Source organism: Lathyrus oleraceus, chromosome 1 (assembly GCF_024323335.1).
Source record: "Lathyrus oleraceus cultivar Zhongwan6 chromosome 1, CAAS_Psat_ZW6_1.0, whole genome shotgun sequence".
In the NCBI taxonomy this organism is placed as follows: domain Eukaryota; kingdom Viridiplantae; phylum Streptophyta; class Magnoliopsida; order Fabales; family Fabaceae; genus Lathyrus; species Lathyrus oleraceus.
In genome coordinates this window covers 325,141,908-325,213,996 of record NC_066579.1, presented here as the reverse complement: position 1 = coordinate 325,213,996, position 72,089 = coordinate 325,141,908, and positions in this window count along the sequence as shown.

The following is a 72,089-nucleotide window of genomic DNA, read 5'->3' as shown; positions in this document are numbered from 1 at the left end:
ATCAAGCTTGAAGATGAACATGGAACTTGAAGTTTGAGCTGCATTCAAGTGGATTTAAGCATCAATTTGTGCATAGAGCTTCACCACAAGGTTGATAGAGAAGATCTGGACATTGCTGAAGCTCGAATCAACTGTTTCAAATCACTGCTCTCCAAGAAGGTTGGATTTCGAATCTCACTATTTACTGTTTTATTGCCATGATCTTATAGATCTTTCATCACTGAGAATTCTGATATAAATATTGTTGAATTCGGATGAAAATTGAGTGAGATATAGTGATTTAAAGTTTGGATGGTGAAACTTCTTTTGTTCGATCCAGAAAATATATTAGGAATTAGGCTTAGGTATTGTGATATTTGAAATGTACATGAAAAGACATTTCCAATGATATATAATTTGTTAAATTCTGCAAAATTTCATGGTGGCGCTCTGCCTGGCTGGCTGGAGAAGACGGTGGAAACCACCGTCCGCCACCACCTGCTACTGTAGCTAGGGTTTTGCCTGGTTTTGAATTAAACGTTGCGTTTTGTGTTGTGTCAAGACCTTGGCCGAGCGGGTTCGAACCCTGGCTTGCGTGTTTGTGCATTTTAGTTGAATTTTCATTTGGTCCAAGCACGCTCGGGTTCGATTCCTGCTAGCGTGTGTTTCATAATTTATTTTGTTGAGTGCCTTCAACCTCCAAGACATAGGTTCGATTCCTGGTATTGTACTTTTGTGAATTAACTTTTCTGAGCGCGCCTTGTGACTCCTAGGGCCTGGGTTCAACACCAGCCTATGGCATTTTCCATTTTTTTTTCTTTTCATTTTCATGTCCATATTATTTCCATGTTAATTCATTTTATTTCATCAAATTTCTAAAATTCATAACAAATAGCATGATTATCCAAATTGAATGCAATTTTTTTTCACATGTTCATCTTGATGTTATTCTTTTATGATGTTCATTTCCTGATTTTATCATTTCTGGATTTTTGATTGAGCTTGAGTATTTGAACATGATACAAATGTGACATGTGGTACCAATTGATTTGTGAAATACTCCTTGTTTGTCCAATTAACTTGAAATTTGACATACTCATTCATAACACATAACATGATCTTTTGGCTTTTATTTGGCATTTTTAGCACATTCCATCATTGTTTTAGACATATGAATGTATGGTGTGACAATTTATGTCACACATTTGGATGTTGCTCTTGTCCATTTTCATTTACATGCCATTTGATACCTACTGGACCTAATTTTTTGTATGATGCTTGTGTTTAACATGTTGAGCTTGTATATAAATTTTCATGATCATTGGATGTTTTTTTTGTTTTAATATGGTTTTTCTCATTTTAATGTCCAATTGTGATCATCTTGTATGCTTTTGCCTTATCTTGCTCATGTGAAGCCTTTGCCTTATGATTTAGATTTGGTCCTTTTTAGGACATGTTATTACTTGATTAAATGTGCTTCATGTTGAATATTGGCTGCTGTTTTAAATATTTGCTTTGCCTTTAACCCTAGTCTTTGCACTAGTGGTTTGTAATCACCTTTTGAGCTTTGCATTTCAGGTTCAAGCAATTAGCTCTAATGGTTGATGTGATCTCATTACTTGAGATGCAAATTACTTTGTACACTAACCATTGTTGTGTTGTAGGTCCCTTGGTGATGAACTCACTTGAGTTGTTTACGCATAGGACTTGTATTGTGTACATATTGGAAGAGAACCACTATTGATTGTCTGTTGGATTTGTCTGAATACCATATTGACTTATTTGACTTTTGTACAGGTACATTATCCGCTTTTAGCTCTTGCTAGCTAGCTTTGCTCTGCTTTGGACTATGGTTGGTACACCACTGAGGTAGCTTAGCCTTCTAACTCCATGTAGTCTGGAAGCCCTGTCGCTTTTTTGGCAGGCGTTTGGCTGAAGTCCTCCTTAAGAGGCAATGACTGTGTTTTTTTATGTTTGTGCTAAAGACCTCCTTGTCAAGGCATGGTACTTAAGTCCTCCTAAGTGAAGAGGCAATTGACAGATAGAAGGGACTAGCAGTCAGTCCCCTGTTAATCATTGAGTCGTTCATTATGCTCGCACTACGTGTTGATGCTCTTGAACCTAACCCAAGATCCTTGTATATAGAGTCAGTCAAGTGGAATAGGGTCCCTCATTCTGGACCCCCACGTTTTCATTGATTCAAGCTCACCCAGGCCAGGGTTAAGAGCTATGAGGTCTAACCCTCATTACCTTTCATCTGCTCACCCTAACGGTCAATGTCAGTGGTTAAGAGCCTCAGACACCCCTTCCAGTGTTGGCTTGTTTGTCGAGGTTGATATGACCCCTTGACTAAAGCCCAACCTTGTATGAGCCGCTTGTTTGTATATAGCGTGTGATAATTTCTTGTGTGTTTGCTTTTCATGCATGTTGATTTGCTGTTCGTTTTGGCTTGCTGCCTGTGCGAGTTAGGTTCTATATAGATACCTCAACCTAGGACTATTGTGGATTACATGACAACTATTAGGCTTGAGTCAGTCTCCCTTTTAGTTAGTCTCCCTAGTCTCTGGTTAGGAGAAAGTTTCTCCCCTGTTAAGGGGAACTACGTCGCCCTGATCCTCATACCAGATGAGGTACGTAGGCAGGAGATCGTGCGAGATCTCTCTGGGCACCCTTTTTTCTCTTTGCGTGTGTTTTGCTTGACAGCTATTAGGTCCGAGTTCCCGACTCCCTTTTAGTCTATGTGTTCAACTTCTTTGTTTCTTCTGATGTCTCAGCGTCTTCTTGGTGTTTGTGTGACAGCTATTAGGCTCGAGTTCCAGACTCCCTTTTAGTTTGTCAGTTGGAGAACCTTTGGTGTTCGCTGGTTAGCGATTGTTTACTTGTTTGGAGTCGAATGTAAGCCCATTGATGGGAATTCAGTTTCCTTGTGCTGTTTGTTTGGAGTTGGATGTAAGCTCAGCTATTGGCATTCCGTTTCCTTGTTTGCCTTTGTTTTGTGGAGTCGGATATAAGTCCAGCCATTGGTATTCTGTTTCCTTGTTGAGTTTCTTTTGACGTCTCAGCGTCTTGGTGTTGTGTTTTGTTTCGGCGTGCGTTAGCCGAACTACGGTAGCTCTGATTCTCATTCCAGATGAGATACGTAGGCATAGGATGCGATATCCTAGCGAGCCCGTTTCCCATTTCCCCGAACTACGTCGACTCTGATGTTTGTTTCTGACAAACTACGTAGGCCCAGGATGTGACTTCCTGCCGAGTCCGCTTCCTCCGTTTTCCTTCGCCTGTTTATTCCAGTTTGTGTGCATTCTTTGAGCAGTTTATCAGTAACCTTTGCTATCCTGTTGAGCGTGGATCCCATCTAGTACGGCGAGCGTGAGGGGTGCTAATAACTTCCCCTTGCGTAACCGACTCCCGTACCTTGCAATCTCTGGTCGTAAGACCATTCCTTTCCCTCTTTCAAGTTTACTTCGAGCGTTTCCTTTCCCTCCTTTGGGATAAATAACGCACAGTGGCGGCTCTGTGTCTTTTCCCGCCGGTTGTTTTTCGCGGTTGCGTCACCAAGAAGACCTTTTTGGAATTCTGAAATGGAAAAAACACATATCCCCTTGGTTTTCTCATTTCACCGACGGATATACCACATTTCCACCTCGGTTATCTATTAAAACCGAGGGGTAAAATAATTTTGAGTTTACTAAATCTAATGTGGATTGCTTATTTCACTAAAACCTTTATTGAACATATAACTTCTCAACATTGGTTAGGAAAATAATTATATGAACAATTATGTTATATTTGAAGAACAACTTACATTTATTAGTGATTGTGAAGCATCATGCAACTCATCATTCATCTCACGTTGCTTTATGGTCAAAATCTCTCAAATGTTTCGAATTATTTATTTAACACTTACTTTTCTACTAATTCATTTTTGAAAGCATGAAATTTGATGCTTTGAAAAATGAACAAATATGGAAGGAAGTTGAACAAAAACTAAAAGTATTGGAGATATTTTAACGATAAAACAACATAAGAGGAATGATGAGTTGAAAAATGCTAGAAAATCATTAATTAATGTAAGACAAGCTTCAGATACAACATAATTTTGCATGTAAGTATTACCAAAATTAATTTACTAGGTTATATGTTCAAAGAGGGGTTAGTGAAACAAACAATCGACATTAGATATAATAAACTAACTTGACTAAACAAGATGAGAGTTGCACAAAGAATTGCAAAAAACATAATCTCAATATCAATATCAGCAACAAAAACAACAAGAAAAAAACAACAACATCAACAACAATATCAAGAACAACAATGTAAATAAACAATCAACAACATTAGCAACAATAGAAACAACAACAACGTCAATAAATAACCTCTAGGGTTTAGGGTATCAAGAACAAGAACAACAACATTGACAAAAACAACAAGAAAACCTATAGGGTTTTGGATCTCAACAACAACAACATCATTACAATAACAACAATGACAACAATATGACAATAATATTAGTAGTGATGTTTGACATACCAGATCTCTAAAGAAAAATTAAAAGAAAATGATTTGGATCTCTAAAAAAGAAAGGAGAGCACTAAACAGATAACATCTTCGTATTGAAGATGGATGTGTTTATGACTCTGGCTGATTAGGGCTCTTCATTAGGATTCTGTTTGTGTTGTTTAAACAAGTAAAACTGAATGCTACGAGCTAAGGCTATATATATCAGAGAAACATATTCACTTTGGTTGAAAAGAAAACCAAGGTGAAAAGTGGCGTATTTTTTAGATTAAAAATAAAATATTCAAGAAGGCATCATTTTTAATAAGATAAAAACATAAACTGAGGCTAATGGGATTCAAAGCATGTACACTGAATAAGTTTACCCCTTGGTGTAGCGGTAAAAATTTTGTGATTAAGATATTTATTAACTTAAATCATAAAGCAATAGTCGCCACTTCTATTTTATTATTTCCAAAGGAAAGGGAAAAAGAAGGAACAAAACCCAAAGAAGTTTTAAAACAAAACTAATACAAAGAGATAAGGGTCCGAGGGTTAGTTATGCAAAGGGAATGTATCAGCACCCTAAACATCTATAGTTTGGCTTTAAAATGGTGTTGTCACAAACAGAAGAATACCAAGTGATGTCATCATTGGTGAGAGACATCACTCTTTGAGACCACCTTAAATAACCCTTGTTCTCTTTGAAGATAAGAGACTATGGCAAGAGCAAAATAAACCACTTGTACAACAAAGATGCACAATAGACAATACTTCCATTTCCCTCAGAAGTCCTATGATGAATGGAGAAATAGGTGTCACCAAGCAAAGTTGGAACATGATTCCCAACCAAAAAGATTGTGATAGCATTAACATCAACAAAATTGTCGATGTTGGGAAACAAGACCAAACCATAGATGAGTAAGGAAAGAATAATTTCAAAGGCCATCATGCTACTAGAAGTAGAAAAAGAAAAGGCTTTCTCAAACGGAAATTTTGAAGTCAATCCTCTGATACCTCCTCTGACAGTGAGATTAGCATCTATGTCATATATCTTCAGATGAATAGCTCTAGCAATAACTTGAGACTCCATAATTCCTTCCAAAGCACACAAAGGAACCCTATCAGAAACTCGTATACCCAAAATATAAGCATACTCCTTCATGGTAGGCAACAACTGATAATCAGGGAAAGTGAAGCACTAGTAGACGGGATCGTAGAACTGAACCAGGGTACAAAGAAGACCATCTTAAACATCAATAGATAGAACAAAAAATATTCTTCCAAAACGGTCTCTGAAATCCTTAGGATCGTCCATGAAAGATGCTAGCTTTCTCAATTCCTTAAGATCGGGACATCTGAAACTATATTTACGAGTATTCTTTCTTCCAATATCCATGGTTAAAATATTTGAGATTCAAGCAGTAATTAAAACCAGATTGATTTATTTTCCAATAAGATATGATCAACTGTCGTGAATAAGAAGATACGAAAGGAACATAGATTTAGGGTTTTATGATGTCCAAGCCCATTCGAATGCTTCTATTTAAAGGCCATATAAAACCTGGTTTTTACACATAAGAAAATGAACTAAATAGTGAGAGAGAATAAGGGTTTTAGTCTTGTGTGAGCTTGTGTAATGTGAGCCATTCATTCATCCTATTGATGATTGAATTGGATTGACTTTTGTGTTGTCGTTTGTCCACTCTAAGCTTTGAAGCATGAGTGTGTGTTTACTTGGTTGAAGCTGTTAAGCAAGATCAAGTATGTGTTCTTAAAGAGTGTCTTCCTTCTTTGTAATATTTGTTTTTATATCACTGTTGTGATTGAGGGGGAGTGAGTAGGGTCTCTTATCTAAGAGTTCTTAGATAGAAGTCACAGGGGTAGAGATTAGGTGAAAAGACTGTAACTTGAAGTTGTTTGCTGAGAGCCTTTGAACTAATTATGTTTAGTGGATTTCCTTCCTGGCTTGGTAGCCCCCAGACATAGGTGAGTTTGCACCGAACTGGGTTAACAATTACTTGTGTCACTTGTACTATTGTTTCTTTATATTTTATCATGTTTATATTGTTCAGATATTAGTGTTGTGACATTAACTTCGACATCTCATATCTGATACCAGAAGTTCAATTGGTATCAGAGCAGGCATCCTGCTCTGGTTCTGGGTGAGATCTTGGGACGTTACTTTCTGGTACTATGGATAGAGATGGAGGATCTGTTCACAGACCACCAATTCTGGATGGATCTAACTATGACTACTGGAAACCTCGAATGGTAGCCTTCCTGAAATCTTTGGATAATAAGGCTTGGAAGGTTATTCTAACAGGCTGGGAACATCCCGTTATTACCAAGGAAGGAGAAGTTACAAATGATAAGAAGGCTGAGGAAGAATGGACCAAGGAGGAGGATGAACTAGCTCTTGGAAACTCTAAAGCATTGAATGCTATATTCAATTGGGTTGATAAGAACATCTTCGGACTGGTGAACAACTGTGAGGTGGCTAAAGATGCTTGGAATATTCTCAAAACCACTCATGAAGGTACCTCTAGAGTAAAGATGTCTAGATTGCAGTTGCTTACTACCAAGTTTGAGAATTTGAGGATGAAAGAAGATGAAAGTATTCATGACTTCCATATGAATATCCTTGAAATTGCTAATGCCTCAGGAGCCCTGGGTGAGAAGATGTCAGATGAAAAACTAGTGAGGAAAATTCTCAGGTCACTTACCAAGAGATTTGCCATGAAAGTGACAACCATAGAAGAATCTCAAGACATCTGAAATATGAGAGTGGGTGAGCTAATTAGATCCCTCCAAACATTTGAGTTGGGGATGAGTGATGGATCTGAAAAGAAAGCCAAAAGCATAGCCTTCATGTCAAACATTGAAGAGAAAGAGGAAGAAAGTGGTCAGGATACTGATGAAGATCTGACAAATGATGTAGCATTACTGGGCATACAGTTCAACAAACTCCTGAAAAGGATGGATGTAAGGTCAAAGTCTAATGTCAAGAACAACTCATTTGACATCAGTAGGTCCAATGATGCTGGAAGAAGAACAAAATCTGAAGAAAAATCCAAACAAGGCAAAGGAGTTCAGTGTCATGAATGTGATGGGTATGGACACATTAGAGCTGAATGTGGGACCTACCTTAAGAAACAGAAGAAGAGTCTTGTTGCTACTTGGTCTGATAAAAGTGAAACAGAAGGAGAGTCTGCCAATCTTGTGACTGCCTTGACTGGAAGATGGGGTTCTGATGAAGACTCAAGTGATGATGAAGTAACCTTTGATGAGTTAGCCACTACCTACAAAAAGTTATGTTACAGAAGTGAAGAAGTGTGTCAACAAGTGGAGAATCAGAAGAAATTGATAACCCGACTAGAGGATGAGAAGAAAAAACACTTGGAAACCATTTCTAGGCTGAAGATTGAAGCCGTGTTCTTGAACTCCAAACTGGATGAGATGACAAAGTATGTCAGAATGCTAAACAGTGGATCTGACACCTTAGACAAAATCCTCCAGACTGGAAAAATGGCAGGAGACAAGTCTGGCCTTGGGTTCAATGAATCCACTCCTGAGTGTATTCATACTGGTAGCAAACCAAATATGTCATATCAGGTGTCCAAACATCACAAGGAAAGACAACATAAAGGAAAACACCAAAGATGGAGATGTCATTACTGTGGAAAATTTGGCCACATAAAACCATTCTGCTTTAAGTTGTATGGCTATCCTAGTCCTACTCATCATCAACCTAGACCCAAACACCATATCCCTATCAACAGAAAATAGTGGGTTCCTAGGACTGGTGGTACTAACTTGATAGCCTACACCTCCTTCAGAGTTTCAGCCAAAGAAGACTGGTATTTTGATAGTGGATGCTCCAGACACATGACTGGAAGCAAAAACCTGCTAATTGACCTTCATCCTCATGCCACCAGATATGTGACCTTTGGTGATGGAGCAAAGGGTGAAATCAAGGGGATTGAAAAGCTAAACTGCCCTGGAGTCCCTAACCTTGATAATGTGCTACTTGTTAAAGGACTGACTGCAAACCTAATCAGCATCAGTCAACTGTGTGATCAAGGTCTAAGTGTGAACTTCACAAAAATGGAATGTCTGATTACTAATAAAAAAATGAAGTGATCATGAAAGGAGTCAGGTCTAAGGACAACTACTATATGTGGAGTTCTCAAGAAACTGGTTATTCATCAATATGTACTCTAGCCAAAGAAGAAGAAGTGAAACTATGGCATCAAAAACTGGGGCATCTGCATCTTAAAGGAATGGAGAGGATTATATCCGTTGAAGCTGTCAGAGGAATCCCAAAATTAAAGATTGATGAAGGAAGAGTTTGTGGGGAGTGTCAGATTGGAAAGCAGACAAAGATGTCACATCAGAAGATCAAACATGACACCACATCCAGAGTGTTGGAACTTCTCCACATGGACTTGATGGGACCTATGCAGGTGGAAAGTCTTGGTGGGAAAATGTATGCTTATGTGGTGGTGGATGACTTCTCCAAATACACCTGGGTAAATTTTATAAGGGAAAAATCTGATGTATTTGAGGTATTCAAAGATCTTTTCCTAAGACTTCAAAGAGAAAAAGAAAGTCAGGTTATCAGAATCAGAAGTGATCATGGGAAAGAACTTGAGAACAGTAAATTTGCTGGATTCTGTTCATCTGAAGGAATTAGTCATGAGTTTTCATCTCCCATTACCCCCTCAGCAAAATGGTGTGGTAGAAAGGAAAAATAGAACTTTCCAAGAATCCGTCAGAGCTATGATTCATGCTAAGAAGTTGCCCTACCACTTCTGGGCTGAAGCTATGAACACAGCCTGCTATGTTCATAACAGATTAACCTTGAAGAAAGGGACTCTAACTACTTTATATGAAGTCTGGAAAGGAAGAAGACCTACTGTCAAATACTTCCATGTGTTTGGTAGTAAATGTTATATCCTGACTAATCGTGAACAAAGAAGGAAAATGGATCCCAAGAGTGATGAAGGAATATTTCTGGGTTAGTCAACAAACAGCAGAGCATTTAGGGTCTTTAATTCCAGAACAAAAGTAATGATGGAACCTATCAATGTTGTTGTTGATGACCAATAGACTGATGTCACAGACGATGTTGAAACAGCTCTGAATGATGGCCAGTTGATCTCCTAGACAAAAGTAATGAGAGTGAACCCACTCAAGCTGAACCTAAAGCTAATAAAATTAATAAGGGACCCTCTATCAGAATTCAGAAGGATCATCCGAAAGATCTCATTATAGGAGACCCGAATAAAGGGGTCACCACTAGATCAAGGGAAGTGATCTCACATGGTTGTTTTGTGTCCAAGATTGAGCCCAAGAATGTCAAAGAAGCCTTAACTGATGAATTCTGGATCAATGCCATACAGGAAGAGTTAGGCCAATTCAAGAGAAATGAATTATGGGAATTGGTTTCAAGACCTGAAGGAATAAATGTTATTGGAACAAAGTGGGTTTACAAGAATAAATCTGATGAACAAGGGGTGGTTACTAAAAATAAAGCAAGATTGGTAACACAAGGATACACTCAAGTTGAAGGAGTTGACTTTGATGAAACATTTGCCCCTGTAGCTCGTCTGGAGTCCATTAGACTACTGCTCGGAGTGGCATGTATTCTGAAGTTTAAACTGTTCCAAATGGATGTAAAAAGTGCCTTCTTGAATGGTTACTTAAATGAGGAAGTGTATGTTGAACAACCTGAAGGGTTTACAGACCCAAACCTTCCAAAGCATGTGTATAAGTTGAGGAAACCCCTCTATGGGTTGAAACAAACTCCTAGGGCTTGGTATGATAGACTCACAATGTTACTCATTGACAATGGATACAGGAAGAGAGGCATTGATAAGATCTTATTTGTCAAAAATGAAGGAGGAAAACTCATGGTGGCTCAGATATATGTGGATGATATTGTGTTTGATGGGATTTCAAATAAGATGGTTGAACATTTTGTTAAACAAATGTAGTATGAATTTGAAATGAACCTTGTTGGAGAACTAACCTATTTTCTTGGGCTACAAGTCAAGCAGATGGAAGATTCTATCTTTCTATCTCAAAGCAAATATGCCAAAAATATTGTTAAGAAGTTTGGCATGGAGAATGCAAGTCACAAAAGGACACCTGCTCCTACTCATATGAAAGTCTCTAAAGATGAAAATGGTGTCAGTGTGGATCAAAGTCTCTACATAAGTATGATAGGGAGTCTTCTATATCTCACAGCAAGCAGACCTTACATTGCTTTTATTGTAGGTGTGTGTGCTAGATATCAAGTTGAACCAAAGGTGAGTCACATAAACCAAGTGAAAAGGATCCTGAAATATGTCAATGGCACTAGTGACTATGGGATGATGTACACTCATGGATCTGGATCTGTGCTGACTAGATACTGTGATGTTGATTGGGCTGGAAGTGTTAATGATAGTTAAAGCACATCAGGAGGATGCTTCTTCCTGGGGAACAACTTAATATCATGGTTTAGTAAGAAACAAAATTATGTGTCTCTGTCCACTGCTGAAGCTGAATACATAGCAGTTGGCAGTAGTTGTTCTCAACTGTTATAGATGAAACAGATGCTGACTCAATACAATGTCACGCAAGATGTCATGACATTTATACTGTGACAACCTGAGTGCTATAAATATTTCTAAGAATCCTATTCAGCACAGCAGGACAAAACATATTGATATTCGTCACCATTTTATTAGAGAACTAGTGGAAGATAAAATTATAGCCCTAGAGTATGTTGCTACTGAGATGCAGTTAGCTGATATTTTTACAAAAGCCTTGGATGCAAATCAATTTGAATTTCTAAGAGGGAAATTAGGGATTTGTATTTATGAGAATTTGTAGCAATTAATTTGGAGTGGAAAAGGTAGTCAAATTATTGTCTGCTTACTTAAAATAAAGCGCCCTATTTATGGTAAATCATCACCTAGTATTGGAAATACCATCTATTACCTTTTCACACGCAACCTCTACTCAAACATTTCCAACTCCCTGCATCTTCCTCAAACTCCTCTGCTAGGGAAACTGAAATCTTTCCACAAAAACAACAAGATGTCACAACATCAAACACCATCTGGTTCAAAAACTACTAAGCCTACTCACAAGGATAGAATGCCTTCAATGGACTTTCTTGATGAAGAAATTTTGGATGTGATTCCTCTGTCTGTTATTCCAGGCGACACTCCTGACTCAAACCATCCCATGGATGCATCTGCTTCTGCATGCCCCACTCAAGGTCTGATGATCAAGATGATAGTTTACTTCATCACTTAAAGCCTAGTGTGGCTAAGTGGATGAAGACTAGAAAAGGTAGGTCTATGGCTGAAATGATGTTAGCCAAAACAGCTAAGAAGACTACTGGTGTAGGTCCCTCAAAATCTTGGAGCAAAGTTGATGTGAAGAAGAGGAAGGTGAGAGAAGTTTCTGAGTCTGACGAAGATGTTGAAGAAGATGTCTCTGACATCTCCCCTGTGAAGAGGACAACTGTGAGGAAGTCCCCTGTGAAAGTTGTTGTTGTACATTTGGACAATATCTCTTTTCATCTTGAAGATGGAGCAGCAAAATGGAAGTTTGTGATCCAAAGAAGGGTGGTTGTAGAGAGAGAGTTAGGCAAGGATGTTGTTGAGGTCAAAGAGGTCATGGACCTAATTAAAAATGTTGGGTTAATGAAGACTGTGGTTGGGTTATCTCAGTGCTATGAGGGATTGGTTAAGGAATTCATTATCAACATTCCTGAAGATATTGCTGATAAAAACAACAAGGAATTTTGTAAAGTTTTTGTGAGAGGGAAGTGTATCACATTTTCTCCCACTATGATTAACAAGTTTCTGGGAAGAGGTACAGAAGGTGCATGTGAATTGGAAACCACAAACAATGAGGTCTGTAGAGAAATTACAGCAAGACAGGTGAAGGAGTGACCTAGTAAAAAGCATCTCCCTACTGGAAAGCTGACTGTTAAGTATGCCATATTGCATAAAATAGGGTCTGCAAATTGGGTTCCTACCAACCACATTTCCACAATTTCAAATGCCCTTGGAATATTTATCTTTGCTGTTGGAACCAAACTGAAATTTGATTATGGTAGATTTATGTTTGAACAAATTCTCAAGCATGCTTCTACTAATGCATTAAAGCTGTCTATAGCTTTTCCCTCAATGATTTATGGGATTATCCTGAGTCAAAACCTTGGGATTCTGAGTAAAAATGACCTTCCAAGTAGAAGAAAACCTCCTCTATCAGTACACTACAAATTGTTTGAAGGCAGTCATGTCGAAGACATTGTCATGACATCTGCTGGGAAAAAGCCAGCCTCAAAAGGTGGTCTTATTGCTGAGCTGAAGGAAACTTGTAAAGAGTTGGATACAGGGATAAGGGTAGCAACAGCCAGGAAAGAAGCGTTGGAAGCTCTGATTGCAAGCTTGGAGCAAGCGGAAGGTGAGAATATTGGACAGGCCAAGGAAGCTGAAGCCCAAACCTCTAGTGAGAGGTCTGTAACTAAAGATGAGACAAGTGGCAATTCTGTTTCTGATGCTGATGAAGATACAAGCTCAAGCTCCTCTGATTATCTCTTTTGAAGTTGGCCACCATTCTTCTGATGGTGTTTTTTCTTTGTTGTGATGGATGTTCTGGTTTCTTTGTTGGCAGTCATGTTCTGCTGCTTTGATGTGTATTTTTTTGGATTTTTTTTGGTTTGATGGATTTTATCTCAGCTTGTTTAAAATTGTGTATGTTCTTGGATCTGTAACACTTAACCTTTGACATTCTGTGTGTTTGACTAAATAGACATTTATTTTGTCTCTTTGGTCCCTTTTGGCTAAAAAGGGGGAGAAGTAGCTAAAGTAGCTACGTTATACTATATGCTATGCATTAGAAGATGTTATAGATGATGTTGGAGATGATATGTATGATACAGATGATGTTGGAGATGATCTGTATGCTACAGATGATTTTGGAGATGATCTGTATGTTACAGGTGATGTTGAAGGTGATGTTAGATGGGGAAGTGTTTTGTCTGTGTTGAGCAGACAAGTGCTAGCTGGAGGGGGAGGTGGTGTGTTCTGAGCAAAAGCGCATGTGTGTTTACTAGTTGCTATTTTTACTAGTAATGTATGTTTGTTTACTTCTGCTGTTGAACTGATACTGTGATTATTTTCTTGTGAAACGTATGATCTGATGTATATTTTAGCCAAAATTTGCCAAAGGGGGAGTTTGTGTGTTCTATGTGTTGGCATCAATTTTGGTAAAACCTAGAGTTATCACAAGTTGTCACGAGTGTTGTCTTGACATGTGATATCAGTTTCCTGCAGGATGTTCAAATATGGTTGTGCAGGATTTAGCTGAGATGTCAAACCCAATGTTAAGACATGTGTATATAGAATATTCAGTCTGAATGTTATGTATCTTGTGATTGCGCTTTTCATGCAAATTTGTGTGTGATTGATGTGGAGATTGAACGCGCCATTCAAGCAGTAATTAAAATCAAATTGATTTATTTTCCAATAAGATATGATCAGCTGTCGTGAATAAGAAGATACAAAAGGAAAATAGATTTAGGGTTTTATGATGTCCAAGCCCATTCAAATGCTTCTATTTAAAGGCCATGTAAAACCTGATTTTTACACACAAGAAGAAGATACGAAAGGAAAATAGATTTAGGGTTTTAGTCTTGTGTGAGCTTGTGTATTATGAGCCATTCATTCATCCTATTGATGATTCAATTGGATTGACTTTTGTGTTGTCGTTTGTCCACTCTAAGCTTTGAAGCATGAGTGTGTGTTTACTTGGTTGAAGCTGTTAAGCAAGATCAAGTATGTGTTCTTAAAGAGTGTCTTCCTTCTTTGTAATATTTGTTTTTATATCACTGTTGTGATTGAGGGGGAGTGAGTAGGGTCTCTTATCTAAGAGTTCTTAGATAGAAGTCACAGGGGTAGAGATTAGGTGAAAAGACTGTAACTTGAAGTTGTTTGCTGAGAGCCTTTGAACTAATTATGTTTAGTGGATTTCCTTCCTGGCTTGGTAGCCCCCAGACATAGGTGAGTTTGCACCGAACTGGGTTAACAATTACTTGTGTCACTTGTACTATTGTTTCTTTATATTTTATCCTGTTTATATTGTTCAGATATTAGTGTTGTGACATTAACTTCGACATCTCATATCTGATACCAGAAGTTCAATTGGTATCAGAGCAGGCATCCTGCTCTGGTTCTGGGTGAGATCTTGGGACGTTACTTTCTGGTACTATGGATAGAGATGGAGGATCTGTTCACAGACCACCAATTCTGGATGGATCTAACTATGACTACTGGAAACCTCGAATGGTAGCCTTCCTGAAATCTTTGGATAATAAGGCTTGGAAGGTTATTCTAACAGGCTGGGAACATCCCGTTATTACCAAGGAAGGAGAAGTTACAAATGATAAGAAGGCTGAGGAAGAATGGACCAAGGAGGAGGATGAACTAGCTCTTGGAAACTCTAAAGCATTGAATGCTATATTCAATTGGGTTGATAAGAACATCTTCGGACTGGTGAACAACTGTGAGGTGGCTAAAGATGCTTGGAATATTCTCAAAACCACTCATGAAGGTACACCTCTAGAGTAAAGATGTCTAGATTGCAGTTGCTTACTACCAAGTTTGAGAATTTGAGGATGAAAGAAGATGAAAGTATTCATGACTTCCATATGAATATCCTTGAAATTGCTAATGCCTCAGGAGCCCTGGGTGAGAAGATGTCAGATGAAAAACTAGTGAGGAAAATTTTCAGGTCACTTACCAAGAGATTTGCCATGAAAGTGACAACCATAGAAGAATCTCAAGACATCTGAAATATGAGAGTGGGTGAGCTAATTAGATCCCTCCAAACATTTGAGTTGGGGATGAGTGATGGATCTGAAAAGAAAGCCAAAAGCATAGCCTTCATGTCAAACATTGAAGAGAAAGAGGAAGAAAGTGGTCAGGATACTGATGAAGATCTGACAAATGATGTAGCATTACTGGGCATACAGTTCAACAAACTCCTGAAAAGGATGGATGTAAGGTCAAAGTCTAATGTCAAGAACAACTCATTTGACATCAGTAGGTCCAATGATGCTGGAAGAAGAACAAAATCTGAAGAAAAATCCAAACAAGGCAAAGGAGTTCAGTGTCATGAATGTGATGGGTATGGACACATTAGAGCTGAATGTGGGACCTACCTTAAGAAACAGAAGAAGAGTCTTGTTGCTACTTGGTCTGATAAAGTGAAACAGAAGGAGAGTCTGCCAATCTTGTGACTGCCTTGACTGGAAGATGGGGTTCTGATGAAGACTCAAGTGATGATGAAGTAACCTTTGATGAGTTAGCCACTACCTACAAAAAGTTATGTTACAGAAGTGAAGAAGTGTGTCAACAAGTGGAGAATCAGAAGAAATTGATAACCCGACTAGAGGATGAGAAGAAAAAAACACTTGGAAACCATTTCTAGGCTGAAGATTGAAGCCGTGTTCTTGAACTCCAAACTGGATGAGATGACAAAGTATGTCAGAATGCTAAACAGTGGATCTGACACCTTAGACAAAATCCTCCAGACTGGAAAAATGGCAGGAGACAAGTCTGGCCTTGGGTTCAATGAATCCACTCCTGAGTGTATTCATACTGGTAGCAAACCAAATATGTCATATCAGGTGTCCAAACATCACAAGGAAAGACAACATAAAGGAAAACACCAAAGATGGAGATGTCATTACTGTGGAAAATTTGGCCACATAAAACCATTCTGCTTTAAGTTGTATGGCTATCCTAGTCCTACTCATCATCAACCTAGACCCAAACACCATATCCCTATCAACAGAAAATAGTGGGTTCCTAGGACTGGTGGTACTAACTTGATAGCCTACACCTCCTTCAGAGTTTCAGCCAAAGAAGACTGGTATTTTGATAGTGGATGCTCCAGACACATGACTGGAAGCAAAAACCTGCTAATTGACCTTCATCCTCATGCCACCAGATATGTGACCTTTGGTGATGGAGCAAAGGGTGAAATCAAGGGGATTGAAAAGCTAAACTGCCCTGGAGTCCCTAACCTTGATAATGTGCTACTTGTTAAAGGACTGACTGCAAACCTAATCAGCATCAGTCAACTGTGTGATCAAGGTCTAAGTGTGAACTTCACAAAAATGGAATGTCTGATTACTAATAAAAAAATGAAGTGATCATGAAAGGAGTCAGGTCTAAGGACAACTACTATATGTGGAGTTCTCAAGAAACTGGTTATTCATCAATATGTACTCTAGCCAAAGAAGAAGAAGTGAAACTATGGCATCAAAAACTAGGGCATCTGCATCTTAAAGGAATGGAGAGGATTGTAAGAACAAAAATTGTTCTACAACAGATTCCAAGATTTTGATGATAACAAAGGACGAAACCAAAAATGGCACTCTAACAAAAAGTTTCTAAGTGTGCAGGAATCTAAATAAAAAGAAAGGAATCTGATTGCGTCATCAGATACAGAATCATATCAAATACAAATGACCAGAAGATCAGAAGCATCTGAAGCAGAAACGCGCTCTAGAAGCTCTAACTCTGAGCACAACTGCAAAAACATCAGAGGCATCTGAACAAGGAGTACGCTCTAGAAGTTCTGACTCTGAACAAAGGTATATCTAAATTCCAGAAGCTCTCAGCGTCATGTGAAGACATCATCAGAACCCTAAGAGATCAAAACATCAGAAGCTCCGAATCCACATAGCAAGATCTCAGATCAACAGAGTCACATAGACCTTGATTATGGATTTCCTAAATCAGAAAGAGTAACGTCTACTTCGAATTTAAATGGAAAGGAAATATTATTGGAAAGAAGTTATTCAGGGAGACAAAGTTGTTTTGGCAAGAAACAACAGAAGTTATGCCATTAATTCCTATTCAAGATCAAATATCTGCTATCAATTTCAACGGTCCTTTCATCTCTATATAAAGGACAGCAAACAGCATTGAGAGACACACCAACGCACATAAACATTTTCTTCTCTCTCTCTCAATCTTTCTCGAAGCTTTTGCTTAGAACGTGAAACATTCTTTTGTTCTTACTGTTGTAATATTTGCTTTATCCTAGAAGCACTCTATATTACAAAGTCTTTTTATCTATTACTTTATTTCCTCAAGTGACTCTGCGCAGTCTGTATACTTGAGAGGACTAAGAGATCCATCTCTTAGACGTTGGTTGTAATAATCTTTCAAGATTAGTGGATTAAGTCCTTATTGAAGGTGAAATCACCTTGGTCGGGTGGACTGGAGTAGCTTTGTGTTATAAGCGAACCAGTATAAATTCCTTGTGTGGTCTTATTCTGAAAAAGCGCTTATTTTCCAAAACAATTCAAACCCCCTTTCTTGTTTTTCTCACCTTCAATTGGTATCAGAGCTTCGGCTCTGTTATTGATTTTCTAATCAAACACTTAACAGTGTAGAGAGATCCAGAACGAGAAAAACCATGGCCCACACAAATGAAAGAGACAGTTACAATGCTAAGCCTCCTGTCTTTGATGGAGAAAGATTCGACTACTGGAAAGATAGGATTGAGAGCTTCTTTCTAGGCTATGATGCTGATCTCTGGGACATTGTCACAGATGGATACAAACCTCCTGTCACAGAGGATGGAGTTGAAGTTCCCAGAAGTATGATGTCAGATGATCAGAAGCGAGTTTTCAAAAATCATCACAAGGCCAGAACCATACTTCTCAATGCTATATCTTACAACGAGTATGAAAAGATCACCAACAGAGAAACAGCCAAAGACATACTTGACTCTCTGAGGATGACTCATGAAGGAAACTCTCAGGTCAAAGAGACAAAGGCTCTGGCGCTTATCCAGAAATATGAAGCCTTCAAAATGGAGGATGACGAAGCCATAGAGGTAATGTTCTCCAGATTCCAAACTCTTATTGCAGGTCTCAAAGTTCTAGACAAAGGGTACACAACTGCAGACCACGTCAAAAAGATAGTCAGAAGCTTGCCAAAGAAGTGGAGACCCATGGTCACTGCTCTAAAGCTGTCTAAGGATCTGAACAATATCAGTCTTGAAGAGCTTGTCAGTTCTCTCAGAAGCCATGAGATAGAACTAGAGGAAGACGAACCTCAGAAGAAGAACAAGTCTGTAGCATTAAAGTCCAAATCTGAAAGACGCAAATCTGACAGAACCAAAGCATTCCAGGCCGAGACAGAAGATGCAGATGACTCTGAACAAGAAGATTCTGATGAGGAAGAAGAATTGGCTCTCCTGACCAGAAGAGTTAAACAACTCTGGAAAAAGAGGAACAACAACTTCAGAAGACCAAAACCCAAAGGGGATCGATCAAAATCAACCTCAAAAGGTAAAACTAACAAAGATATTACTTGTTATGAATGTAAAGAAACAGGTCACTACATGAATGAATGCCCCAAGCTAAAGAAAGATAGTTCCAGAAAAGAAAGTTTCAAGAAAAATACCTTCAGGACAAAGAAAGGATTAATGGCTACCTGGGATGATAGCGAATTTGACTCATCAGAATCTGACTCTGATGAACAGGCAAATGTGGCATTCATGGCTACCACATCCAGGAACAGTTCAGATGAAGAATCTGAAGAGGTATTTTCTGAACTCTCTCGATCTGATCTAGAATCATGCTTGTCAGAAACTCTTAACTCATATCAGAAATTAAAACAAAAGTTTAAAGCAATAAAAGGTTGTCTTGAAGAAAAATTTGAAGAATGTGGCAAACTGGAGATGACAATTCTAAAACGAGAAGATGAAATCAGATCTTTAACATTACAAAGAGATGCAACAAATAAAAATCGTTTAGAACTGGAAGAAGCGCTATCTCAAGCTCCACAGACTTCAAATACGATAATTTATAAATACGAAGAAGCCTTTCAAGAATTTCTGAAAAATGGGATAGGAAGGAGTGCTATGGCATCCATGATTTATGGAGTCAGTCAAAACAATAAAAAGGGAATTGGGTATGATCCTAAGGAAGATAAAACTTCTACTAGTGACCAACTCAAATCTCCATTTTCATATCACTACACACACACACAAGAACAAAAATTTGAAAATGCTAGAAAACCCAAAGTTATAAGAAACTCTGGGAAAACTAATCAGAAAGGACCCAAGAGACTCTGGGTACCAAAAGATAAGATTGTTTATGTTGCAGATATCCTATGCAGCAAAGTTCAAACACCAGTCATGGTACCTGGACTCTGGATGCTCGCGACACATGACGGGAAGAAAGTCTATGTTCCAAAGCCTGGAACTTAAAGACGCTGGATTTGTAGGCTTCGGAGGAGATCAGAAAGGAAGGATCAGAGGCTCCGGAACTATTGGTAATGGTACTCTTCCCTCTATATCTGATGTCCTTTACGTGGAAGGATTAATGCATAATTTGTTATCCATAAGTCAATTAAGTGATAACGGTTATGACGTGATCTTAAATCAAAAAACATGTAAAGCCATAAATCAAAACAATGGTTCTGTCCTATTCACAGGCAAGAGGAAAAACAATATTTATAAAATTAATCTTTCTGATTTAAAAGAACAAAATGTGAAATGTCTGATGTCTGTTCACGAAGAGCAATGGGTGTGGCATAGACGCTTGGGCCACATTAGCATGAGAAAACTATCTCAGCTAAACAAACTCGAGTTAGTCAGAGGCCTACCTAAACTGAAGTTTTCTTCAGATGCTCTATGTGAAGCATGTCAGAAAGGAAAATTTTCAAAAACTTTTTTCAAAAAGAAAACTATTGTTACCACCTCTAAGCCTCTGGAACTTCTTCACATTGATTTATTTGGTCCTGTGAAAACAGCATCAGACAATGGAAAGAAGTATGAACTAGTCATTGTTGATGATTTCAGTCGCTGGACATGGGTGAAATTCCTAAAGCACAAGAGTGAGTCACACTCTGTATTCATTAGTTTCTGCTCTAAAGTGCAAAAAGAATTTGACTCTAAAATTATTAGAGTCAGAAGTGATCATGGTGGGGAATTTGAAAACAAAAATTTTGAGGAATTATTTGACTCTAATGGAATATCCCATGATTTCTCCTGCCCTAGAACTCCACAACAAAATGGAGTTGTATAGAGGAAGAATAGGACACTCCAAGAGATGGCCAGAACCATGATCAATGAAACGAATGTGGCTAAGCACTTTTGGGCCGAAGCTGTAAATACAGCGTGTTATATTCAGAATAGAATCTCCATAAGACCTATTCTGGAAAAGACTCCCTATGAACTGTGTAAAGGAAGGAAACCAAACATTTCATATTTCCATCCATTTGGATGTTCCTGTTTTATTTTAAACACTAAAGAACATCTGAACAAGTTTGATTCCAAAGCACAGAAAGGTATTATGTTAGGATACTCAGAATGCTCTAAAGGCTACAGAGTATACAATACAGAAACCAAAATTGTGGAAGAATCAATTCATGTCAGATTTGACGATAAGCTTGACCCTGAAAAGTCAAAGCTAGTTGAAAATTTTGCAGATTTAGAAATCACTCTTGCAGGATCTGATAAAGCTCCAGAAGCAATTGCCACTCAGAACTCCGAGGAAATTAATTCCCCAATAATCCCAAAGAAAGCTAAAAGTCGCATCAACGTATCTGAAGATTTGATTCTGGGCAACAAAGACGAACCTGTCAGAACCAGATCTACCTTCAGGACCCCTGAAGAGACGCCTCTAGGACTAGTGTCTCTGATCGAGCCTACGTCCTGTGATGAAGCACTTCAAGATAACGACTGGGTTTCAGCTATGCAAGAAGAGTTAGATCAATTCACAAAGAATGATGTCTGGGATCTTGTTCCCAAGCCCAGAAGCACTCATGTTATTGGAACCAGATGGGTATTCAGAAACAAGCTGAATGAGAAAGGAGAAGTCGTCAGAAACAAAGCTCGACTGGTAGCTCAAGGTTACAGTCAACAAGAAGGTGTTGACTACAATGAAACCTTTGCTCCAGTCGCAAGGTTAGAATCTATTCGTCTTCTTGTATCTTTTGCTATTAATCATTCTATTAAATTATATCAAATGGATGTCAAGAGCGTATTCCTTAATGGTTATATATCAGAAGAAGTGTATGTCAACCAACCTCCAGGTTTTGAAAATCCAAATTTTCCAGAACATGTCTTTAAACTTAAAAAATCTTTATATGGACTTAAACAAGCTCCTAGAGCTTGGTATGAACGTTTAAGTAAATTTCTTCTGGAACACAATTTTATCAGAGGGAAAGTTGACTCCACACTCTTCTGTAAGAACATTAACAATGACCTCATGATATGTCAGATATATGTTGATGATATTATTTTTGGTTCTGCTAACGCCTCTATTTGTCAAGAATTCTCTAAGTTAATGCAAGCAGAATTTGAAATGAGCTTAATGCAAGAACTAAAGTTCTTTCTAGGAATTCAAATTAACCAAACCTCAGAAGTCACGTACGTTCATCAAAGAAAATACATAAAAGATGTTCTGAAGAAATTTGACATGGCTGAATGCAACCCTGCAAAGACTCCCATGCATCCAACATGCATTCTTGAAAAGGAAGAAGTCAGTAAAAAGGTTTGCCATAAGCTCTATCGTGGTATGATAGGCTCCCTTCTCTATCTGACTGCTACTTGACCTGATATTCTCTTTAGTGTCTGTCTCTGTGCCAGATTCCAATCAGATCCTAGAGAAACTCACTTAACAGCAGTTAAGAGAATTTTCAAATATCTGAAAGGAACTCCTAACCTGGGCCTGATGTATGAGAAAACATCAGAGTATAGACTTTCGGGTTACTATGATGTAGATTACGCAGGAGATAGATTGGAACGAAAAAGCACGTCTGGAAATTGTCAACTCCTAGGAAACAATCTTATATCCTGGGCCAGCAAAAGACAGTCAACTATCGCTCTATCAACTGCAGAAGCAGAATATATCTCAGCATCACTATGCACAACTCAGATGCTCTGGATGAAGAATCAGTTAGAAGATCTGCAAATCTTCGAGAGTAACATTCCTATTTTTTGTGATAATACTGCTGCCATTTGTTTAAGTAAGAATCCCATTTTACACTCCAGAGCTAAGCACATTGAAATAAAACATCATTTTATCAGAGACTATGTTCAGAAAGGGATAGTAACATTGAAGTTCATTGATACAGATCATCAATGGGCAGATATCTTTACTAAGCCTTTAGCTGAAGATAGATTTCTTTTTATCCTAGAAAATCTGAACATTCAAAATTGCCCTGAATAAATTGTGCCTCTGAAGATGTAAAATGAGACTCTGACATAAACAAATGAGCTTCTGCCTCTGACTCTGATACTTCTACCAAGTTAAGAAGATATCTGAGTTAGAAATCTCCAGGAACCAATCCTTTGGTATTCCTGAAGATCAGATACATTAACACGTGGAGTGAATTGCGTCTAACCTTGAAACTTCTAGACAGCTGTCCAGAAGAAATTCAAAGGACAGATGTTTGAGATCTCCTCGAGCAGTGTGCATACTGTTGGGATTAGACATTCATTAATGAGCCATAATCATTTCTCCCTCTAAGCGTGCTAACTTGGTTTTTGTGCTAAACTCTGATTGTTGTATTGTTTTGCATGCAGTTCGTTTTAGTATATAAACACTTCTCTCACATTGTGCACACACTTCACTCTCACTCACTTTCTCAAACCAGCTCTCTCAGGCATTTCTGCAAGCAGTTCATCTTCATCTTGTTCTTCATCATCAATGGATTCTCAACAACAATCAGTATTCAACTACTCTCAACAAATGGACTCCAGCAACGCAGCTCAAAGCACAAGCACTCCTACTCCAACAGTTACATGCGTAACCATAACACCAGTTTACAAGGAACCTCATATTCTTGACCGTGAGGCTCACATCAATCTTGCAACTCCTTTTGAAAAACTGGAAGTGTTGTGTGAATCTCTTGTGGATTTCAACAACATGAAGAGGAATGGAGTAGACCTAACTGAAGAACTCCGTCAACAAGGTTGGGAAAACTACTTTCAACGGCTCTATGGCCCTGTTTACCCAAACCTCATCAAGGAATTCTGGAGGTTTGCTGACGCTGACGACCATTTCATCGTCTCCTACATTTTGGGGGTAAAAATCGTGATTACTGAAAAGTCAATAGCCTCATTGCTAAACATGGAGAAAGCTGGAGGAAGAATGATTTATGACATCAATCCTAGGTCAAAGTACATTGCTCATGAAATCAACCCCACTATCTTCAAACACAACACAGAAGGTAACCCATCAAAGAACAAAGAACTACATCAGAATCTCCGAGTGTGGCTCAAGATCATTCTGGGAACTATTCATCATCGCCCAGCATCCAACTCATCAGATTACATCAATACAGATCAGAAGTGTATCCTGTACTGTATTCATAAGGGTCTGAAGCTTTGCCTCCCAGCCCTCCTCTTCAAATATCTCAGAGACTCCGTACGGGAGACCAGGAACAACATGAAACCCAGAACCTACATCCCTCTGGGAAGACTTCTCTCTGATGTTCTGATTGAAAATTGGCTTGTAGATCATCTGGAGAAAAACAAACTCATGGACGATTTGGCAATAGATACTGGAAGGCCTCTGAACTCCAGAAATCTGAAGAGCATGGGAATTCTGAAGAAGATTCAAGTCAAACCTACGCTGGACACCTCTTGGGACGCTTTAAAAGATCAGAGGAATATGCCCAATGGTCTCGCAAGGTTCTACAAGAATGAACCCAGAGAGGCAATCCTCCACTATCTCCAACGTCTGAAGGATGAAGGAGTGGACATCTCAGACTTCAGACTAGACGATCTGCTAGATTCAGAACCAGACTTCGTAAAGTTCAAAAGAGGTCCATCTGAGAAGTCTTCAAGAGCGAAGAAAGCAAGGCTAGGAGAAACTTCTGAATCAAGACCTCCAGCGCCTCTGCAAGAATCTTCTGGTAAGTCTGCCTCTGTTATTCCCTCTGTACAGCCATTGGCTTCTTCTACTCCTCTACCAACCCCCATCTACACCACATCTGAAACCCCTCCTTCTACAACTAGAACCTCTCAACCTCTACCAAAATCCAATCTTGCCAATACCTCTTTACCACTATCCGAAGCCGAACAATTAAATCAAACCACTTCCTCATCCACAGCCCCAGAATCACCTCCCTATTTTATCATTTCCTCAGATACAGAACACTCTGACCCAACTTCTCCAACCCTAGCCCAACTTCAGGCTCAAAGCCTTGCCTCTCAACAACCAACACAACCTCCACCTGAAGAAACTTCACCACAACCAACCATCACTCCTTCTGAAGTTCAACCCTCTGACCTTCATACCTCTGACACTATCCCTCCAAACCCTTCCGCTGAACCTGAACCTGAACCTGAACCCCAAACACTAAACCTAAGCCCTCAAACCTCTCCACCTCAAACATCTGAACCTGAACATTCCTTGCCTACCCTAGAGGAAGCCATTATGTTGTTCGCAGGGGCTTCAGTACAAAAGGTCAAGTCTCTGACCATAAACTCTGGCATCAGTGATGATCCTGACTCTGTGAGGACACACTGGAACAGAGTCATTGGCTGGATGACTTCTGAGGCCTTCAAGCTGAAGCACATCTCTGAGCAAGTCAGAAACAACTTCATCAGAGATGCTGAGGCAAGACTACAGGAGCGTCTGGCCAGAGAAGCTGAAGAAGAAGCCAGAAGGCAAGAAGAAGAAAGAGCCAGACAAGCAGAAATCCAAAGGGCCAAGGAAGCTGAGGCCAAAGCTCTAGCTGACGATGCCGCTGCTGCTGCTGAAGCTGAAGCAAAGGCAGCTGCAGAAGCTGAAGCTAGAGCTGCTGAAGAACAGAGTGCTCTGACTCAGGGGGAGTCCTTTACTGTCATTCCTATGGTTCTCAAGACACTTGAAGAACTTCAGAAAGACCAGAAGGAACTCAAAACCAGAATGGACAAACAGGACACCGTCAACGACAATATCCAGAACCTGCTGACTCAACTGCTTCAGAGAATGCCTCCTCCTCCCAACCCTTAGGCACTTAGGATCTTTTGCTTGTTGCCTTGCTTATCTTTGTTTCTGATGTTTGTTTTTCTTGCCATTATCTCTGATGTCTGTTATCTGAATATATACAATGTTTTGTTGATTATTTTGTTTAAGTCTTTTTTATTCTGACAAAAAGGGGGAGAAATCAAATATAGCTCTGATGAAAAATTTCCTAATACCCTAAGCACTCTGCAAACATACTATTCCTTAAAAATAAATTCATCTAACTCTGGACTTAAGAAATTGCAGAAGGTATCGAAACTTCATTGCTTGGAAGCTCTGGTAAGAACTTCTGAACTCTCTAGCCTATCTCAGGGGGAGCTCACTTCTATATGATCTGATATTTTTTAATGTTTCATCTGCTAACTGAGTTTGTTTTGTCATCATCAAAAAGGGGGAGATTGTAAGAACAAAAATTGTTCTACAACAGATTCCAAGATTTTGATGATAACAAAGGACGAAACCAAAAATGGCACTCTAACAAAAAGTTTCTAAGTGTGCAGGAATCTAAATAAAAAGAAAGGAATATGATTGCGTCATCAGATACAAAATCATATCAGATACAAATGACCAGAAGATCAGAAGCATCTGAAGCAGAAACGCGCTCTAGAAGCTCTAACTCTGAGCACAACAACAAAAACATCAGAGGCATCTGAACAAGGAGTACGCTCTAGAAGTTCTGACTCTGAACAAAGGTATATCTAAATTCCAGAAGCTCTCAGCGTCATCTGAAGACATCATTAGAACCCTAAGAGATCAAAACATCAGAAGCTCCGAATCCACATAGCAAGATCTCAGATCAACAGAGTCACATAGACCTTGATTATGGATTTCCTAAATCAGAAAGAGTAACGTCTACTTAGAATTTAAATGGAAAGGAAATATTATTGGAAAGAAGTTATTCAGGGAGACAAAGTTGTTTTGGCAAGAAACAACAGAAGTTATGCCATTAATTCCTATTCAAGATCAAATATCTGCCATCAATTTCAACGGTCCTTTCATCTCTATATAAAGGACAGCAAACAGCATTGAGAGACACACCAACGCACATAAACGTTTTCTTCTCTCTCTCTCAATCTTTCTCGAAGCTTTTGCTTAGAACGTGAAACATTCTTTTGTTCTTACTGTTGTAATATTTGCTTTATCCTAGAAGCACTCTAGATTACAAAGTCTTTTTATCTATTACTTTATTTCCTCAAGTGACTCTACGCAGTCTGTATACTTGAAAGGACTAAGAGATCCATCTCTTAGACGTTGGTTGTAATAATCTTTCAAGATTAGTGGATTAAGTCCTTATTGAAGGCGAAATCACCTTGGCCGGGTGGACTGGAGTAGCTTTGTGTTATAAGCGAACCAGTATAAATTCCTTGTGTGGTCTTATTCTGAAAAAGTGCTTATTTTCCAAAACAATTCAAACCCCCCTTTCTTATTTTTCTCACCTTCAAGGATTATATCTGTTGAAGCTGTCAGAGGAATCCCAAAATTAAAGATTGATGAAGGAAGAGTTTGTGGGGAGTGTTAGATTGGAAAGCAGACAAAGATGTCACATCAGAAGATCAAACATGACACCACATCCAAAGTGTTGGAACTTCTCCACATGGACTTGATGGGACCTATGCAGGTGGAAAGTCTTGGTGGACAAATGTATGCTTATGTGGTGGTGGATGACTTCTCCAAATACACCTGGGTAAATTTTATAAGGGAAAAATCTGATGTATTTGAGGTATTCAAAGATCTTTGCCTAAGACTTCAAAGAGAAAAAGAAAGTCAGGTTATCAGAATCAGAAGTGATCATGGGAAAGAATTTGAGAACAGTAAATTTGCTGGATTCTGTTCATCTGAAGGAATTAGTCATGAGTTTTCATCTCCCATTACACCCTCAGCAAAATGGTGTGGTAGAAAGGAAAAATAGAACTCTCCAAGAATCCGCCAGAGCTATGATTCATGCTAAGAAGTTGCCCTACCACTTCTGGGCTGAAGCTATGAACACAGCCTGCTATGTTCATAACAGATTAACCTTGAAGAAAGGGACTCTAACTACTTTATATGAAGTCTGGAAAGGAAGAAGACCTACTGTCAAATACTTCCATATGTTTGGTAGTAAATGTTATATCCTGACTAATCGTGAACAAAGAAGGAAAATGGATCCCAAGAGTGATGAAGGAATATTTCTGGGTTAGTCAACAAACAGCAGAGCATTTAGGGTCTTTAATTCCATAACAAAAGTAATGATGGAATCTATCAATGTTGTTGTTGATGACCAATAGACTGATGTCACAGACGATGTTGAAACAGCTCTGAATGATGGCCAATTGATCTCCTAGACAAAAGTAATGAGAGTGAACCCACTCAAGCTGAACCTAAAGCTGATAAAATTAATAAGGGACCCTCTATCAGAATTCAGAAGGATCATCCGAAAGATCTCATTATAGGAGACCCGAATAAAGGGGTCACCACTAGATCAAGGGAAGTGATCTCACATGGTTGTTTTGTGTCCAAGATTGAGCCCAAGAATGTCAAAGAAGCCTTAACTGATGAATTCTGGATCAATGCCATGCAGGAAGAGTTAGGCCAATTCAAGAGAAATGAATTATGGGAATTGGTTTCAAGACCTGAAGGAATAAATGTTATTGGAACAAAGTGGGTTTACAAGAATAAATCTGATGAACAAGGGGTGGTTACTAAAAATAAAGCAAGATTGGTAACACAAGGATACACTCAAGTTGAAGGAGTTGACTTTGATGAAACATTTGCCCATGTAGCTCGTCTGGAGTCCATTAGACTACTGCTCGGAGTGGCATGTATTCTGAAGTTTAAACTGTTCCAAATGGATGTAAAAAGTGCCTTCTTGAATGGTTACTTAAATGAGGAAGTGTATGTTGAACAACCTGAAGGGTTTACAGACCCAAACCTTCCAAAGCATGTGTATAAGTTGAGGAAACCCCTCTATGGGTTGAAACAAACTCCTAGGGCTTGGTATGATAGACTCACAATGTTACTCATTGACAATGGATACAGGAAGAGAGGCATTGATAAGACCTTATTTGTCAAAAATGAAGGAGGAAAACTCATGGTGGCTCAGATATATGTGGATGATATTGTGTTTGATGGGATATCAAATAAGATGGTTGAACATTTTGTTAAACAAATGTAGTATGAATTTGAAATGAACCTTGTTGGAGAACTAACCTATTTTCTTGGGCTACAAGTCAAGCAGATGGAAGATTCTATCTGTCTATCTCAAAGCAAATATGCCAAAAATATTGTTAAGAAGTTTGGCATGGAGAATGCAAGTCACAAAAGGACACCTGCTCCTACTCATATGAAAGTCTCTAAAGATGAAAATGGTGTCAGTGTGGATCAAAGTCTCTACATAAGTATGATAGGGAGTCTTCTATATCTCACAGCAAGCAGACCTTACATTGCTTTTGCTGTAGGTGTGTGTGCTAGATATCAAGCTGAACCAAAGGTGAGTCACATAAACCAAGTGAAAAGGATCCTGAAATATGTCAATGTCACTAGTGACTATGGGATGATGTACACTCATGGATCTGGATCTGTGCTGACTAGATACTGTGATGTTGATTGGGTTGGAAGTGTTGATGATAGTTAAAGCACAACAGAAGGATGCTTCTTCCTGGGGAACAACTTAATATCATGGTTTAGTAAGAACAAAATTGTGTGTCTCTGTCCACTGCTGAAGCTGAATACATAGCAGTTGGCAGTAGTTGTTCTCAACTGTTATGGATGAAACAGATGCTGACTCAATACAATGTCACGCAAGATGTCATGACATTTATACTGTGACAACCTGAGTGCTATAAATATTTCTAAGAATCCTATTCAACACAGCAGGACAAAACATATTGATATTCGACACCATTTTATTAGAGAACTAGTGGAAGATAAAATTATAGCCCTAGAGTATGTTGCTACTGAGATGCAGTTAGCTGATATTTTTACAAAGGCCTTGGATGTAAATCAATTTGAATTTCTAAGAGGGAAATTAGGGATTTGTATTTATGAGAATTTGTAGCAATTAATTTGGAGTGGAAAAGGTAGTCAAATTATTGTCTGCTTACTTAAAATAAAGCGCCCTATTTATGGTAAATCATCACCTAGTATTGGAAATACCATCTATTACCTTTTCACACGCAACCTCTACTCAAACATTTCCAACTCCCTGCATCTTCCTCAAACTCCTCTGCTAGGGCAACTGAAATCTTTCCACAAAAACAACAAGATGCCACAACATCAAACACCATCTGGTTCAAAAACTACTAAGCCTACTCACAAGGATAGAATGCCTTCAATGGACTTTCTTGATGAAGAAATTTTGGATGTGATTCCTCTGTCTGTTATTCCAGGCGACACTCCTGACTTAAACCATCCCATGGATGCATCTGCTTCTGCATGCCCCACTCAAGGTCTGATGATCAAGATGATAGTTTACTTCATCACTTAAAGCCTAGTGTGGCTAAGTGGATGAAGACTAGAAAAGGTAGGTCAATGGCTGAAATGATGTCAGCCAAAACAGCTAAGAAGACTACTGGTGTAGGTCCCTCAAAATCTTGGAGCAAAGTTGATGTGAAGAAGAGGAAGGTGAGAGAAGTTTCTGAGTCTGACGAAGATGTTGAAGAAGATGTCCCTGACATTTCCCCTGTGAAGAGGACAACTGTGAGGAAGTCCCCTGTGAAAGTTTTTGTTGTACATTTGGACAATATCTCTTTTCATCTTGAAGATGGAGCAGCAAAATGGAAGTTTGTGATCCAAAGAAGGGTGGCTGTAGAGAGAGAGTTAGGCAAGGATGTTGTTGAGGTCAAAGAGGTCATGGACCTAATTAAAAATGTTAGGTTAATGAAGACTGTGGTTGGGTTATCTCAGTGCTGTGAGGGATTGGTTAAGGAATTCATTGTCAACATTCCTGAAGATATTGCTGATAAAATCAACAAGGAATTTTGTAAAGTTTTTGTGAGAGGGCAGTGTATCACATTTTCTCCCACTATGATTAACAAGTTTCTGGGAAGAGGTACAGAAGGTGCATGTGAATTGAAAACCACAAACAATGAGGTCTATAGAGAAATTACAGCAAGACAGGTGAAGGAGTGGCCTAGTAAAAAGCATCTCCCTACTGGAAAGCTGACTGTTAAGTATGCCATATTGCATAAAATAGGGTCTGCAAATTGGGTTCCTACCAACCACATTTCCACAATTTCAAATGCCCTTGGAAGATTTATCTTTGCTGTTGGAACCAAGCTGAAATTTGATTATGGTAGATTTATGTTTGAACAAATTCTCAAGCATGCTTCTACTAATGCATTAAAGCTGTCTATAGCTTTTCCCTCAATGATTTATGGGATTATCCTGAGTCAAAACCTTGGGATTCTGAGTACAAATGACCTTCCAAGTAGAAGAAAACCTCCTCTATCAGTACACTACAAATTGTTTGAAGGCAGTCATGTTGAAGACATTGTCATGACATCTGCTGGGAAAAAGCCAGCCTCAAAAGGTGGTCTTATTGTTGAGCTGAAGGAAACTTGTAAAGAGTTGGATACAGGGATAAGGGTAGCAACAGCCAGGAAAGAAGCGTTGGAAGCTCTGATTGCAAGCTTGGAGCAAGCGGAAGGTGAGAATATTGGACAGGCCAAGGAAGCTGAAGCCCAAACCTCTAGTGAGAGGTCTGTAACTAAAGATGAGACAAGTGGCAATTCTGTTTCTGATGCTGATGAAGATACAAGCTCAAGCTCCTCTGATTATCTCTTTTGAAGTTGGCCACCATTCTTCTGATGGTGTTTTTTTCTTTGATGTGATGGATGTTCTGGTTTCTTTGTTGGCAGTCATGTTCTGCTGCTTTGATGTGTATTTTTTTGGATTTTTTTTGGTTTGCTGGATTTTATCTCAGCTTGTTTAAAGTTGTGTATGTTCTTGGATATGTAACACTTAACCTTTGACATTCTGTGTGATTGACTAAATAGACATTTATTTTGTCTCTTTGGTCCCTTTTGGCTAAAAAGGGGGAGAAGTAGCTAAAGTAGCTACGTTATACTATATGATATGCATTAGAAGATGTTATAGATGATGTTGGAGATGATCTGTATGATACAGATGATGTTGGAGATGATTTGTATGCTACAGATGATTTTGGAGATGATCTGTATGTTACAGGTGATGTTGAAGGTGATGTTAGATGGGGAAGTGTTTTGTCTGTGTTGAGCGGACAAGTGCTAGCTGGAGGGGGAGGTGGTGTGTTCTGAGCACAAGCGCATGTGTGTTTACTAGTTGCTATTTTTACTAGTAATGTATGTTTGTTTACTTCTGTTGTTGAACTGATACTGTGATTATTTTCTTGTGAAACGTATGATCTGATGTATATTTTAGCCAAAATTTGCCAAAGGGGGAGTTTGTGTGTTCTATGTGTTGGCATCAATTTTGGTAAAACCTAGAGTTATCACAAGTTGTCACGAGTGTTGTCTTGACATGTGATATCAGTTTCCTGCAGGATGTTCAAATATGGTTGTGCAGGATTTAGCTGAGATGTCGAACCCAATGTTAAGACATGTGTATATAGAATATTCAGTCTGAATGTTATGTATCTTGTGATTGCGCTTTTCATGCAAATTTGTGTGTGATTGATGTGGAGATTGAACGCGCCATTCAAGCAGTAATTAAAATCAAATTGATTTATTTTCCAATAAGATATGATCAGTTGTCGTGAATAAGAAGATACAAAAGGAAAATAGATTTAGGGTTTTATGATGTCCAAGCCCATTCAAATGCTTCTATTTAAAGGCCATGTAAAACCTGATTTTTACACACAAGAAGAAGATACGAAAGGAAAATAGATTTAGGGTTTTAGTCTTGTGTGAGCTTGTGTATTATGAGCCATTCATTCATCCTATTGATGATTCAATTGGATTGACTTTTGTGTTGTCGTTTGTCCACTCTAAGCTTTGAAGCATGAGTGTGTGTTTACTTGGTTAAAGCTGTTAAGCAAGATCAAGTATGTGTTCTTGAAGAGTGTCTTATTTCTTTGTAATATTTGTTTTTACATTACTGATGTGATTGAGGGGGAGTGAGTAGGGTCTCTTATCTAAGAGTTCTTAGATAGAAGTCGCACGGGTAGAGATTAGGTGAAAAGACTGTAACTTGAAGTTGTTTGCTGAGAGTCTTTGAACTAATTTTGTTTAGTGGATTTCCTTCCTGGCTTGGTAGCCCCCAAACGTAGGTGAGTTTGCACCGAACTGGGTTAACAATTGCTTGTGTCACTTGTACTATTGTTTTTTTATCTTTTATCTTGTTTATAATGTTCAGATATTAGTGTCATGACATTACCTTCGACATCTCATATCTGATACCAGAATTTCAAAGAAAATTATTTAAGTTCCTTAAAAAATGAGAAAAATTCTCATGAATGCAATGAGTGCATGATGCAACAACTAAAAACAAGATCACACAAGGCATGCAAGCAAGGTTCAAAGGTTCAGAGTCACAAGCATAGAGCCAAGGGTAAGAACCAACCCATAAGGTATGTACTAAGTGTATAATTACATGTAGAACAAGGTTCTAAAAAGTTCCCAAAGTCATAATTCCATATTTTGGATATTACCGGCTTACACGACTACTCGTCAACCAATAATATTCTCAAGAGAAACTCGTCCGACTATAGTATCACATAACAACTAATTCAAGTCTGCACCTGAATAGCCACCGCACTACATCCTAAAAGGCCAGGATGGGTTAAGGGTTCTAAGGTCCTCATATTCTCGGGCTCCCAGGTCGGAAAAAGTAATGCTAATTATGACTACTCGTAAGACATCAGTAATCCCAAAGGGGCTTCCACTGAGTGAGGGATCTCAAGTTATCTAATTAAGGATTAACTCCATGTAAGCCAAACAAGACTATACCACCCTCCTATCATAAGAGCACTCAAGTCCGGGTATAGGACTTATCTCACCATACAGAGATCATCAAGTACCAGACAGAACAAAGAATAACAAATAACAACAAACATAATGTACACAGGTAAACAAAGATGGGCTAAACCCACTAGGGACTATTCCCCAACCGAGTCGCCACTTTTCTGTAGTGGTAAATTTTTTGAGATTAACCTATTGATTAACTTAACTCATAAAGCAAGAGTCGCCATCACGGTTTTATTATTTCCAAAGGAGAGGGAAAAAGAATAAACAAAACCCAAAGAAGTTATAAAACAACACTAATAAAAAAAGATAAGGGTTTGGGGGTTAGTTATACAAAGGGAAGATATCATCACCCTAAAAATATATAGTACTCTATAGGAACCTCTTTGAAAGTCTGTGCATTTTGGCTTAAAAATTGTGTTGTTTGCAAAAGATTAGGGAGATGAGAAAGAAATGTTTTTTATAATTTTGTGTTTTCCAAGACTTTCCGAGCCTTATGCCTACGTACCAACAAAGTGCAATGGAGGATCAAAATCTCGTAGTTTGTGGTAAAATAACAAAGATGTTTGTTTTGATTCATTTTTAAGGAAAAGACATTTTTTCATTTTAAGGAGAACACTCAACTAGTCACCCACAAGTATGACAACTTTACATCACCATAGAGAAGAGCTCTAACTTAGATAAAGATCAATAAGTATAACACTAGCTCTGTTATGTGGAAAAGAATTATCATCAATACTATGGGGATAGGAGAGTTACATCTTGTCATACCCCAATTTTGTCCGGGCAGTTTAAAAACCTTCATTAGCATCGATAACAAGAGGGTATGATGCATAGACTCAAAGCTTGGGTGTCTTATCAAAAGGTTTCTTTGTTACTAGCCTAACTTATGTAGCAAAAACCTAATCCAAGGAGTCCTTACCTAATTGAGGTTTCATAAACTCTAATGGGGCATATCATTCACTGTGTTGCCTCCTAACCTTAATTTTACATAGCTCTCAATCCTTTATGGTGCTTGGTTTTGTCTGCTTGATCAAAGGTTCCCTCAATATTCACTTGTCCATAACTTTTGGTTCTAGACTAAGCCATTGTTTATGATTTAGCTTCATCCTCTATGGTGTGTGTTGATCAGTCACCATTTTCATTAAGTTTCGTTACTGATCCGACAAGAAACTGAGGATTTTGAGACACTGTGCAAGCATTTTGGTACTTTTCAAGGCAATTTTACTTCCCGTATAATAATTAAGAATTTCCATTCATTGTCATATTTTACTTATATTTTTGTGATTTTACGCGTGGGATGCCTGTGTTTTTTCCAACAGGTCCAGGTAGAAGAACCGAGGAACTCGGAGCGAGACAGTGCGAAATTCCGGCAACCAAAGGAATGGAAAAACCTCGGTACAGGAGGCCTGACACGGCCACCCGTGTCACCTGACACGGCCACCCGTGTCACCTGACACGGGCCGTGTCAGGCAGAAGGAGCATGAAAGGAAAAATAGTAGCCTGACACGGCCACCCGTATCAGGTGACACGGGTCGTGTCAGGCCTTATCCCCAACCGTGTCAAGCACAATGGGCGTGTCACGGGAAGCAGTGAGCTGAACGGCCACCCGTGTCATCCCAAGACCAAAATTTTCCCTTTTCATCGGGCTTTTGAGTATCGGGCTTACAGAGAGATTTTTGGACATGTCCACCTATTTTCACTATATAAGAGAATCTTCTACCGAAGAAAAGATCATCTTGGAACGAGGCAAAACACATTATTGTCAAGCAATCAAGTATTACATAGAGCAAGGAGTTCGGATAGCTGAAGGTTTTCATGAGCGGAAGCGATTGAAGATCGAAGTCATCCAAATAATTGTAATGGGTAATTTTTATATTGCATTTGTTTTGAACAATATGAGTAGCTAAACCCCCCAAATGCTAGGGGGTATCCCTGTTTTAGAATCGTAATGAATTTGAGTATACTTTTGCATTTATAATATTATTCTTACAGTAACCTTTTGATGTGTTTAATGTTTTCTCTTTCGGACCAATCGAGATTGTTTTTTGGTTATCAATTAAGCTGGACCGCCATTGATAAGGTTTTCATAAGGATACTCTGCAGTAGATATCACCTAGGACTAGGGATACCCTGTATGAACCAGAGTGTTCTTGATATAGTAAAGCTTAACTTCACCTTAATTGCCTATGGACATAGAAATTAGGGTAGATTGATTAAAGGTTTTCTCACCAAGGACTTGGGAGAAAATACCCTTCAGAACTGGTAGTAATTGATATTTGTTGATGCAATAGTGACTCAGAGTTGTTACAGGGATAAATCATACACCTTCCCTGGCATTGTTCCTCTTACCTTGCAAACCCTTATTTTCATTCTTATTTGCCTTTGCCTTTATTTTTATAATTTTGAATCTAAAAACCCAATTCATACTTTTTGTTTAATTGAATGATAATTTGTACTCGATATTGACGTGCAGTCCTTGAGATCGACATATGGGGAATTTCCCCGTTATTACTATAATAGGCAAAATAGTACACTTGCTATTTTTCCTATCAAGTTTTTAAATTCAATTAAAATTTGTTGCTCTGCAATAAAATTATTTTTCTATCATTTATAATTTACTAATTTGTGTATGCGATGAGAACCCTCAGCTGAATTTCTTTTTGATGCAGAGATCGAGAGAACACTTCGCCGAAGACGCAGGAACGTAAGAGTGGATTCCAAAGAAGAAAGTACCTATGATCACGCCGAATTCAAAGAACCAATGGCTGATGTTCCTCCAAATCCACCTCCTCCACCTCCGGAAAGACTCCTAGGTGACTATAGAGGTGCAAAAGCACCAGGTGGTCGACTGACCATTGTCAACCAACCGTTGAATGTGACTAATTTTCAACTGCATCCTAGCACAACCAATCAATTGGAAAGAAAATCTTTCACCGGAAAGGTTAATGAAGATGCCAACGAACACCTGTAAAGATTTCTGACCATGAGCGCCACGTTGAAAATTGATGGTCATACTGATGAAGCAAAAAAATCAAGAATGTTCTCGTTCACTTTAGCTAAAGATGCGGAAGAATGGTTCTACTCTTTTCCAGCCGGCAGTATCACATCATGGGAAGAGATGGAAACTGTATTCTTAAATGAGTACTTTCCAGCATCAGTATTCCTGAGAAAAAGGTATGAAATCCTTAATTTCAAACAGAAGGATGGCGAATCATTGGGAGACGCCTACAAAAGATTCAAAAGGGTCTTAGTAGCATGTCCAACGCATAACATGGATCAGACTAAACAAATGCAGATGTTCGTTAACGGGATGAAAATAAAAATAAAACAGTTGATTGATACAGCAGTTGGTGGCTCAACAAATTTTTCAACAGCTGATACGTCTCGTGACTGTATATAGAATATAGTCTATCGGGTACTTGACTGCAAGTGTGCAGTCTAGTCATTTTAGTTTTAAAAGATATCGAACCCACAGGGACCGATGGTCAAACTAATACTATCGATGTTACTATGTTTAGCTAAGGAGATATTTTTAGAGGTTTGGTTGAATAAAAATTAAATCTAAAGGAAGTTAAGTTTTTAAGAAAATATTAATAGAGGATATCAGTATGCAACGCATTAATCGTTAGGGATTCGATAAGTCATCGGTGTATATTTTAATTACAAAATGTATTTTAGTAGAAAATACTCATTTAAAAGGCTTTATCTCACACTCTCGTGATTGTTGACTCAGATTATACTTTTAAGTCAGAATGTACGCTCTCGCTGTCCCATTTGAAGTTAAAAATACTTTTTGAAAATAAATAAGTTCTAATTGCTTTTAAAGTGCTCTCGCTGTTTTTAAAATCAATGCCTAGTTTTTACTATCCAGTTCGACCCTCACGCTCTCGCGATTGTCGGTTCTCACCTTAGTTAATTTCCCACTCTCGTGGCAAAACCGTATTAAATAGCTTCTCACTCTCGTGACAAAGTTAATTAAATTTAAATTAAAAACCACAGCCAAAAATATTGTTTGAGAAGAGAAGTTTTACACCGATTATTATTAAATCCCGTCTAATTAAATTATTTACATACCGATACCGGTAGTTTAGCCGGACATGTTAAATAACGCAAACACAGACGAACATAAACATATCAACAATAAAGAAAACATGATTATAATAATCATAAAGAAATAATAATAATAATAATTAAATAAAAAACCTGGAGATTAGGTTAATAGAATATGCTGAATCTTGAAGTACTTGAGCAGTCCTCCACAGGTCGGTAGGATTCTGCTTCTTCGAAATAATGGCTTAAACTAAATTGAATAAATTGCAGTAGTTCCCCGGTGTAGGAAACTACTGAAATTCTAGTTATCAGACTTTAGATGTCACACGGGTTGTTATGACATCCAATTCTGCGCAGACAAGAATTATGCAGAACTTAAAAGTAAGTGCAGTAAATAACACAAGTAATTGTTTACCCAGTTCAGTCCAACATGACCTACATCTGGGGGCTACCAAGCCAGGGAGGAAATCCACTATCAGTAGTATTAATTCAAAGCTAAACTCACCCGTTTACAACTCTTCACTTAATCCCTACCTAATGCAATTTCAATCTTACTCTAAGATCAGAGTTCCTACTCACTCCCCCTCAATCACCTCAGTGATTACTACCTTTAATCAATATTAAAGACAATTTTGAAGTCACACTTCAAACAACTCTTGATTGTGCTTAACAGCTTTAATCAAGATACACAGCACTCACGCTTAAAAGCTTTGAGCGACACAACACTTACAACTCAATGAACACCCTATGCCAAAGCAATCATCTACGTGATAATGGCTTGGCTTACAAGATATGTCTAATACAAGACTCACAAAAATATAGCAGTGAAGTATGATGGACACACTAAATCTTCACATCTCAAAATCCCCAGTTCTGAATGAAGGAACGACTTCCTTTTATATTGCAGTACTTGGGCCTTTGCACTTGTATTCTCCTGAATTTAAGGTCACGCGAGTTCCCCTAAATTCCACATCTAGGTTACTAACAAATAGGCTATTTGTTAGGTTCATTAAATGTAGCTTGGTTGTTGATTTCCTGGATTTTCTCTCAGCAGTTGAATCCCTGAAGAATAGCCTGAGAAAAAGCTGAAACAGAAAACTGAACAACCTACAATATAGCATATGCTGTCAGGAATGAATGTCACGACATTCAGCTTGACATCAAGGATCATATGCTAAGTCTGTTTTTCCAGAAAACAGACTGTACAATTTTGCTGACCTGTATATGACCAAAATGACCATACTACAGTAACAGCTTACATTAATAAATGTCAAAGTATCCAATTTGACATTTACACATTTTGCCTTAAGTCAGTTCTGTTATCCTCTTGAAGAACAGACTAAGAAACATGCTGAAGTATAGCAGAACACCACTCTGTCTATTGTTCAGTATATGCTGTCAATGATGAATGTCATAACATCCAGTTTGACATTCAGACAGTAGGCCTTATGCCAGGTCTGGTATTTCCTTGATAACCAGACTGGAAATAAATACTAAGTTCTAACAGAACACCAGCTGTTCTATTCCTTAGTATCTGCTGACAGGGATGAATGTCACAACATCCAGTTTGACATTCAATAAATCCTGTATTAGCTAATCCTGTAGTAACTACTCAAGTGTGTCATGACATCAGTCAAGACATCAGAGTACAGTTAGATATTCTAACCTACAGTGCAGTCACACATACACACCATGTCATGACATCAGTCAAGACATTAGAATCCAGCTAGTGTTTTACCATCTAATGCAGCCAATTAAACACCTACAACTACTACTTTGGCTAAATGAAAAACGGAAAGGGAAAGGGAAAACGGAAACTCTGAACGGAACGGTAACGAAATTGCGGTAAAAGAAAACATCATTGCTGAAGAAAAATAATAGTAGAAAACAGAATTGCTGTAGAAAATAAATTGTAGAGAAAAATCTTGAAAGCTGGCTTCAGGGAGGAAAATCAAGTGTGCCCGTAGGTTTCTGACTTCCATCCTTTTATATTCTCCATTTGGTCTTGGCAGTTGTGAGAAATAAGGGTGACTTGGTTGAGTGAGAAATTCACGGGAAAGTGGGCTGAGGAGCGAGAACAATGGGCGTGTGGATCACTTCTGTTGAAAAATTCCATTACGTGCTTTTGGCCTTGTGACGGTCGTGATGGGCCTGTGACGTTTGTGACACCCAGGGCGTGACGGTCGTGACAGGGTTTGTGACGGTCGTCACATGCACAGGATTTGTATTTTCTGCTTTTCTGTTGTTTTCTCTTCTGTTTCTTCTTCTTTTCTTTCCTTTTCTATACTTTGCTCATTTAAACATGGGAATTGAAATACCTATAAAATAACTCAAACACTTGCGGAATCATCAGAATATAAATGAAAGTGGTACGATTTTTGAATGTAAATCAAGGCAAATATACAATGTATTTTCGCGTTATTAACAACCACTGGTATTAATAGGATTATTGAAGCAATAGCTGCCAATGAGCATCTAGAACTATACGACATGTGTACTAGTCAGTCAAAAGGGGTAATTGATCTGAAATTAGAGACAAATAAAATTCGTCTGGAAGACACAATTGCTGCCGAAGTAGACAAGAAGTTGAAAGCTATGAATATAGGCACTCAACAGATAGCTTAAGTCCAGTCGGCTCAGGCTATCACTTTTGAAATCTGTAATGGACCTCATCACACGGTCTATTGCTTTGCTACCCCCCAACAAAATGAAGAAATCAAATTCTTGAAGCAGAATAATCCATACTCCAACACTTACAACCCAGGTTGGAAGAATCATCCAAATTTCTCCTAGAAAGATCAAAGAGGTAATGTTCCACAACAGGGTACAGGGCAATGTCAGACTCAGTATATACAATAACAGCAATAATAGGCACCTACAAGGGTTGAACGGGAAATCGTCGTTGAAAAATTCGTCGTCCATTGCATGAAATTTCAAGAAGAAACCAGAACCTATTAGAAAAACACCATTGCCTCCATAAAAAATCTCAAAGTCCAAATGGGTCAGATAGCACAACAGTTAGCTTCAAATTCTCAAGCCCCGGGGACCCTACCCAGTGGTACGGTAACAAATTCCTGGGAACATAACAATGTTAACGATGTCGTAACCCGAAGTGGGAAGTCAACGGAAGAAAACAATATGAAGGAAGATGGATTGTTAAAAGTGGATTTAGAAATCAAGTAAACCAAGGACCAAGATGAAGATGTCGTACTGCCACCTGTCAAGGAGAAAGAAAAAGTTCCAAAACCAGTCATCAAACTCCCTTACCCTCCAAGACAGAAGAAGAAAGATCAACATGAAAAAGAAATTGAGAGGTTACTAGAAATGTTCAAAAAGCTTGAAATAAACATCCCTTTTTCTGATGCATTGGAACAAATGCCAATATATGCCAAGTTCATGAAAGATATTATCTCCAAAAAGCGTTCCACCGATATAGACCCAATCATCCTAACTGAAACATGTAGTGCCATTCTTCAAGGTATGAAAATCCCAGTGAAAAAGAAAGACAGGGGATCGATAACTATTCCATGCACTATTGGTGATAGAAAATTCAAGAAGGCTCTGATTGACTTAGGAGCAAGTGTAAGCTTGATGCCACTATCCATCTATAAGAAATTAGGCATTGGCACCGCTCAAGATACTCGAATGACACTCCAGTTTTTGGATCGCTCTGTTAGGCGACCTTATGGGGTTGTGGAAGACGTTCTTGTAAAAATTGACAAGTTTTTTTTCCTAGTTGACTTCGTCATTCTGGAAATGCCTGAAGATTAGGAGATTCCTCTCATATTAGGTAGACCATTCTTGGAGACAGAACAATGTATGATAGACATAGAGGAAGGAACAATGACCCTCAAAATCTATGATGAAGAGTTAAAGATAGATGTGCGGAAGACAATGCAATACAAAGATGATATTGGCATAAGCCGCGCTGTAGAGATAATAGATCAGGTAATTACTCAAGAAATTGAAAAGTATATGCCCCAGTCATCATTAGAACGTGTCTTAAGTTTATCGATTTTTGAAAGTGATGAAGATGAGGGGGATTCTGAGGTGCTCGCTATGATGGAAAAATAACCTGAATGGATTAGATCTAAACCACACCAGTGGGAAGATTTAAGACCACCTCCGCCATCAGATGTCACTGAAGAACCCAAAACTGGGGTAAATTTGAAGCAGCTACCAACAAATCATAAGCATGTATTTTTGGATACTGAAAAAAAATGCCCAGCTTGTCCTCGAGAAGACTCAGATGAAAGCTTCTTTCGAGTCTAAGATTCGATGCATTTGAAGGAAGTACGCCCCTTCATCCAGATCTTCTGACGTTGTTATGGATCCTTAGGATGACTAGTCTCCTTTTCTCTTGTATTTTTATTTGGTTTCTGAAATTGTACTCAGTGTAATCCTTCCAATTTATATAAATAAAAAGAGTTTTTGATCATATAAAATTGGTGCACTCATATATATTTGCGAATGATATAGTAAGTTCCTTGAAAATAGAAATAAACAAACAAGCATTGAATTTCATGCATCATTTGCATAAGCAGGTTTCTCTTTTGCCAGATGCCTCATTGGTGTTTTTTCTGTGCTTCAGCCAAGCTGACTCATTGGTACAACACTCGCACCAATCATCTGAGAATCATGGAACACTTGGAGCAAGAGAACAAAGAGTTGAAGGACGAGATTACCCGACTGATTGGCATGATGGAGTCAGTGTTGGCTGCTCAGAGCCAATCTTCCCCAACGCATGCAACTCCTCCTCAGAGGATGGTTATTTTAGAGGTGGCTACCTCTACCATGCATGTTGCTGGTCACTTTGCGCCTGCTATGTCTGCCGAATTCCCTTGGGGAATGGCGCCGAACTTCATGCCTGAAGGCTTCATCCCTACCTTTGCTTCCATGTCGGCATCTAGCCCGGTCATGTTTGTGCCACCTCCCATTGTGCACACCTTACCTCGTGTAGAGGACACTATTTATCACTCCGAGTCGTCTGAGGGTCCGGATGTTTATGAGAAAATGGACGAAATGAAGGATCAGTTTCTTGAGTTGCGCAAGGAATTGAAGATATTAAGAGGTAAGGATTTGTTTGGGAAAAGTGCTGCTGAGTTATGTTTAGTGCCAAATGTGAAGATCCCGGTGAAGTTCAAAGTGCCTGACTTTGAAAAGTATAAAGGGAACACATGTCCACTCAGTTATCTAGTGATGTATCCCCGCAAGATGTCTACCCAAACTGACAATGATCAACTGTTAATTCACTACTTCCAAGATAATTTGACCGGTGCTGCACTCTGTTGGTATATGGGGTTGGACAGTGCAAGCATTTGCACTTTCAACGACTTGGGGAGGCTTTTGTCAAGCAATATAAGTACAATATGGATATGGCGCCTGATAGAGACCAGCTGAGGTCTATGTCTCAGAAGGATAAAGAGACATTCAAAGAGTACGCGCAAAGATGGAGGGAATTGGCTGCTCAGATCACTCCTCCTTTGGAGGAAAAAGAGATGACAAAGATCTTTCTGAAAACCCTGAGTTCATTTTATTATGAACGTATGGTTGCTAGTTCCCCCAGTGACTTTACCGAAATGGTAAACATGGGGATGAGGCTTGAGGAAGGTGTCCGAGAAGGACGTTTGTGTTAGTTCTAAGTGTTGGCAGCAATTTTGGTAAAACAAAGAGTGTTCACAAGATGTTACATATGATGTCTTAACATAAGATGTCTTGTACCTGCTGGAGGTTTAAAATACAATTATGCAGGATTGTTTCAGGATGTCATACCTGATGTCATGACATCTGATATAATGTACCTGTTGGATATTTAAAATGGAATTATGCAGGATTGTTCTAGGATATCAGACCTGATGTCATGACATCTGTACATAAAACATTCAGTCAGAATGTTATGTGTTATGTGATTACGATTTTAATGGCAATCTATGTTTGATTGATGAGTTAATTGAAAATGCAATCAATCAATGATTACAATGTGATTTAACTTATTTTCCAAAGAGATCTAACCAACTGTCATAAGAAGATTTGAATGGGAAATAGTTTTAGGGTTTTATGATGTCCAAGCCAAGCTGAAAGCTTCTATAGAAAGGACATGGAAAACCTGATTTGATACACAAGAAATACAGAGCGAAATATTGTGAGAGAATAAGGGTTTAAGTCTTGTGTGGTCGTGTGACTTGTAAGCCATTCAATTCATCCATAGATGATTGAATTTGTCTGATTTTTGAGTTGTAATTTGTCACTAAAAGCTTTTAAGCATGAGTGTGTGTCTACTTGATTGAAGCTGCTAAGTAAGATCAAGTGTGTGTCTTTGAAGAGTGTCTTCTTTTCATAAGTAATTCTTGTTTAATATCACTGGTGTGATTGAGGGGGAGTGAGATGGGATCTCATATCTAAGAGTTCTTAGGTAGAAGTCATATGGGTAGAGATTAGGTGAAAAAGACTGTAACTTGTGTTGTTTACTAAGAGTCTTTGAACTGATTCTATTTAGTGGATTTCCTTCCTGGCTTGGTAGCCCCCAGACGTAGGTGAGTTGCATCGAAATGGGTTAACAATGTCTTGTGTTTCTTGCATTACTATTCTTTATCTTTATCCTGTTTGTATTGTTCAGATATTGGTGTCGTGACATTACCTTCGACATCTCATATTTGATACCAGAATTTCAGTTTGTCAAAAGATGAGGCATCGCCAAGTAAGAGGTACGACAGTAGCTTTGGGAAGAAGAAAGACAACGAAGCTAATGCAGTAACCAGTGGGAGGCAGAGGAGGCCTCAGATCAGAGAAAATCAACCACCCTGTCAACACCATCATCAAGTATCTTCAGTTATCCCTATTTTCTCTAATAATCAATCAGTACCAGTTCAACAACAACAACGTCAACAATAACAACCGCAACAACGAGCAAACACCTACAACAACAACAATACCAACAATCATCATCAACAAAACTTCTAGAGGAAGAAGGTCTCTTTTGACCCAATTCATATGTCATACGCAGAACTTTATCCATCTTTAGTTCTCAAGAACCTAATCCAACCAAGAAACCCGCCGCAAACTCCAGAACCACTTCTGTGGTGGTATAAACCTAAACTCCGTTGTGCTTTTCATCAAGGGGCACCCGGACTTGATATAGAAAATTGCTACCCATTCAAGTATGAGGTTCAGAAACTGATGAAAAGTGGAATGATGTCCTTTGAGGACCATGCGCCGATCGTGAAAGCAAATCCATTGCCCGCTCATGGAAATTCTTCTGTTAATATGGTGGATGGTTGTCCTGGCGAGTTTAAGGTTTTTGATGTTCGTTTTATCCGGAGGTCCTTTAGTGCAGATGCATAAGGACATTTGCTTGGTGAGTGATTGTGAGCATGACCACGAGGGTTGTGTTGTTTGTAGTGTTAATTCAAGGGGTTGTGAAGTTGTGAAAAGGGACATCCAACGACTGATGGATGATGGCATGATTCAGATTGTTCAATCTCGTCATGTAGATGATGATGTCAATGTCATAGTGCCCGTTTTCAAGCAACCAGAGAGATTGGTGATCCAGTATGACAGTAGCAACAGTAACAATATCAACAACTGATTAGTATCATCGTTGGTCATACGGTTAGCGGGCCCAATCCCATATTCATCCGATAAAGTTGTTCCGTATCAGTATAATGTTATGATGATGAAGGATGGTCAAGAGGTCCCATTGCCTACGACCATTTCTGTGGTGAGAATTTTTGATGTTACCAAGGTAACCCGTAGTGGTCGTGTGTTTGGGTCGGTGTTCCCAAAGGATAAAGAAGAATCAGTTGTCAGTAAGAAGGTGGAAGTGCCTGATGTGGATCCGATTAGTACTTCAAAGGGTAAGTCTGGTGAATCCAGCGATTTGAAGGCTAATGATGATGATGAGATACTTCGATTGATCAAGAGAAGCGAGTTTAATGTGGTGGAGCAGTTGCTCCAAACCCTCTCAAAGATCTCAGTGTTGTCTCTGCTCATGAATTCATAAGCGCATAGAGAAGCACTAAAGAAAGTTCTTGAGCAAGCTTTTGTGGAACATGATATTACAGTGGATCAGTTTGATCATATTGTGGCTAACATCACTTCCTGGAACAATCTCAGCTTTTATGATGAAGAACTCCCTGAGGAGGGCAGAAATCATAACTTGCCTTTGCATATCTCCATGAACTACAAAGATGATGTTTTTCCGAATGTGCTTGTTGACACCGGGTCTTCGTTGAACGTACTGCTGAAGTTAACATTGTCAAAGTTATCATATCAAGAAACGCCTATAAGGTATAACGGTGTAATCATCAAAGCTTTTGACGGTTCGCGTAAAACAGTGATAGGTGAAGTGGACCTTCCAGTTAAGATAGGTCCGAGTGACTTCCAGATTACTTTTCAAGTAATGGATATCCATACGGCCTACAGTTTCTTGTTAGGAAGGCCATGGATCCATGAGGCGGGAGCTATTACCTCCATATTGCATCAGAAGCTCAAATTTGTGAAAAAATGGAAAGCTTGTAATCGTTGGCGGGGAGAAGGCGTTGTTGGTTAGCCACCTGTCATCTTTCTCTTATGTTGAAGCTGAGGACGAGGTTGGAACTCCGTTCCAAGCCTTATCTATTGCTGCTAAAAAGAGACTTGGGGAACCTATGTCCTCATTGATGAATGCAAAGAAGATTGTAGAAGAAGGCAATGTTGATCAGTGGGGGTGCATGGTAGAGGTCTCCGACAACAAAGGCAGAATCGGTCTGGGTTTTCAGCGAGGTTCATCAACTGCAAGGTCTCAAGATATGCAACTTAGCTTCTGTAGCGGAGGGTTCATTCATGGCAATGAACAACACTTAGCTGTTGTGCTAGAGGATGACAAAGAGGAAGACTGCACCAACTTTGTGACGCATGGAAAGGCTTGCAACAATTGGACTGCTGTTAATGTTCCTATTATTTTGCATCGATCTAAGTAATTGCTTTTATATGTTTTCAAAATCCTTCTCATATGCCTAAGGGAGAAGCGAACATTGTTTAGGCATTTTCAAATTGATCATTAATAAAATTAATTCTATTCATCCACATCTATGATGTTTGTTTTTACTTTTTGCTTTATTCTGAAAATGGTAATCACAAAAAACATAAATAAACAATATAATTGTCCATCTGCATAATATTTGGTCACAAATTCACTTCTCTAAAATCAAAATATCAAATCATTATGCGGGTTGGTTTCTAACCCCGTTGAATACAATGATCATTCTCCTTCTCCAAATTTTGAATTCCCTGTGTTTGAGGCCGAGGAGGAAGGTGATGAAGAAGTAAGTGATGAATTATCTCATCTTCTTGAGCATGACGAAAGGATCATTCAACCGTTTGAAGAGTAGATTGAGTTAGTCAACTTGGGTTCTGAGGATGATGTGAAGGAAGTCAAGATTGGGTCTCGACTGTGTCCAGATTATAAGAAGGGGTTGATTGATCTTCTTCGAGAGTATTCAGATGTGTTTGCTTGGTCCTATCAAGACATGCCTTGTTTGGATTTTGAGATTGTAGAGCATAGATTGTCGTTGAAGCCAGAATGCCCGTCAGTCAAGCAAAAATTGAGAAGAACGCATCATGATATGGCTATAAAGATCAAAGAAGAAGTGCAAAATCAGATTGATGTCGGTTTCCTTGTGACCGCTGAGTATCCGCAATGGGTGGGAAATATTGTGCATGTGCCGAAGAAAGATGGAAAGTCCCGCATGTGTGTTGACTATAGAGATTTGAATAAAGCCAGTCCGAAAGATGATTTCCCTCTGCCACACATTGATATATTGGTAGACAATACTGCTAAGTTCAAAGTCTTTTCGTTTATGGATGGATTTTCCGGATATAATCAGATCAAGATGGCACCCGAAGATATGGAGAAGACCACATTCATTACACCTTGGGGAACATTCTGTTATAGAGTGATACCTTTTGGTTTAAAGAATGTTGGTGAAACTTACCAAAGAGCAATGGCTACTCTTTTTCATGATATGATACATAAAAAGATTGAAGTTTATGTCAACGACATGATTTCTAAATCAATTGATGAAGAGGAACATGTTGAGCATTTGTTGAAGTTATTCCAGCGTTTGAGGAAGTATAAACTCCGCTTGAATTCCAATAAGTGTACTTTTGGTGTTCGTTCTGGTAAGTTGTTGGGCTTTATTGTCAGCGAGAAGGGTATTGAAGTTGATCCTGGCAAGGTCAAAGCAATACAAGAGATGCATGCACCCAAAACTAAGAAGCAAGTCAAAGGGTTTCTCGGCCGCTTGAATTATATCTCAAGATTCATTTCACACATGACTGCCACATGTGCGCCTATATTCAAGCTTCTTCGGAAAGATCAGTCTTGTGATTGGACCGAAGACTGCCAGAAAGCTTTTGATAGTATTAAGGAATATTTGCTTGAACCGCCGATTTTGTCTCCGCCTATTGAAGGAAGACCATTGATCATGAATTTGATTGTGCTTGAAGACAGTATGGGTTGTGTTCTAGGTCAGCAAGATGAGACTGGAAAGAAAGAATTTTCAATTTACTACCTCAGTAAGAAGTTCACCGACTGTGAGACTCGGTATTCTATGCTTGAGAAGACTTGTTGCGCATTGGCTTGGGCTGCTAAGCGTCTGCGTCAATATATGTTAAATCATACCACTTGGTTGATATCAAAAATGGATCCAATCAAGTATGTATTTGAGAAGCCTGCTTTAACCGGGAGAATTTCCCATTGGCAGATGTTATTATCAGAGTATGATATTGAATACCGATCTCAGAAAGCGATTAAAGGTAGTGTCTTGGCTGACCATTTGGCTCACCAACCGATTGAAGATTACCAGTCAGTGCAGTATGATTTTCCTGATGAAGAGATCTTGTACTTAAAAATGAAACATTATGATGAACCATTACTTGAAGAAGAGCCAGAACCTGGTTCCCGTTGGGGCATGGTATTTGATGGAGCTGTTAATCAATATGGAAATGGCATTGGGGCGGTGATTATTACTCCTCAAGGCACGCACTTTCCCTTTACAGCTAGATTGACTTTCAAGTGTACAAACAATATGGCAGAGTATGAAGTTTGCATTATGGGGCTCGAAGAGGCCATGAATCTCAGAATCAAGTATTTAAGTGTCTTCGGAGACTCAACTTTAGTTGTAAATCAGATCAAAGGTGAATGGGAGAAGAATCAACCCGGTTTGATACCATATAGAGATTATGCGAGAAGGATTTCAACTTTGTTTACAAAAGTTGAGTTTCATCATATCCCTCGAGATGAAAATCAGATGGCAGATGCTCTTGCAACGTTGGCGTCTATGATTGTAGTGAAGTATTGGAATGAAGTTCCCAATTTGTCTGTGATACGTCTTGATAGACCAGCTCATGTGTTTGATGTTGAAGAAATCAAAGACGAGAAGTCGTGGTATTACGACATCAAATGTTTCCTCCAAAGTCAGATTTACCCGTTTGGGGCATCTTTGAAAGATAAGAAGACTTTGAGAAGATTAGCCAGCAATTTCTACTTGAATGGTGATATACTATACAAGAGAAACTTTGACATGGTTTTGCTCAGATGCGTGGATAGATATGAATCAGACTTGTTGATGACTGAAGTGCATGAAGGTTCCTTTGGTACTCATTCCAATGGACATGCGATGGTGAAGAAGATGTTGCGAGCAAGTTACTATTGGCTGACAATGGAATCTGACTATTGCAAGTTTGTGAAGAAATGCCACAAGTGTCAAATATATGCGGATAAGATTCATGTTCCTCCGACATTATTGAATTTCATCTCTTCCCCATGGCCTTTCTCCATGTGGGGAATTGGTATGATTGGGATGATTGAGCCCAAAGCTTCGAATGGACATCGTTTCATTTTAGTGGCAATTGACTACTTCACAAAATGGGTCGAGGCGACATCATATACAAATGTTTACCAAGCATGTTATAACCAAGCAAGTGATAACTTAACAAAGGTAATAAGCTTCAAGGACCAAAATTCAACCCAGTGTCGCAACCTGAAAAATACAGTGCGCAAAAAAAAACAACCGGCAAAAGAAAAAGACAGAAGAGTCGCCACCGTGCGTTATTCATCCCAAAGGAGGGAAAGGAAACGCTCGAAGTAAACCTAAAAAAGGAAAGGACAAGACGGGGTCTCGCAACCAAATCTTGGGTTCGGGAGTCGGTTATGCGAAGGGAAGGTATTAGCACCCCTACGCATCCGTAGTACTCTACGGGATCCACTTTTGTAGTTTTCGTCTAAAGGGTGTGAGTTTATCTTGTGTTGTTTACCAAAAAAAAAGGGTTAAATGAAAATGACTCGCGCGGATGTCGCATCCACTGCATACGTATCTCATCTGAATATGAGAATCAGAGTCTTCCTAGCTCGGCTGACCTATGGGTTGGGGGATGTGTGCTCGCTAAGACATCGCGTCGTATGCCTACGTATCTCATCTGGAATGAGAATCAGAGCAAGCCGTAGTTCGGCTAACTACGGGGTTGTGGATTGGGTTTTGGACGAACGACGTCACTACGCAATCTACCGGATGCTCGACCTTTGGAGACTTACTCGCCTGTAGTAGAAGGAGTAAACGTGTGTTATGGAGAAGAAAAATCAATGAAGGGTTTGTTTACATTGTAGGAACGCGCATGCAAAAGGGTAATGAGGATAAGACCTCATAGCTCTTAACCCTGGACAAAGGAACCTGCATAAAGTAAACACAAAAACATTGCCTCCTATCGAGGTCTTCCAGCTAGGAAAGCAGTAAAATGCGGGAAAAATGTAAAAGTACCACGCGGATAAAGATCCGAAGTAACAGCAATTAGAGGAATGGGAAACCCTGAGATCCTTCCAAGCTAACATCATCAAAGAAAGTGGGTCAGTACAGGTAATCGGAATGAACCTCCAGGGGTTATCCCACAAATAAAGTGGGAAACCACGCAAGTTATCCCTGCAAAAGTCATGTGAGCCCTCACAAAAACTCAATAAAAGGGTTAGTGAAACACCATAAGCATTTTTTTCATGGATAACAGTATGGTTTCAGAAACCTCAAACCCTGTGGCATACACTTCAGAAATCATGTGATTAAACATTCAAGGCATAGGTTTCACCCATTCATAATACATCACACATTTAAAACATTCAAATTGAAGGCGTAAAATAATGGGAATAAGGCAAACCTGATTGGAGAGCTTGATTGAAATTGAGTTGCACCCGTGAGGCCCTTCAGGGTTTGGAGGCTGCTCTGAATTCTCTGTCAGGTTTCTCTTCAGGTTTTGTCCAGGGTTTTGTTCCAAGGAAACCTCAAAGTATTTTGCTTCTCTTCCTTTTTCTCAAGTGAAGCCTTGATATTTATAGACTGAATTTCATGGTTTTGTGGGCTCAAATGAGAGAGACCCAATTCCAAAAAAAAATTATTATATTTTATTTATTTTTTTATTATTATTTTTATTTATTTATTTATTTTGTAAAAAAAAAATTATTTTTTTTTCGTTTTATTTTTTTTTTCCATTTTTTTTTCCGGATCTAATTCTGATTGACATGATGAAATGCAATATGAAATGCTAAATGAATGCTTGAATGAGGAGGGCAAATTTTGGGGTGTTACAGCTGCCCCTATTCAATCATCAGCTAAACCGAGTAGGATGAAAGCGAACAGCTTATTAGACAAACGGGGTGAGCTGTGATTGAATACCAAAGACAGACCGAAAATTTGCGCTCCGAGAACACCACAAAAACGCGGAAATACACCGTGCTGTTTATTTTTCTTCCGATCCTCTGGCTTAATCTGGAGTTTCGATCCTCTGGCTGAACCTATACTCAATTTAGTCCTCTGGTTGGATACTAATTTTGATCCTCGGGCTGGATACGATTTTGATCTTCTGGCTAGATCTTCTTCGATCTTCTGGCTAGATCTCCTCCGTTTCGATTCTCTGGCTGAATCTATTTCCTTTGATTCTCTGGCTGAATCTACTTCGATCTTCTGGCTAGATCTGAATTGTTGCGATTTTTGATCTTCTGGCTAGATCTTCTTTGTTTCGATTCTCTGGCTGAATCTACTTCGATCTTCTGGCTAGATCTGGATTGTTTTGATGATAAATTCCCGTCATTAGGATCCCGCATCTGAGGCATGCGCTGGTTGACCCTCTTTTGAAATCTACACCCAACCTTCATATTAGATATGTAGCTTCGAGAATATTCCACTTTTGGGCTTCGTACATATTCTTCGGGCTAGAACATGTTCTAACGACTCCTCAATTAGACTTGGGCTTGCTGGGGAAATAAAGCTTGTAGGCGACTTCACTGGGGAATCTTCAAATTGAGCCTTAGGCTGGCTTACTGGAACACGATTCTCAGGCTGAATCTTCGAAATGACCCTCAGGCTGGATCACTGGAACACGATTCTCAGGCTGAATCTTTGAAATGACCCTCAGGCTGGATCACTGGAACACGATTCTCAGGCTGAATCTTTGAAATGACCCTCAGGCTGGATCACTGGAACACGATTCTCAGGCTGAATCTTCGAAATGGACCCTCAGGCTGGATCACTGGAAAACGATTCTCAGGCTGAATCTTCAAAATGACCCTCAGGCTGGATCACTGGAAAACGATTCTCAGGCTGGATCACTCACGCTTGATCCTCTGGCTGGATCTCATGACCTTGGTTGTAAAGTAATTCTTTAGTCTGCTTGGAAGAACCTGTTTATCAGCTTATGTGTATGCTTGATATGATATGCATGCAAATGCAAATGTTATGCATGGTGTAAAAAGAAATCTGCTTGGGGAAGCAAACTCCGGTAGGGAACAGATCGCTGTATCAATCCTTGAATGCTCTGTGGGGAATGATCCGTCTGCCGGGACCAATGAGCCACCAAAAATAAATTGGCTGCTTGAAAAGTTGACCTTGCGGGGGGAGTATCAACTATGGAAACTTTGTTCGGCAAGGCTCTGTGAGGAGAGTCTGTGGGGAAAACACTTCTTGGGGAAATGTCGTAGGAAACGGCCTTTGCTGGGGATATGAACTTGCTAATCGCCCTCAAGCTGGGGATTAACAAATCTGTTAAAAATAATCTGCTGGGGAATGAGATGAACACTGGGAACGCCACCCTCTCATTTGTTGGTTATGCAACCACTCCGCTGTTGCTAGGAAGATACAGTCTGACACTGTCAACTCCACTGGGGATAGACAGTCTGGATACTGTCAACTCTGTTGGGGAACATGCTCTGCTGAGGAGAGACTTTGTCAACCGCTTAGGGATGAGGATTCATGACTTGGCATCCGGTTCCTGTGACCTGCAACCAAAAATACACGTATGCCTCAGGGGAATTACTCGGTTTGAATTCACCGTTCGGGATTAAGCACATTCAAAGCAATTTTAAATGTTTTCCTGTGCAAATCATCTGCAAAAGCCACCATTATGTTCATATGCAATATGTTTTATCAAAAATTCGGACATTTTTGTAAACAAACTGATAAATGAAAAATAAAGAGGCTCTTTAACTGAATTATTCGACTCTTAATGGGGAGAAAATTTGTGCCAGGAATAGGCGAGGGTATCAGGAAGCTGATCCCTGAAAAGAGGTGATCGCTATAAAAAGAGAACTATCCTAATGACAATACGGGGTCCCACTGAGTTTCGACTCTGCTATGACTCGTATGTCCTCAAGACGCTCTGCTCATATTACTTTCTGAAGTGGATGATTAGTCGATCTTTAACCTTCGAAGATTGCCGGATTGAATGAAACAGTGATATAACACTGATGACTCAGATCACAGTCATTCGCTTATTCCCTAACTTTTGCCTGGATCGCCCCCTTTTCGGGTTTTTAATCCATCGGGATACCAATTTTTGCCTGAGCCGCCCTTTTGGGTTTTCGACTCACCGGGTGTACTCTTTTTTTATATCCCTAATTTTTGCCCGAACCTCTTTATTCTCTTTTTTTTTTGTTCGTCGGGATGCCCTTTTTTTGCCCGGACTATTCTTTTTATCGTCCAGCGGGTCTATTTTATGCGAAGTATTTTTTTTTAACTGCGTCTGAGTTAATAGGGGACGGGAATCCTTCGCCATCCATGGTTGTTAGCATCAAAACTCCGCCATAGAAAATCCTTTTAACCACGTACGGACCCTCATAGTTCGGTGTCCATTTGCCCCTGTGATCTGTGTTGGGAGGAAGAAATATTTTGAGTACCAATTCACCGACTTGATACCCCCGAGGGCGCACTTTCTAACCAAATGCTTTCTTCATTCGTCTCTGACCGAGATACGTCAATTCTGGGTACGTAGTTCCAGCATAGCACCTTAATCATCGAAGACAAGGTAAACAAAGCATCAGCAAATTGGTTTTCTTCAAAAGAAAATTAACAATCTTCTCGTGTAGTCTCTGTAAGGAACCAGATGAGGCTGAGGTGTATACCATTTCCCGTTGGTTTGATTGATGACCAAAGTTGAATCCCCGTATACATCCAGGGTTTTAATCTGTATATTGACGGCTTCCTCAAGTCTTAGGATACAAGCTTCGTATTCGGCTTCATTGTTGGTGCAGGGAAAAGTTATTCTGGCACCAAATGGCATATGAACCCCCTTCCGGTGTGATCAACACTATACCAACTCCGCGACCATTGACGTGGACCGCCCCATCAAACATCATAACCCATTTGGATTCAGGGTCAGGCCCCTCCTCCGGGAGTGGTTCCTCTCAATCTTTCGATTTGAGAAACATGATGTCCTCATCAGGAAAGTCAAACCTCATAGGTTGGTAATCATCAATCGGTTGCTCTGCAAGATAGTCTGACAAGACACTTCCTTTGATGGCTTTTTGTGAAGTGTATTGGATGTCATACTCTGTCAGTATCATTTGTCACCTAGTAACCTTTCCGGTAAGTGATGGCTTTTCAAAAATATACTTGACTGGATCCATTTTTGATATCAATAGAGTCGTGTGAGTCAACATATACTGTCTTAGTCGGCGAGCAGCCCATGCCAAAGTGCGGCAAGTTTTCTCGAGCAATGAGTATCTTTGTTCACAGTCGGTAAACTTTTGCTAAGGTAGTATATTGCATGCTCTTTTCGACCTGACTCGTCATGCTGACCGAGCACACAACCCATTGACCTTTCTAACACAGTCAAGTACATGATCAACGGTCTTTCCTCTCGGCCTGTAGACTGGCCCCGATCTTGATCTCTTTCTTGTCGTCTTCGGTACCAACGTTGATGGTTTCAACCACCTCCTGATAAGGTATAATAGCTCAGTCCTCCTGTTTCAACAATCTGGCGACCCTTCAGGCAATTCACAATCTTCCTCAGCCCCTTCTTCGGCTTGATAGATAGGATTGTCGAAGTCATACTTGGCCATAGCAGTGTCGTTAGCAGTGAGATCCGAGTGGTCGGCTCTGCATGATGGAGGATCATGCTTTACCTTAGAATGAGAGATTTTTTTTTGAAAGAAAGGAAAAACGAAAAAAGAAACATTGCCATTTTTTTTGTAAAAAGTAAAAAAAACTGAAAGAAAGAGAACACAAAATTGTTTGCAAAAGCCGTCCTTTATTGATGATAAAAATAATTGCGAAACGTAACTAAATGGATGGCCCTACAAATGAGTCGTTACACCTTGGGCAAAGTGTAAGACTTTATTATGCATGTAATAAAGGAAAACAATAAAAATCACTCTTTCAACAGAGTAACCCGGACGGTTTTTTCAGACGACCAATTGTCGAGCTTTTCTCCCGGGACACACGGGCGAATCCAGCTATCGAAGTCACAGTCGCTGTCAGCCTTGTCTTCATCTGCAACATTGACGATGTGGGGGGGAAACCAAACCCCCGCTGGAGAGAGTACCGGTTTCATTCTTCTGAGATCCCGGAGCATACCCCAATCCAAACTTGTCTTCTTTGATGACTGGCTCCACAAATTTGCCCCAGCCTTGGGCATTACCAGCTTTAACCACTTCGACAGCTTGCTTGTATGAAGAGATAGAAGTCCCGACCTTCTCAAACTCAGGTGAAAAGACAGCTTCGGGCGCGACCTCATTGATGTTTGTAGTTTCGAAGCCCTGACACAGCATCTCATGCATCTCGCCGTCCATCTCTACATACTTAAATGTAGACAGGTGGCTAACAAAAATATCCTCTTCACCACATACAGTGACGATCTGACCTTCTAGTTCATATTTGAGCTTCTGGTGGAGGGTAGAAGTAACAGCACCGGCAGCATGAATCCAAGGCCGACCTAGCAGACAGCTGTAGGCAGGCTGGATATCCATCACATAAAAAGTGCTCTTGAACACCTGCGGTCCAATCTTAACTGGCAACTCAACTTCGCTAAAAACAGCTCTCTTAGAGCCATCAAAAGCCCTCACAACTAAGTTACTTGGCCTCAGGATGATGCCATCGCAATCCAACTTCATTAAGGCTTTCTTTGGAAGAACATTCAGAGAAGAGCCTGTATCAACCAAAACATGGGAAAGCACCACCCATTTGCACTCCATTGTGATATGCAAGGCTTTGTTGTGATTCCTGCCCTCAGGTGTCAGGTCATTATCGGTGAAACCTAGCCCCCGGCTAGCGTTTACATTGGAAACTACCGACTCCAGCTGGTTAACAGTTATCTCCGGTGGAACATAGGCCATATTCAATACTTTCAACAAGGCTGCTCTGTGCGCCTCAGAGCACAGCAATAGTGAGAGAATGGAGATCTTTGAGGGTGTCTGATTTAGCTGGTCGACTACCTTGTAGTCACTTTTCTTGATAATCCTCATAAACTCATCCACTACCTTCTCGAATGCGGTCTTAGGAGGATCTTCCTCAGTAGTAACCTCTTCGGTGGATACCTGTTTCCCTTTAGCCTTGGCAGCTGCCTCAGCTTCAGTATTCGTGCGTAATGTTGATGGTGCAAATAGGCGTCCACTGCGAGTGAAGCCACCAACCCCTCCAACATTGTCTACAGCGGAGCTACCAATGTCAATGTCTTCTTCGTTAACTTTCTGCCCCTGGCAGTAGATATCAGCCCCATAGTGCCACGGGATAGCACTGTCTTTCTCATACGGAACAGGTCCTGGTACCGCGATGGTGATTGGACCAACCAAAGTCGGTTGAGGGCTGTCAGAGTAAATTGCGACTGGTGCTGAACTTTCGATGTTCACCGCTGCTGGTTCTGTACTTTCTGGGAAATATATTGTTGTCGGAGCGAGTCTCTCGGGAACATATATTTCTTCAGGAGTGAAATAAAACGTCACCGTCGATACATCATTCTTCACCGGACGGGCCTGATCGAACTGAAGACAACCTTCATCTATCAGCTGCTGAATACCCCTTCTCAAACTGTCACATCCGTTTTCGGCAGCTTAACAATTTCTGCATTCTTCCCCACAGCCCGGGAAAATCTGTCCTTTCAGAAGTCGGTCTTTAACCACCGATAGCGAAGTCTTCACCTTAGTCACATCAGAAACCAAATTCAAAGTTTCCCCACTATCAACAGCATTAATCCTCTGCCCGCCGTGAGCCGGCATCGGGTTCTGGATAACATTAGGCACCGGAACAAAATTGATAGCCTGGGCATCTCTCAAATCTTGTACCTTTAACTGGAGAGCCTTGCAATTATCTGTAGTATGGCCAGGTGCGTTGGAGTGAAAAGCACATCTGGCGTTGACATCATAACCTCTAGGCAAATTATTGGGATCGATTGGTGGGGCCAGAGTTCTCAACGTAACCAGATTCATGTCAATCAGCTTGGGAAGTAATACTGAATAAGGCATTGGGATTGGCTCGATGACCCGGTCCGTCTGCCTTGGACGTTGTTGATGATAGTGTCTCTGCTGACACGGATTACCTCCTTGTTGTTGATTGTTGTACCTGGGTTATTGTTGCGGATGATATTGCGGTTGAGGAACAGGTGTTGGAATAGTGACTGCGGCCACTTGATCTTGATAATAATTAGGACGTCCTCTACCCCTGCCTCTGCTAGCATACACAACGCTTGCCTCGCCTTCTTTTCTTCGCTGACCGTTACCAGCAAACGGTCTCTTGGGACCTGATGAGTTGGAAGCACTATTGTCTTGAATTCGGCCCATCTTCAACAGACTCTCGATTCTTTCTCCAGCAATTACTATCTCTGCAAAGCTGATTGACGGGCAAGCAGCCAATCTCTCAATATAATTGCCTTGAAGAGTGTTCATGAACATGTCCGCCATCTCCCTTTCAGACATAGGGGGTTGGACGGACGCAGCAATCTGTCTCCAACGCTGAGCATATTCTCTAAAGGTCTCCTTGGCAGTCTGGGACATACCTTGCAACAAGGTACGATTTGGAGCCATGTCCAAGTTGTATTGATATTGCTTGACAAAAGCCTTTGCCAAGTCTTTCCAGCTCTTGATGGTAGTACGAGACAAATGAGAATACCATTCACGAGAAGCTCCAGTTAGACTGTCTTCAAAATAGTACATCCACAGCTTTTCATCTTCCGTGTGAGCTCCCAACCTTCCCAAATAAGATTGGAGATGAGTGCGTGGGCAAGAAGCCCCGTTGTATTTCTCAAAAGTAGGGGGTTTGAACTTGTGAGGAATCCTTACTCCCTGAACCAGACCAAGATTTGTGACATCAAAGCCTAAGGAATTTTGAGACTCCAAAGATTTGAGCTTCTCAGCAAGCTCATCCATACGGCGAGTGGTCTCGAGGGCCTCGTCGTGCAAAGAAAATTGATCATACTGATAATCTTCAGTAACGAGGTGTCCGTTAATCCGAATTCCTTGATTCACATTGTACCTTCCGCCAATACCATTTCCAACATTCCCTGTGTTGCCAACATTACCCGGGTTTCCATCAGCATTTGCGTTACCCGCGTTACCAGTGTTCACAGGGTTATCAGCGTTCCCAGGGTTACCAGGGTTTCCCTTAGCATTTGGTATCTCCACCTCCGGATCGGGTCTCGGTTGCTCAACCAATTCCCTCAGTTTTTCTTGACCTGCTGCCATACCAGTCATCAATGTCATGAACTGATTCATCCTTTCACGCATATCAGCCAGCTCTTTCTGTACTTGGTCCATCGCTAGTCGTGGACGGTTTTCCTTTGTCGGGTATTTGTGAACTCGCTTGGGACCAATAACTGCCTGATACAGGGAACAAACATTAGACACTGCGGTGACACCTGCAAAACAGACAAGGGTTAATATGCATGGTATGCGATGCACTGCTTGTTCAGTTTTAAGGCACCCCCGTTTTGAAAGGGAATACCCTGCAAATGAATAAGCATGAGATGTTGGATGCAAATATGCAGATGATGTTATGCAATACAAAGGCATGTCAATCAGAATTGATGGATCCGCTTGAACATCTGTCAGGTTGCACTTCCTGGAGAGAAATTCACTGAGGAATATAATACAAGACCAAAACTCTGCTCTAGAAAACCGGGTTGGTTGGAGGTTAAGGTTTCCTGAATTTAGCCCACCCCTCACTGGTAGGTTCTAAGAACAGAAGTTCGTCAGTTTCAGCCCTTCAGTCGCGAATAATACGTTTACCACTGAAGGTTTAGCATTATTACGGGATAAAAGACCTCCACTGACTCCCCTCAACAGGACATCCTAAAGCAAGTTCCCAGTCTAGGGGTCCTCGGATTGATCAGCGAGAATGCGCCCACCAGAGCTAACATAATCACGTCTCGGAGGAGAGGCCTCGACTGAGTTCTCGGGAAATGGTCACCAGAGTCGACGATTTCTAAAGGAACACCATGTCGTTACGGAACATCCGTAGGACATAATATATCCAAAAGAAACCTCGTATGGGTGTGGTTCTTCACGAACGACTTAACGTAGCAACATGCCACGCAAGCCTCATGATCATCCACTCTAAAACCTGTGTGTACACTCAAGCCTGGGTAATGGGCTTATCTCTCATAGAACATCCCATCCCAACAAACAAACAAACAGATCTAATAGATACAACAGATGCATGCAAGCAGGTAAGCAAATAAATGTACAAAAGCATGAACACCCAATAAACAAGAAATCACACAAGCTAAGAGGGACTTGCTTAGGGAAGATGGACCAGCAAGAGGTCAACTTCTTAGTCCCCAACAGAGTCGCCAGCTGTCGCAACCTGAAAAATACAGTGCGCAAAAAAAACAACCGGCGAAAGAAAAAGACAGAAGAGTCGCCACCATGCGTTATTCATCCCAAAGGAGGGAAAGGAAACGCTCGAAGTAAACCTGAAAAAGGAAAGGACAAGACGGGGTCTCGCAACCAAATCTTGGGTTCGGGAGTCGGTTATGCGAAGGGAAGGTATTAGCACCCCTACGCATCCGTAGTACTCTACGGGATCCACTTTTGTAGTTTTCGTCTAAAGGGTGTGAGTTTATCTTGTGCTGTTTACCAAAAAAAAGGGTTAAATGAAAATGACTCGCACGGATGTCGCATCCACTGCATACGTATCTCATCTGAATATGAGAATCAGAGTCTTCGTAGCTCGGCTGACCTATGGGTTGGGGGATGTGTGCTCGCTAAGACATCGCGTCTTATGCCTACGTATCTCATCTGGAATGAGAATCAGAGCAAGTCGTAGTTCGGATAACTACGGGGTTGTGGATTGGGTTTTGGACGAACGACGTCACTACGCAATCTACCGGATGCTCGACCTTTGGAGACTTACTCGCCTGTAGTAGAAGGAGTAAACGTGTGTTATGGAGAAGAAAAATCAATGAAGGGTTTGTTTGCATTGTAGGAACGCGCATGCAAAAGGGTAATGAGGATAAGACCTCATAGCTCTTAACCCTGGACAAAGGAACCTGCATAAAGTAAACACAAAAACATTGCCTCTTATCGAGGTCTTCCAGCTAGGAAAGCAGTAAAATGCGGGAAAAATGTAAAAGTACCACGCGGATAAAGATCCGAAGTAACAGCAATTAGAGGAATGGGAAACCCTGAGATCCTTCCAAGCTAACATCATCAAAGAAAGTGGGTCAGTACAGGTAATCGGAATGAACCTCCAGGGGTTATCCCACAAATAAAGTGGGAAACCACGCAAGTTATCCCTGCAAAAGTCATGTGAGCCCTCACAAAAACTCAACAAAAGGGTTAGTGAAACACCATAAGCATTTTTTTCATGGATAACAGTATGGTTTCAGAAACCTCAAACCTTGTGGCATACACTTCAGAAATCATGTGATTAAACATTCAAGGCATAGGTTTCACCTATTCATAATACATCACACATTTAAAACATTCAAATTGAAGGCGTAAAATAATGGGAATAGGGCAAACCTGATTGGAGAGCTTGATTGAAATTGAGTTGCACCCGTGAGGCCCTTCAGGGTTTGGAGGCTGCTCTGAATTCTCTGTCAGGTTTCTCTTCAGGTTTTGTCCAGGGTTTCGTTCCAAGGAAACCTCAGAGTATTTTGCTTCTCTTCCTTTTTCTCAAGTGAAGCCTTGGTATTTATAGACTGAATTTCATGGTTTTGTGGGCTCAAATGAGAGAGACCCAAGTCCAAAAAAAATTTATTATATTTTATTTATTTTTTTATTATTATTTTTATTTATTTTATTTTTTTGTAAAAAAATATTTTATTTTATTTTTTTCGTTTTTTTTTTCATTTTTTTTTCCTTTTTTTTTCGGATCTAATTCTGATTGACATGATGAAATGCAATATGAAATGCTAAATGAATGCATGAATGAGGAGGGTAAATTTTGGGGTGTTACACCCAGGAATAAACTAGAGAGAAATGGTCAAAGAAGACTCAATCCAATGAGAAAATGAAATAAAATGGGGATTAATTCCATCCAAATAATGAACTGAAAAGGAAAATTGAAATAAAACCTTCCACGAGGTTCAAACTCCATGGGAAATTAGAAAGGATAAGCGTTTTTTCTTAAGGTCGACATTCTATTAGAGAGAGGGTGCACACACTCTACGAGGTGAAAAAACACAGAGAGCGGGGAAGCACTAAGGAATGCAAGATACACAAATAAACACCATGATGATATACATATGCGTATGAATATGCTAATAAAACAGGTACAAAGGATTATATCGATAACACAACTCAATCGGATACTCGGCTAATATCAACAAGGTGGAGATGCTACTAGAGATCTTGCTAGGGATTCAGTTGAAGGAAACCCTACAATGAATGATCATAAGCCATCAAATGAGCTAAATCCGGATACAAGGCTTCAATCCTTCTGGAGAGAGAAAAAAGATATTGCTTGGAGACCCAAAGTTAATCTTCTAAAAATGTGGACTCCATTTCGAGGGAGGGAAAGTTTTTCCAGGTGTGAGAAACATCCGAACAAACTCTGCTATGAAGACTAGTTGGCAACTTCACTGGGGATTCTACCATTCCTGCAATCTCTATTTTCGAAACTGATGAGTCTAGATACATTCACAAGGAAACTCTTGTCTTAGAGAACATTGAGCTCTGCTATTCAAGATCTTACCATCCTTGAGATTACTATTGACGTTCCTCTTTTATATTCACAAATTGAGGTAAATATTTTTGTAAATTTCAAAAACATGATTGTTTATATATCTTTTGTTTCAAAAATTATTATCAAAAATAAATGAAATTTCGTATACTGAAACAAGATAAGAACAACAAATAAATGGGCAAAAAGCTCAAATTTTATTAATAGAATGGTAGTTCGTAGATGGTGTGACTCCATGGATCATTACTAAGTTGAAAAAATGATAAATACATGGAAATGGCTACATTGAAATACAATGACCACTATTCTCCCTAACAGCTTTTGATTCTGCTATGCTCAAAACTTTGGTCGAGGATGACTGAATGAGAAACTTTGATAGGCATTGTTGCTTCAAAGGATCAAGTCTGGCCTGATGGAGTTACTTTCCATAATCCCTAACTTTTTCCTAGATTTCCCTCTCAGGTCTCAATCTACTGGGATGATTATTTTCTGTTTATGTCTCTAATTTTTGCTTGGACCGCCCTTTCGGGTTTTCAATCCACCGAGACACTCATTTTTGCTTAAGCCGCCCTTTCAAGTTTTCAACTTAGCAAGTTGTTCTTTTATTTTTCAAGGCGAAGTATTTCTTGACTGCATTGGCATTCACATGACCAGGGACCTCCTCACCATCCATAGTCGTAAGAGTCATTGCACCGCCTGAGGAGGCTCTCTTAACAACATATGGGCCTTCATAATTAGGAGTCCACTTGCCCCTAGAATTAGTGTTGAAATATAGAATCTTTTTGAGCATGAGGTCGCCTTCTCTGAATACGCGAGGTTAAACCTTCTTGTCAAATGTTTTCTTCATTCTCTTTTGATATAATTGGCCATGACACAAATTTGTCATCCTCTTCTCTTCAGTCAAATTGAACTGATCATATATGGTTTGACACCATTCAACCTCATATAACTTGGCTTCCATTAAGACTCGCATTGATGGGATCTCAACCTCTACGGGGAGCACTTCTTCCATGCCATACACAAGAGATAAAGGGGTTGTCCCCGTTGAAGTACAGACGGATGTACGATGCCCATGCAAAGAAAAAGGGAGCATCTCATGCCATCCCTTATATGTCACAACCATCTTCTGGATAATCTTCTTAATATTTTTATTTTCAGCTTCAACAACCCCATTCATCTTAGGTATGTAAGGAGAAGATTTATGATGTTCAATCTTGAAGTCGTCACAAAGCTCTTTCACCATCTTATTATTCAAGTTTGACCCATTATAAGTGATGATCTTACTTGGAACACCATATCAGCAAATAATTTGATTCTTGATAAATCTAACCACAACCTGCTTAGTCACATTAGCATAAGATGTTTCTTCAACCCATTTGGTGAAGTAATCAATAGCCACCAGAATTAAACAATGCTCGTTCGAAGCCTTGATAGAGAAAGGCCATGGGGATGAAATAATATTGGGAAGAGTCGGAGGCATATGAATCTTATCTGCATAAATCTGATATTTATTGCACTTCTTCACATATTTGCAGCAATTAGATTCCATTGTCAACCAATAGTAACTTGCTCTTAACATCTCTTTAGCCATTCTATGTCCATTGATATGAGTACCAAAGGATCCTTCATGAACTTCTTGCATTAACATGTCTGCTTCGTGTGTATCCACGCATATGAGCAAGAATATATCAAATTTTATCTTGTATATCACATATTCATTCAGAAAGAAATTGTCATCCAGTCTTCTCAAAGTCTTCTTATCTTTGTTGGATGCCCTAAGCGGGTACTCCTAACTTTGGAGGAAACATTTGATATCATGATGCCAAGGCTTATCATTTGTGACCTCTTCCGCTATAAACACATTATTAGGCCTATCAAGGCGCATAATTTTGATGTTGGGCGCGTCATTCCAACGATTTACTTTATACATAGAAAACAAAGTAGCCAAAGCATCCGCCATCTGATTCTCTTCACGAGGTATATGATGAAACTCAACTTTGTTGAAGAAAGTCAACAACCTCCTTGCATAATCTTTGTAAGGAATCAAGCCAGGATGACGAGTCTCCCATTCTCCTTTAATCTAATTAACTACCAAGGTTGAATCTCCATATACATCAAGAATCTTAATTCTCAAATCAATGGCTTCTTCAAGAGCCATGATACAAGCTTCATACTTTGCCATGTTGTTTGTACAATCAAACAACAATCTTGCAGTGAAAGAGATATGATAAACCTGAGGAGTAATGATGATTGCACCAATTCCATTACCATAAGCATTAACAGCTCCATCAAACACTAAACACCATCGGGATCCAAGCTCTGGTCCTTCTTTAGGAAATGGTTCATCACAATCTTTAGCTTTTAAATACATAACATCTTCATCAGGGAAGTCAAACCTGATGGACCGATAATCATCAATTGGCTGGTGAGCCAAATGATCTACAAGAATACTTCCTTTAATCGCCTTCTAAGTATGGTACTCAATATCATATTCAAACAATAGCATCTGCCAACGAGCAATCCTACCAGTCGAAGCAAGCTTTTCAAAAACATACTTGATTTGATCCATTTTGGATATCAACCAAGCGGTATGATTAATCATATACTAGCGTAGACGTTTGGCATCCCAGGATAAAGCACAATAAGTCTTCTCAAGCATGGAGTACCGAGACTCACAGTCTGTAGACTTCTTACTCAGATAGTAGATATCATGCTCCTTTCTACCAGTTTCATATATTGTCCAAGTATACAACCCATGGACTCTTCTAACACAGTTAAGTACATGATCAGGGGTCTTTCTTCCACTTGAGGAGACAAGATAGGAGGTTCGAGAAAATACTCCTTGATGTTGTCAAAAGCTTTTTGGCAGTCTTCTATCTAAACACAACCTTGATCTTTACGGAGAAGCTTGAAGATTGGACCACATGTGGCAGTCATGTGAGATATAAACCTGGAGATGTAATTCAGACACCCGGGGAATCCTCTGACTTGCTTTTCTATCTTTGGTGTAGGCATCTCTTGAATAGATTTAACTTTATCAGGATCTACTTCAATACACTTCTGGATGAAAATTAAGCCCAACAACTTTCTTGAACGGACACCAAAAGTACACTTATTAAGATTCAAACGGAGTTTAAACTTTCTCAAATGTTGAAAAAACTTCAACAAATACTCAACATGATCTTCTTCAGTCTTCGACTTAGGAATCATATCATCGACATAGACCTCTATCTCATTGTGCATCATGTCATGGAAAAGAGTAGTCATGGTTCTCTAGTATGTTGCACCAGCATTCTTTAAACCGAAAGGTATCACTCTCTAGCAGAATGTTCCTTAGGGTGTAATAAATGTTGTTTTTTCCATGTCCTTGGGTGCCATCTTGATCTGATTATAACCGGAGAAAAATCATCCATAAAGGAGAAGACATTGAACTTAGTTGTATTATCTACCAACATGTCAATGTGTGGTAGAGGAAAATCATCCTTTGGGCTAGCTTTGTTCAAGTCTCTATAATCAATACACATCTGAACTTTGACATCCTTCTTTGGAATAAGCACAATGTTGGCCACCCATTAAGGATACTCAGAAGTAACAAGGAAACCATCATCAATCTGTTTCTGAACCTCCTTTTTGATCTTAACAGCCATATCAGGATGAGTTCTCCTCAATTTTTGTTTAACAGGCGAACTCTCTGGCTTCAATGGTAATCTATGCTCCACAATATCAGTATCAAGACCTGGCATATCTTGATAAGACCAAGCAAACACATCCACGTATTCTCTAAGAAGATCTACCATCCTCTTCTTAACATTTGGACAAAGCAGTGCCCCAGTCTTGACTTCTTTCTTATTCTCTTCAGAGTCCAAATTAATCATTTTCAACGGCTCTTTATAAGGCTGAATGGTTTTATCCTCGTGCTCAAGCAACCGGGAAATTTCATTAGGAATCTCTTCAACATCCTCTTCTTTAATTTCAAACACAGGGAATTCAAAGTTGGGAGAGGGCATAGAGTCATTGTTTTCAATGGGTTTAACAATTAATATGCACAATAATTTTATGCTTGATTTTAGAATATGAACAAATAAACGCACAATTATGATGCAGATGTAAAAAGTGATTATTTTCTTGGTTTTTTATGTTATCATTTTTTTAGAAAAAAAAAACAAAAAGAGAAAACATAATATGGATAAACAAAATAACATTTTATTAATGAGATAAAAATTGAACAAAGTCCACATAGATTCACTTTCACCTTGGGCATAGTGAAAGGATTTTTTTTGAAAATGACAAACATATTACTTTGACAAGCGAATAATAGAGGGAACGTCAACAGTAGTCCAATTATTGCACATCAATTTGTGCGTCACAAAGTTTGGCGCTTCTTGTTTTTAATCATCTTCTAGGAATGCAGCAGCAGACTGATCTTTGTAGTGGATGAAACAAGCATTGTGAAAAACTTCTTGAATATGCTTCAAATGTCTACGGGTTGAACCAGACGAGAAGTCTAAACCAACTCTATTTTTATTCCCAGCAAGTTCAACAACTTGACCCCATCTAGCAGATTGACCATTCTCCACAACTTATCAACATTATCAACAACAGAAAGAGCTTGGATATCCATCACTTGAAACGTAATCTGAAATAAGCACGGTCCTATCTTCATCGAGAGATCAACCTCTCGAATCACAATTTTCTTCAAGTCGTCAAAGGCTTTCACAACAACCCCATTGAACCTCATCGGAGCACCTTAATAAGAGAGCTTGGACAGAGTAGAGTTTTCCATAACAATCAGAGACGAACTAGTGTCAACCAACACATTGGACAAAGCATCTTCTTGGCAATTCATGGAAATATGCAAAGCCAAATTATGATTCCTCCCTTTCTCAGGAAATTCTTGATCACTAAAGCTCAGGTTATTACATGCAGTAACGTTGGCAACAATGCCATCGAACTGACCAATTGTCACATCATGATCCATATAGGCTTGCTCCAAGACCTTCTGCAAAGCCTCTCTGTGAGCTTCCAAATTCATCAGCAAAGATAAGACATGTATTTTAGACGAGGTATTCAATAATTGATCAACCACATTAAATTCACTTCTATTAATCAACTCCGGCACTTCATCGTGATCAGATTTCTGGTTTACATCGTTGGACTGGCCAGACTACACCACAGGAGTTTCCACCGAAGCTTGCTTACCCACCGAAGTATCTTCAATTCTCTTAGGGGCCACATAAGCAAATACTCGACCACTTTGGGTTACACTGCTCACATCAACAATATTCACAATAGAAGAAAGGGAAGGGATGAGAACTTCATTTCCATCTTCCAAAATCATAGCATTGTATTTGTAAGGGACAGCTCTGTCAGATTCATAGGGTGTAGGACCCTCCAAAAGAATAACCAAAGGAGAAATGATAGAATTTTGACTATTATAGGAAATCACAAATGGTTAGGGGATATAGAAATGAGGAACTATGACGTTCACACCATGCTCATCTTTATCCCTATCTCTGTTAGTCTGAATAATATTTTCATTCATCATCTCTTATAGATCTCTCTTTACCACAGCTTACCCTCGAGGGTTTCTTGAACATATACGGCAAGAAGCATGATTGTGCTCATAATGACTCAGCTCACACAAAGTTGCATGCATCTCGACCAAGGATCTTCTAATCATATTGACATCAAATACATGATACTTTCCAAGACATCCCTCGACCATATTCACAGTGTCACCATCATGTTTAGGCAACAAATTGGCTTGCACATTAGGACTAAAGTCTTCAAAAGTTAAAATACCACTTTGCACTAGTCTTCTCACCTCAGCTTTCAAAGCAAAATAGTTTTCAATATCATGATCGGGTGTACCTTGATGGAATGCACAATGATGATCAGATTTATACCACCATGGAAGCTCCTTCGGAATAGCTTGAGGAGTCCTCGTTTGTACCAAATTCTTTTGTATCAAAGCAGGAAATAATTCTGCATAGGTCATCAGAATCGGATCAAATTGAGATGGTCTATGGACACAGGTTTGTTGATGAGTATGTTGTTGAAAATGTGGTTGATAATTTGGTGCTACTTGAACAACTGGAGAAGGATTAATAACCGGGGCAACTGACACCACATGTTGATGACGTTGATTGCCTCTCGTAGATCTCATGCGCTTTTCTTACGAAATAGCATTAGTATCATGTTCCTTCTTCTTGGGCAAACCATTCCCATATTTCTTGGAAATGTCAAATGAACCACTCTCTTTCAACCGTCCCTCATGGATGCCCTCTTCTAGTCTCATCCCCATGTTGACCATCTCGGTAAAATCACTAGGAGCGCTTGCAACCATCCAGTCATAGTAAAATGGACTCAAAGTCTTCAAAAATAGCTTTGTCATATATTTCTCTTCTAACGGAGGACTGACTTGCACAGCAATCTCGCGCCATCACTGCGCGTACTTTTTTTCCTTATCCTTTTGGGACATAGCACGGATTTGATCTTGGTATGATGCTATGTTAACATTATATATGTACTGAAGAACAAAAGCTTCACCTAGATTGTTGAAAGTATGGACTTGGGTGCTATCAAGTCCCATGTACCACTTCAAAGCAGCACCAATCAAACTATCTTGAAAGTAATGAATCAACAGTTGATGGTTATCAGTCTGAGTCGAAATCTTGCGAGCATACATCACCAGATGACTCAAAGGACAAGAGTTACACTTATATTTCTCGAAATTTGGCACTTTGAACTTATGAGGGATATTCACATTAGGAACTAAGCACAGATCATGAGCATTCTTCCCAAACAAATTTTTTTCTCATAGTACTTCAAAGTACTATGCATCAATTCAAAGTACCTTAAATGATTCATGATCAATCAAGAGATAGATTTGAAATGATGAAAGTTCATTAAACACCAATTCCCACATCATGAACAAGATGGACACAAACCATCCAATTGATCGATAGGAAAAGAAAGAGATGAAGAAGAACAGGACAAGAGAGATCACACCCAAATTGGATCAAAGCATTGATCAAGTCATCATCGAAATCAATCATCCATTTTGATGGATTAGGGTTTTCACCCCCATCAACATCCAAGATCCATTGAGTTTGATGAGATCTATGATCAAAATAATCATGATCCAAGGCCAACAGAAGTCAACAAAGGTCAAACAAGCATAAAATGCAAAAGGATAAAATAGAATGCATTAAAAAAAAATTAAAATGAATTTAAAAAGGGAAATAAAAGAGAAAATCCATAAAATCCTTCAAAACACCAAAAAATGGCCTAGAATTTTATAATGCGTAAAAGCATTTTTAAACTAATCAAAACAAAGGAAAAATAGAAAATCAAGAAAATAAAATGTTGAAAAATAAAAATCAGATGTAGAAAAATAAACGAAAATTTTAGAAATTATTTTGGTCTTTTTGTTATGCAAAATGATTTTTCTATGAATTTGAAAATAAAAAGCAATTTAAAATGAAAAAAGAAAAAGAAATAAAATCAGAAAAAATACATAGCGTTGGACTTGACCTCATTAATTGACGTGGCAAATCCAACAATCCTCTGGCTGGGGCGCACGATGAAAATTAGCAAAAATGAAACACGGGATCTAATTCAAAATAGACCAATCAGAACATTTCAAATTGCCAACATGTATGGACAAACTCAGATGACCTGAAACTAAGATCTACATGATGAATCTTTGAAAGATTGCTCAGAAACTGTTTGATGAAATGTGTGAGAGAATTTAGGAATTTAGGGGAGGTTTATAACCCCACAATTTAACTAATATAAAATTAAAATAATTAATTTAATAAAAATCATACGGATAAAAAAAATCTTTAACATGCCATGTAAAATCTCTGGTAGTGGAAACTGGCGGGAGAGACCAATTTTAAAGATAAAAAGATTTGCAATGACCATTATTTGAAGGAAAATTTAAGAGAAATTAAAATTGAATGTTGAGTTATTTATAGAAACGAAAAACATATATATATATATATATATATATATATATATATATATATATATATATATATATATATATGTGTGTGTGTTTTTCGTTTCTATAAATAACTCAACATTCAATTTTAATTTCTCTTAAATTTTAATTTCTATATATATATATATATATATGTTTTTCGTTTCTATAAATAACTCAACATATATATAGGGACGGAGGTATTAAGAAGGAAGGGTGGGCCCATGCCCCCACCACATTCTTCTTTGATTAATATTTAATAATATAAATAATATATTAATAATTTAATATCCTAAAAATTAGGAAGAAAAAGTTAATAATGCCTCACTTAATAAAATGATTCTGAGTATCACACACATCTATATACGTTTAAAATAAATTAAATTCTTTAAATAAAATTAAAAAATTCAACTCCTATTTTTTTTCATATTCCTATTAATTCTCTTTTACTCTTTTCAAATAGAAACAAACCACTTTTCATATTCTTCTTTCTCCCACTCCTTATTCTCTCACTACAAAGTGTCTTTGTGTTTTTAGCTTCTTCACCATTGTTGATCTTTTAAAATGTAAATTTTTTAATTTTAATCTTTATGAATTTATAATTTATTTTTATTAGTGCAGTAAGAGTAAAAAATATATTATTACTTTATTAAGCTTAAGATTATGTTAATGGCAGCAAATTTATTTTTAGAGACCAAAAAAACATGTTGTGTACCCGTTGGTATATTTGCTTTTAAAGTTATCTCTTATATCACCGGTGGCAACTGCAATAGCTGAAAGAGTTTTCTCTACTATGAATATTATCAAGAATCGAATGCGAAATCGCATGGGTGATGATTGGTTAAATGATTGCTTAGTTACTTACATTGAGAGAGATATTTTTGTTGATGTTGAAAATGAGAAAATCATTCAATATTTTCAGAACATGAAAAATCGTAGAGAACAATTCTAACTTATATTTATATTTTTAAAAATGAAATGTTATATTTATATTGATCCCCACTACTCAAAATTTCTGCCTCCGTCCCTATATATATATATATATATATATATATATATATATATATATATATATATATATATATATATATATATATATATATATATATATATATATATATAATAGAAATTAAAATCAAAAGACAAAAATTAAACATAAAGCTTGGAACATGTTTATTTTTCTATATTTGATATAAATTGATGGATTCCTATACTTTATATAGCAAACACATAAATATCACAACTAACTTAATAACTTAATACCGCATATTTATCTAAAACATTCCTATATCACCTCTTTTCACAATCCATATACATCCACTCTTCTAAAACGGCAACCTTGCATGCTTACCATTAGAAAAATTACCTAAATATTACTTTTCTATTTACCTCCATGATTATGATATTTTTGTATTATAGATAATGTCTTGTAAAATCTCCATCCATCAATCCCTTCTTCAATATGAGAGGTTGGATAAAAACGTCATGTTCTAAAATAGGTTTAATTCCTCACCCCACTTTACCTTCAATTTCCCACGAAACATTCATAAGCATCATAACTATTTAAACTACAACATTCATCATATTTTGATAAATCAAATGTGTTCGTGACTAGAAAAATTATATCAAGACATAAGCAATTTTCAAAAGGTACTTCCATTTTTCAACTTTTTTTTATCTTCACCGTCTTCAAGGTTAACAGTTGCATCACATTCGTGTAAAACTTTTAGATATTTCTATTGATAGAAATGTTACAATATTGAATGTGACCATCACATTGTGAATTAATTATGATTTATTTAATGTCAACACTTTTCTTTATCTTCAACGTCATCAAAGCTAACCGTTGCGATCACATTTGTGTAAAACGTTGCAACTTTGATTGATACAAGGTTAACGGTTACGATCACATTTGTGTAAAACGTTGCAACTTTGATTGATACAAGGTTAACGGTTACGATCACATTTGTGTGATACGTTGCAACTTTGATTGATACAAATGTTACAATGTTACAATATTGAATGTGACCACCACATTGTAAATTAATTACAATTTATTTATCTGTGTCAACACTTTTAATATTGTTTTTTTGTAGTTGTTTTTGCAATAACATACCGTTTTTTAAACTTTCAATTTCATATAAATCCTACATTCTTATATATACCAATTTTCCCCTCTCTCTTTTTTT